The sequence below is a fragment of the Lathyrus oleraceus genome, chromosome 5 (assembly GCF_024323335.1).
Source record: "Lathyrus oleraceus cultivar Zhongwan6 chromosome 5, CAAS_Psat_ZW6_1.0, whole genome shotgun sequence".
Taxonomy (NCBI): Eukaryota; Viridiplantae; Streptophyta; class Magnoliopsida; order Fabales; family Fabaceae; genus Lathyrus; species Lathyrus oleraceus.
The window spans coordinates 508,741,163-508,802,071 of record NC_066583.1 but is presented as its reverse complement, the minus strand read 5'-3'; the positions used below and the strand labels follow the sequence as shown (position 1 = coordinate 508,802,071).

Sequence of the window (60,909 nt, the reverse complement as noted above, 5' to 3'; positions counted from 1 at the left end):
TAAAAATAGAAAGAAATTATATATATATATATATATATATATATATATATATATATATATATATATATATATATATATATATATATATATATATATATATATATAAATAAGAGGAAATTATATATTTGTTATATTTTTATTGAAAAACAGTGAAACCCACATATAAAAAATTACATAACTCTTCTTTTATTAAATCTCAAAAATATATGAAGGTTATAATGAACCCTAACAAACTTTTGACATGGATTTATAGTTAGCAGCAATTGGAGACAAAAACAGCTCATAGGCACAAAAGTACTAAACGAGGATAGAAATAGTTTGGTATGGCCACCGGAAACCAAAGCAATCAAATCACATACACCATTATGATTTTGTTAGGTCGGTTTGTTAAACAACCCATGTATTAACCACGTGCCTTCATATTCTTGATAACTATTTTTGGTCTATAAAATTGACTCTATTTTTCCCCACCTTTTTCATTTGTGTTTTCAACTATTTCATTTTTGGTACTCAAAAGTTTTCCTCAATTGAGTACAAGAGAAGAGATTATGACATTGATAGTGACATTGTGAGTCTAAATCTTTATTAAGTTTTTCAATGAAACTTTTACATGTTCAATATATTATCAAATATTGTCTTAGATGGGGTCATTTATTGTAGATATATTAATGTGGTCATTTTTATTTATATTGTGTTTACAAGGATTACATTGCAATTAATTTTGTAAAATAAAGGACCCTTTGAACAAAAAAAAGGGACCGTGTTGGTATAATTTGTGCAAAATAAAAAATAATTTTGAAGAGAAAAAATTCTATTAAAACATATAAAAGTTGAGACATCAGTAAAACATTGGATGGACGACTAATAAATTAATATTATTGATAAAAAATATATTGGATTGACTTACACTTTGTTAAATTTAGGCTTAGTTAAAAAATTAAGGTTTTGATTTGATTAATAGTCTATTATAAACTTATTTTGAGACATTGGTACGATCTCTTTTTTTAATTGAAAATTAGTCTAGCATATTAATCTATTTAAATAGGCTATCAGACTAAAAATTAATAAAATTAAATCTTTATTTAAGTTAGTTTATTTGAACTTGTAGACAATTTATTTGAAAGAATTTATAAAAATAAAAGTTAAAAAGCTAAATTAGAACTATAAGATAGTACAAATGAAATGACATGAAAAACAGCCTAAAAAGATAAAGGCGAGTGTTTAACGAACACCCTTTTTTTGTCCATCTACCCAACCTAATCAACATTTATTTCTCTCTCATCTAAAGTAAAAACAATACAACAAAAAAAGTAAAGTAATCTTCTCTCTCAACTTAAGGGCTACATGTGAAGGTGTCCTAAGTGTATGAAAATGAAGAAGGAATATTTTAATGCAACTTAAAATACAAAAAATGTTTGTAATTTTTAGATATATATTTTGGGATACATAAAATTCTAAATTAATATTTTCAGACTTTTTTCAGCCGGTATTAGAGTATAAATCAGACCAAAACCCTTCTCCTTTCTCATTTTTAAAAAACATAAATAAATAAAAAATCAAACTCAATTTTTTCCATCGACCAAATTCAAGATTAACTAAACTCTAAATTTATAAGTTTCTGATGTTTTGTGTAAATAAATAAAAATTGATGATCTAAATAATAAATAAATAAAAATTGATGATCTAAATAAGAAATAAATAAAAGTTACATGATAGTTTATACATATTACTATTATTTTTTGAATTTGTATGTCTGGATTGGTAGCATTGAAGGACCTAAAGAGTCATAAAAAATTCCAAAGATGAGTCTCCGAATTGATTATCTATTTAGTTTAAGACAGAGATGCATCTCTAAACTTTGATAAGCATTTTGAATTTTTTTATGGGATACGAAATTCCCAAATGAGGAATATCTATGTATTAGGACTCAAAGATACAAAAAAATGTTATACATTAATTTATTTAGTTATATTTAGTTTCAAGTTTACAATATCAAGAATTGATTCTGAAAGATAAAAATTGATTTTAACATGTTTATTGCTCGGGCAAAATTTATTATGCTTTTCAAAAATAATTCTTCTTGAACAATTCATAGAATAGACAATTCATGAATAATAGTGTTTTTATTTATTCCTAACGTAAATATAATAACAAAATATTTGTAGGTTATTACCACATGACTCAATTAAACCTAGCTGTTCAAATCAAAATTAATAAATTTACTCCTTTAAAACTGTCTGAAGAGCCAAAGAACTTTCAACTTCTTTAGCAGCATTTGCTTCAGCAACTACCTTAGACAAACCAAACATCTGAAATTGATCCGAAACCGTGATATATCAGTAAATGAAAAAGCATGTAGTGCAAATAAGCTGTAGCATAATATCTTAGGTACAAATTACAAACCTTTTTAATTGTTTTCTGAAAGCATGTTTTGTGTTCATCCATAGAAGCATGAATAAACTCGTCAATGTGATCCTTTATATCCTCCAAGAATGCGGCTTCTTCGTGCTTTTTCTTTCGACATGAAGTTGCAACTGCAGCTGATGAAGGCTGCTTTTCAGTTTGGCTTTTTTGAATGTCCATGATCTCTGAGGTTCCAATAGCTGTAACAAGTTATAGCTTTAAGTCTCAATTATCATCATACAATTAAGTTAAACATTACTATCAGTGATTGAAAGACTAACTTACTAAATTTACAATTTTGGCTTGTTGATTTCAGACAAGATCAGATATTAAATTACTAAGTTTTACAAGTTTAACTTATTGATATTAAAAATAAAAATTTCATAGGAGTTTTATGTCTATGAATCACCTAAATTGCAATTGAAATTGAAAACCTTTAAAATATTTGTAGTTGTTGTGTTGCAGGCTTTTCAATTTCTAAATAAATAAACTTTACATTTTGAACATTTGGACTTTTTGCAAATATATCTGCAAATAACAGTAATGACAAAAGATAGAGCATGCAACAAAGCACATGCGAGTTTTTCAGACCACCTCTTGAGAAACATTGAAATCTATATATTAGTACAAAACCAAACCTTAATTTCCAAAAACAACTCACATTAACTATTACAAGCCTACAAAATCTGAAATTTTCATGGTTAAAATCCTTATGTAAGCTCACAAAAAAAATGAAAGGTGCGTGTTTTTGAGTTGTATGACTCAACCATATGTAGTAATAGGTGCCAGAAGTCAAGAACACGTGCCAAATATGCAAAGAATAGGTCTGTATTTGGAGGAAAAGTGATACTAACTAAGAACAAATTTGAATATAGAGATTATAAAATTAAAACACTAAGATTTTTGAAGAGACAAGTGAAGCATGATTTCACAGTTCTATTGCTCAACATATGGTAAACAAGAAAAAAACTGCCGCTAGAACAAGAATGCTATGTTATTAAGCAGGGAACAAATCCAAGTTTGGAGGAAAACTGAAATTGACTAAGAACAAAATTCAATCTACAATTTCTATGACAAAGCCTTGTTCATTAGCTTTCCAAACAAACAAATGGTGCATCATCTTGAGTAGCACTGCCAAAGTTATGCAAAAATTATTCTCGGCTTCCAGAATGTAAACAACGCGTTCAACCAGTGTTGTCAAATGGAGATCGCAAAAAATAGACATTTGTTCAAATTCCCCTACGTAACGGTGCAATAGCGTGCTTCTATAGCTTCTACTTGACCCTACTTTATATTAAATCGCATATCACATTACAATAGCAACTTGTTAAAACTCTGCTATGCTATTGCTCTGGTATAACCCATATTTGACCACATTTTAGACTAATTTTCATTTTAGAATACCCAAAAGCAATTCTAGAGGTGTAAAAATTGATTTTGACAAGTTTGTTTTCTCAAAAGTAGAATTTATTTTGCTTCTAGAATTGATTCTTGCTGAAGTTAGGATTTGTAGCTTTTGAGTTTATGCATGATTTTAACAGTGAAATTTATTGTTCAACTTATTTTTTTAAGTAAATGTATTCAAAGATAAATCACTTACTTTATATTCAAATCACTTATAACCAGAATCAATTCTACAAAACCAATTCACTCATGATCAATTATCGTCATCGCAGAACCAACCAAACACACCGGATAATTTCAATTTCAATTTCAAAATATGCAAACACAAGCGTCTAGTACCAAACCATTCGAAATCTAAAGAACTTCATGAACTTGAAATCAAAAGCAACAAAAAAAACACCAATCACACATCATTCCAAAGAAAACCCTAAGTTAACCCTAATATTTCTACATTAAACCTGAAAAAAAATCTGAAAACATCTATCCTTCCCAGGAGCGGCTATCGCGGCCGCAAATCGTCCTGGAATCGAACCCTAGGGAGCTCTACAGGAGAAGGGAACGAAAATTGGATAAAGAATGTAAATCTGGACGGGCTTACTCGGTCTTTGCGGCGGCTGGTAACGAACTCCGGTGATTTTTCCGGTGAGTTGAGCTTTTCAGTTCGATTCAAAATTCTAATCCAACAACTTGTTGTTTCTGATACGGCAATTGCAAACGGCGATGAATTGATGGGCCTCTAAGTGGGTTGGGCTTTCGATTTTAACTCTTTCTGTTTTCTTGAGATAACTTTTCCAACACTCCAAGTTACTACGAAAAATAATATATAATTTTTGTGACAATTAATTAAGATAATTTGTAATTTAGGAAATTATATATGACTTTTTAAAATATAGAGAGAAATATTCCTTTTAGTTTAGAACTAGTAACAAACTCATGTTATAGTATGGATTTTTGTCTAAATTTATATTACACTTTGTCAATTTTGAATTCATATTTTCGAATCATTAATCTTTAGAGAATTACAAACATAAGCTAATATAATCCACAAACGGTGATTCTTTTATCCAAACGGTATATTCAAAACAAAGATAACATGAATAAAATATTTAATAGTGTGTTAGTTATTATAAACTTCAAAAGGTAACCTGTTAACATTTCGATAAATATCTCTCAATTAAACCGTAAAATAGCATGAAGAAATAACATGTCACCATTGTATCATCAAAGCTCATAACTTCTTTTTCCATCCTACAATAGCATGAAGAAATATATAAAAATCTATATTGCTTATTCGAATATGAAAAATGCTCTATCAAGATTGTGTTTCAATGATTCATAAATTTACTAAGTTTCATAATCAAGTATAAATAAAATTTGTGAAAAAATCAAACCATAGATGTAACGTCTAATGTTTTATTCATGTTATCAAATAATACTAGACGTTACAAATAGATGTTACAAATATTAGACGTTTCTCGTTTATAAATATATTAGTAATTTATTCTCGTTTATAAATATTATTTGTAACGTCTAATATTTGTAACTTATTCTCATTTTTAAACGAGAATAAATTACTAATGTTTTATTCGTTTATAAAAATATTTGTAACTTATTCTCATTTTTAAAAATAATTGTATCAACATTAGACGTTTCTCGTTTATAAATATATTAGTAATTTATTTTCGTTTATAAATATAATTGTATCGATAATAGATTTTTTTCCGTTCATAAAAATATTTGTAATTTATTTCCATTTATAAAAATAATTGTATCAACAATAGACTTTTTTCTCGTTTATAAAAATATTTATAACTTATTTCCGTTTATAAAAATAATTGTATGAGCAGTATACTTTTTCTCGTTTATAAAAATAATTTAACATATTTCCGTTTTTAAAAATAATTGTATCAAGAATAGACTTTTTCAATAATAAACAGAGAGGTGGAGGTTGCACTACAAAATAAGATTTTGCATAGAGAATCCATTTATGCATTTATAAAAATATTTGTAATTTTTTTTTTATAAAAACAATTGCATCTAGACTTTTTTTCATTTATAAAAATATTTATAACTTATTTTCGTTTATAAAAATAATTGCATCAAGAGTAGACTTTTTCTCGTTTATTAAAATATTTGAAATTATTCTCACTTTTAAAAATAATTGTAACAATAATAGACTTTTCCCGTTTATAAATATATTAATAACTTATTCCGTTTATAAATATAATTGTATCAACAATGAACTTTTTCCCATTTATAAAAATATTTGCAACTTATTCCTGTTTATAAAAATAATTGTTTCAACAAGTTTATAAAAATATTTTTAGTGTATTCTTTCACATATAGGTTGTTGAGTGACTAAAGTAGCAATGCTTTATCCTGGCTTCAATGTGCCAAGCAGTATTGGTTATGATTCCTCTTGTAGAGGAGGCAATAGGTCGTGGGACTTGAAAAATATTTTTCTTCATCTTGGAAGTACTATTATGGTGTATGTTATTATTGTTGCTTCGAAATGATTTGACACGTTAAATTGATGCCTCTTTTTTCTCCAAATTTTGCTGAAGAGAGTATTATGGTTGTTTGAATTTAGTATAAGAAAGAACATAAGCACCATTATATTTTCAATATGTATCCATTACTATTTTGTATTATATAGTTGCACTAAACTTTGTTGTGTATATGCGCAACTGAACTAATTTATATTTTTGAAATCTAAGATTTTAGATTAATTATATATATAATAAACATAAGATATATTTTGTACCATTTAAAGTTGATTTTGTTTCTTCTAATATTTGAGATTGAAGAGGTATATATCATAGTTTTCAAAGGGAATCAGTAAGATACAACTAATATTTAAATAAACATTATTATCATAGTTAATTGTCGTAATCTATTCGGATAATCAGCTATTTATCTTAACAAAATTGAGTTTGCTTGGTGACAAGTGGTAGCCTATGTCATATATGACATGAATTGAATTGACCATACAAGCCTTTTGAACTAATTTTCTTGTTGAAATTGTCTATATTGTTGTCTACCAGCTCTAAAAGCACCTTTGAGAAGGATTTATTCATATATATGTTAAACATGTAGCAGCAAGTCTTTCAAATGATGATGACCACACTCTTCTTTTCATCACACTCTCCTATTTTGAATTGAATCTTAAACTTCTCGATTCATATTTGAATCAACATAATTCTTGATGAAGATGATTTGTGTGTGATGAAAATGGTAAACATGTGTTGCATTAAAATCTTTGGTTTTAAACTTTCTAATTCGGTTTTGCAAAGCTTTGTTTATGAAGGGTAAGAGACCAAAACAAAAATGAAACCATGACAAAGACAGAGTTTCTGATTCTAACTCAGGTTTCAATTCCAATGTTATTTGGGCAATGAGTTTGGAAACATGAGAATGAACCAATGATCATGACTTGTATGTTAATGATGTATGAATGGATGTTGAATTACAGAGTCGCGCGTCGTTTACTCTTTGTATAATATAAGGGTTTATAAAACTTGAATATGTAGAGGGTATTGCCTAAGTTGGTTAGGATGAAAATGGGCCTTTGAGATATATATATATATATATATATATATATATATATATATATATATATATATATATATATATATATATATATATATATATATATATGTATATATATATATATATAATGCTCTAGAATCAGAAATAGAGCGAGGATCAGAGGTAATAGCGGATATGAACTTTCGGTGCAGTGGAGAGAGGGCTAAACTGCAAGGTTAGCACTTCAATGCTCAAGTCAGTATGCGAGTGAGAAGAGTGAATTGAAATTGAATTTGAAATTGAGTATCTGAATTAGAGCGCTCTCCATGTAGTATAGAGGAAATAACAAATTTGTTATTTGTTATGTGTGGATTGCGGAGAGTCATTGAATGCATATCAAATTTGGATCCTCTGTATTCATCAGTATGATAGTTCCCGTGCACTAAGAAGATTGTGGAAGGATTGCAACTCCTTCAAAGTGGTCGGTCGGGATCAATATGGTCGGTCCATAACAAAATATATATATATATATATATATATATATATATATATATAGAGAGAGAGAGAGAGAAGACGCCAAATTAAGGTAACAAGTATCAAATTCAATTGCATTCCACTCTTCTTCCTCACATACTAACTTAAGCGTTGGAGTTCTAACCTTGCAATTCCCCCCACTCCATCGCACAAGAAGTTGCGATCAGCCATCACCATCGTTCCTCCGCTCATTTATGGTTCCATAACGAAATAGTGGAGTCGCCTGTTGGAACTGACTTCTAATTCCTACGATTTCCACGAATTCACATTTTATCTCTAAATTCATAGTTTGTAACTTCCTCCGATCATCAAGGCAAAAGCGTTCACAATCCAGCGCGAGGATCTAACGCGTCTGGATTCAACCAAGCATATCTCAATTTCCTTCCCTCGAATTTCTAGATCTTCAGTTCTTATAATTCTCGGTGATGGATGGATCTAAGGCTAGAAAATCTAGTGTTGCACGCGAAGAAGCTTCGTTGATCAAGCAGCAAACAATCAACCATCACTTTATCCTCCACAAAACATTTTAAAACCTAGAACGACTATTTTGATACATCCAGATTTTGTTCAAGCTTTGCAGTTAGCTAAATTTATTCAAGCTACTCTTATAAATATTCATGTTCCACCTCTGATTCCAGATCTTGAAGCCTTGCCTTGCCTTTACACGCATTTTTGTGAGGCTTCACCGCCTCAGGTGCAAACAAGTTTTTGAACAACATGGTTAACATCGTTCAATAGCAAAACTCACACGCGTTTAAAGTGAGGTTTCACCACCTAAAATAAATCCTTCATAAAGATCCCTCCCACGAAAATAGGCTCCAAGAATTTGCTTTAAGAAATACTTGTGATGCCAACCGAAACCAACTAAGACAAAGAGAGATAATGCCCCTTAGTCGAATGATCAGCGTAAGAGTTGGAAGCACCAAACACACCCTTAGAGCCCCGAAGGAGACCAGAGCAGTCATGCTCTTTTGTCGGATCAAGCAGAAACTCACCCAGGAAAGGTGCAACTGAAGCACCTGTTGTCATTAAGAATCCTAGAGATAAAGATTTTGAATTCCATGGAAAAGCCATCCAAGTTGGGAAATTATTAAGGAAAAGGAATCCTGATGAGCATGTGCAGCTCGTAAATGACTGATTGAGTTACTTCACCTTCCATGATACATCCAAGTGCAAGTTATATATGTTAACCTTGATCGAGCATACCCTGTTGCGGCTCAATGGTCTGCCCAATGGAAATATCATTTCTTGGGTGGACTTCTATGAGAGGTTTTCTGCATATTTCAAAGCCCGGAAGCGATAACTTGTTATGGAAGCTTCTCTCAGCAGAATCATCCAGGGAAACAAAAAGAGCTTATGGTCTTACATATATCGATTTACACAGGTATAAGTCGAGGTGAAGGGGTCCCAAGAAGGTCTTCAGTGTCGGATCTTTGAGAACTACCTTCTCATAGACCATACCTTCAGGCATAAGTTATGAAAGAATAAAGTAAAATTCGTCTAAGAAATGTTAACCATGGTTGATCCTTACATGCTCCTAGAAGAGAAGTTGGCCACACGTTTCGACAACCCTACCTCCATCAAAACTCACTTTATATTCTTGGTCAAGAAGGGTGTCGAGATGACTTAGATTGGGGCATGTTAGAAAGAACGACAGATAGACCTCCCTAACGGTATCCCGGGAGAAGGATTATCAAGACTGTGAAAATAGTGAGTTTTGAAAACTGGGAATCTGACCTCCTTACCCTGTCAGAGAGACATATCGGACAAACAAATCAATGTTTTGCCACTTCTACCAAGCTACACCATAACACCGATGATTGCATTCATATGAATGATGTCATTTAAGGACTAATCAAGAGGGATCAACTAACTACATATGTTAAATAAGGTAAGAATGATAGAGAAAAATCGTGTTAGGGTAAATCTTCCTCAAAAACCGCATAGGCAGGATTAAGCAAAGGAATCAAGGAGGAAAACAAAGTTAAACGCCCCTACATAGCCTCCATAACCGGAGGAGCACCCTATGAAAACCTCTCGTCCAAAGGCACCTTGAAAGGGAAAATTGCAGAAAGGATGGTTGTCTACCGGAAGGAAGGAAATACTTCCGCAACATTCCCAAGCCGACCTATGTTGGGATTACAGGACTCGGAGAAAGTAGGAGGAATTCCTAATGAGACTTTCCCCTAAAAATCATTGCTATAATTGGAAAATTCAATGTGTCCTAGATCCTCATTGACGGAGACAGCTCCTCTGACATCATGTACTCAGAGTTGTTCGAAAAAATGGCACTAGATCGAAGCAGCTTATTTCCATACGAAAGCTCTGACCTCCCGGCATTCAATAAAACCATTACCCGTCCTTGGGGATAAGTGGAGCCGATGGTTTTTGTATGTGATTAAAAGGAAATTCGGGCGGTAAATTATAAATTTTGTATTGTTCCTTGTAGGAGTGTTTACAACTGCATATTGGGATGACCCTTTACAGCCACCTGGACATTGTTTCCTCGTCGGTTCACATCAAGCTTAAATATCATAAAATGTAGGGAGAACTGGACACCATCAGCGTTGACCTAGAGGTAGCAAAACGAATATACTAGGCTCTCCAGAAAGATTAGGGAAAAGTTGTAACACCCCGATAATAATAAAATAATTATTTAAATTGAGTTAATAATGTAATTATTAATTTAATTGAATAATTAGAAATTTTATTATTATTATCTTGGAATAATTATTATTATTTGGAAAATATATATATGTGTTGGAATAAGGAAAAGTTCTCATTTGGAAAAGCATTTCACGTGAAAACAGAACAGAGAAGCATCGTGAGAGAAAAGGGAAAAAGGGCAGAGAAGAGGAACTGAAGAGCAAAGGTTGGAGAACGAAAGCTTGAAGCCCAAAGATTCTGCCGGATTGTTAAGGTAAGGGGGGTTTATCGTCGATTGATGGGTATTTTGGGGTAATATGTAATGGGTAGTGAGAAACCGTTGAATCGACCCTAATTGGGATTTGGAATGCTGAAAATTTGTGATGAATAGGTTGAGTGAAAACCGTAATCAAATTGATAATTGTGTGTGTAATCAAACCGATAAATTGGTGATGAATGGTGACGAGTAAGTTTGAGTGGGAAGGGTCTGGGATGGGCACATGAGATCCCTGCCCAAAGAAAACGCGTCTGGTGAACTGTCATGTTCGCCTAGCGAACATAACCTTCGCCTAGCGAAGGAACGCGCCTCAAACTCGCCCCAGCGAGATTGAGAGGTTTTGCTACTGTAATGTTCGCTGTGGACTCGCTGGCGCTTCGCCTAGCGAGTGAGTGCTAGCTGTGTTTTTCACCAAAACAGAATGAGTTCGCTATTACCTTCGCCTTGAGCTCGCCTAGCGAATTAATTTACCAATTTCCTGGAGCTGTTCGCCTTGAGCTCGCCTAGCGAACCAGAGCTTCGCCACTGCCTCGCCTAGCGAGCAAGGCAGAAGAAGTGTTTATACATGTGTTGCTGAGGTGTTTCATACATGTGTTGAGGAAGTGTTTCATACATGTGTTGATGATGTGTTGATACATGTATTGATGATGTATGATGATATGCCGTTGTGATAAAATGTGTTAATGATGTGTGATGCTAAGCATGATGCTGTGATTGTATCAGTTGTGTATGCATTTGTGAATAGACTGGTTTGTGGCTTAGAGTGTGAGCATGTGTCTATTCTTAAATTGTTGTTGATGTTGCATTTGCTAGGTGTCTAGCTTGCACAATGTGGCCCGTTTGGGGTGGTAGCTAATTCCCATGGTGAGGAATTAGTGAGTTAGTCGTTATTGGACTGTTGTTGATTGTTTGCATGCTAGGTGATTAGCGTGCATTTCATGGCCCATTTGGGGTGGTAGCTAATTCCCATGGTGAGGAATTAGTGAGTGAGTCACTATGTCTCAAATGAGTGGGACTAGTGAGCTTGGTAGCCGTGCCTGGATTTGGACGGTGAGGTTGAACTATATGTTCACAAATAGTCAGTACCGCATGCATAGAGTCTCATTGCATAATAAATGTATGGCATATAATATGAATGGATGTATTCCAGTATTATATGTGTGTTGTGTGTTGTGTTGTTGATGTTGAGTATGGTTGAGATTATATATATGCTATATGTTATTGTTGAATATGATGTTTGAACGGATACTGCCGTTGCTGAGTGTGTAGTCTGGTTAGGGTGAATTAATGTGTTAATTACTTAGCATTACATGTTGTTCTATAATGCTTATTATATTGATTGAGGAACTCACCCTTACACCTATTTTTCAGGTAACGAGAAATGAGTTGAGTAGAAGCTAATGCTTGGAGTCTAGAGTAGTTCTTATGGGTCATGCTCTGATAGATGTAACATCGGGAGGGGATGTCATAATTGATTTGATATTGGTTGTTGATGATTTACATGTATTGTGTTACATGTTGTACATTGAGTTGAATTTTATTCCGCTGCGAATTATGCAAAGAACCTTATTTTGATTAAATAAATGAGCATGACAGAATATTTTAATGATTTTGTGAAATGATTGTGTGACACCCTTCGGGGCATAATTACTCTGATGAATACATTGTTATTTTAATTATAATAATTTGGGGTATTTAGAAGGGTGTTACATTAGTGGTATCAGAGCATAGTCGGTCGTGTCGAATCGTAATTATTCTGTTTCCCTGTACGGGATAGGTGTTGTGTAACCCTATCAGTACTTATTGTTTTAGTTTGTTGGGTTTTCAGAAAAGAGATGGCTGGAAGAGGTAGAGATGATGCTGCGATTGCTGAGGCTCTGGGTATGCTAGCTGGAGTACTTGGAGGAAATCCGAATGTTGTGGGAATGGGAGCTGCTCGTCAACTGAGTGAGTTCCAGAAGAACAATCCTCCAATGTTCAAGGGAGCATACGACCCAGATGGTGCTCAGAAGTGGTTGAAGGAGATAGAGAGAATCTTCCGAGTGACGGAGTGTGCCGATAACCAGAAGGTCAGGTTCGGTACACATATGCTGTCAGAAGAAGCTGATGATTGGTGGGTTGCTACCCGCACTGAGTTAGAAACTGCTGGGAATGCTGAGATTTCTTGGGCTGTGTTCAGGGAAAGGTTCCTGAGAAAGTATTTTCCAGAAGATGTCAGAGGAAAGAAAGAGATAGAGTTTTGGAATTGAAGCAGGGTAACAGGTCGGTTACTGAGTATGCTGCGAAGTTCACCGAGCTGTCAAAGTACTATACTCCCTATAATGAGGCTGCTGGAGAGTTTTCGAAATGTGTGAAGTTTGAGAACGGGTTGCGTCCCGAGATCAAACAAGCTATTGGATATCAGAGGATCAGGGTGTTTTCTGACTTGGTTGACTGTTGCAGAATTTTTGAACAGGATTCCAAGGCTAGAGCAGAGAGCTATCAGCAGAGGGTTGATAGGAAGGGTAAGAATCAGATGGATCGTGGAAAACCGTATGCAGTTGGCAAAGGTTTTCAGAAGCAGAGTGGGATGAGGAGGCCTAGTGGGGGAGACTCTAGTGCTCCTGCTAAGTGTTACAGATGTGGTCAGGCTGGACATCGTATCCATGAGTGTACCAGTAACGAGAAGAAGTGTTTCAAATGTGGAAAAGGTGGTCATTTGGCTGCAGATTGCCGATTGAAGACTGTGACTTGTTTCAACTGTGGAGAGTTGGGTCATATCAGTCCACAATGTCCTAAGCCGAAGAAAGAGAATCAGTCAGGAGGCAAGGTCTTTGCTTTATCAGGTTCTGAGACTTCTGCAGATGATCGTTTGATCCGAGGTACGTGTTATATTAATGGCTTTCCTCTTGTAGCTATTATTGACACCGGTGCTACTCATTCTTTTATATCTTTGGATTGTGCTGTGAAACTTAAGTTAGAGATATCTGAGATGCTTGGAAGTATGGTGATTGATACTCCTGCGAAGGGTTCAGTGACTACTACTTCAGTTTGTTTAAGTTGCCCATTGAGTATTTTTGGTAGAGACTTTGGGATAGACCTTGTGTGTCTTCCATTAGTGCAGATTGATGTTATCTTGGGTATGAACTGGTTGGTGTTTAACCGAGTTTCTATCAACTGTTTTGAGAAGACTGTGATATTTCCTGAGATTGAGGAAGGAAAGAGTTTGTTTCTATCAGCAAGGCAAGTGAAGGAGGAAGTAGCAGATGGGGCAGGGTTGTTTATGCTGTTAGCGACTTTGGAGGCTAAAGATAAACTGGTGATTGGCGATCTAGCTGTGGTGTGTGATTTTCCTGATGTGTTTCCGGAAGAAGTGAATGAATTGCCGCCAGAGCGTGAAGTTGAGTTCTCGATTGATTTGGTACCTGGTACTAGACCGATATCGATGGCTCCTTATCGTATGTCTGCTGTTGAGTTAGCTGAATTGAAGAGTCAGTTGGAAGATCTGTTGGATAAGAAATTTATTCGTCCGAGTGTGTCACCGTGGGGTGCACCAGTGTTGTTGGTTAAGAAGAAAGAAGGTACTATGAGGTTGTGTGTGGACTACAGGCAACTGAATAAAGTGACGATCAAGAATCGGTATCCTTTGCCGAGGATTGATGATTTGATGGATCAGTTGGTTGGTGCGAGTGTGTTCAGCAAGATAGATTTGAGATCTGGGTATCATCAGATACGTGTGAAAACTGAAGATATTCAGAAGACTGCTTTCAGGACGAGGTATGGACATTATGAGTATTCTGTAATGCCTTTTGGTGTGACTAATGCGCCTGGAGTATTCATGGAGTATATGAATAGGATTTTCCATCCGTACCTAGACCAGTTTGTTGTGGTATTTATTGATGACATTTTGGTGTATTCGAAATCTGAAGAAGAGCATGCTGAGCATTTGAGAGTGGTTTTAGGAGTGCTGCGAGAAAAGCAGTTATTTGCTAAATTGTCTAAGTGTGAATTTTGGTTAGAAGAAGTTAGTTTTCTTGGTCATGTGATTTCAAGAGGTGGTGTTGCTGTTGATCCTTCTAAGATAGAAGCGGTATCTAAGTGGGAAGCTCCTAAGTCGGTTGCTGAGATTCGAAGTTTCCTTGGTTTGGCTGGTTACTATAGGAAGTTCATTGAGGGATTTTCTAAGTTGGCGTTACCGTTGACGATGTTGACTAGAAAGGGGCAAGCATTTGTTTGGGACTCAAAATGTGAAGAAGGTTTCCAAGAGTTAAAGAGGAGGTTGACTACTGCTCCTATTTTGATATTACCGAGTTCGTCGGAATTATTTGAGGTTTATTGTGATGCTTCATTGTTGGGTTTAGGTGGTGTGTTGATGCAGAATAAGCAGGTTATAGCTTATGCTTCGAGACAGCTGAGGGTTCATGAGAGGAACTATCCGACGCATGATTTAGAGTTGGCAGCTGTGGTATTTGTTCTGAAGTTATGGAGGCATTACTTGTATGGGTCAAGATTTGAAGTTTTCAGTGACCATAAAAGTTTAAAGTATTTGTTTGATCAGAAAGAGCTGAATATGAGACAGAGGAGATGGTTAGAATTTCTGAAGGATTATGACTTTGGTTTGAATTACCATCCGGGTAAAGCAAACGTAGTGGCTGATGCGTTGAGTCGGAAATCATTACATATGTCTATGTTAATGGTTAGGGAATTGGATTTAATTGAGCAGTTTAGAGATTTGAGTTTGGTGTGTGAGAGTACTCACAATAGTGTTAAATTGGGAATGTTGAAGTTAACAAGTGGTATTTTGGATGAGATCAGAGAGGGTCAGAAATCTGATATGCTTTTGGTTGATAAGTTGACTTTAGTAAATCAAGGTCAAGGTGGTGAATTCGGAGTTGACGAGAATGGTGTTTTGAGATTTGGTAATCGAGTGTGTATTCCGGATGTTATAGAACTTAAGAAGAGTATTCTGGAAGAAGGACATCGTAGTGGTTTGAGTATTCATCCTGGAGCTACGAAGATGTATCATGATTTGAAAAGATTATTTTGGTGGCCGGGAATGAAGAGAGAAATTGCAAGTTTTGTGTATTCCTGTTTAACTTGTCAGAAGTCGAAGATTGAGCATCAGAAGCCGTCTGGGCTAATGCAACCGTTGTCTATTCCAGAGTGGAAGTGGGACAGTATTAGTATGGATTTTGTTTCTGGTTTGCCGAAGACAAGTAAGAATCTTGAGGCTATTTGGGTGATTGTGGATAGATTGACGAAGTCGGCTCATTTCATTCCGATCAGAATGGATTATCCGTTAGAAAGATTAGCCGAGTTGTATATTGAGAAGATTGTAAGCTTGCATGGTATTCCGTCGAGTATTGTTTCGGACAGAGATCCTAGATTTACATCGAAGTTTTGGGAAGGTTTGCAGAGGGCTTTAGGAACTAAGTTGAGATTGAGTTCTGCATATCATCCGCAGACTGATGGTCAGACTGAGAGGACGATTCAGTCACTAGAGGATTTGTTGAGAGCTTGCGTTTTGGAAAAAGGAGGTGCTTGGGATTGTTATTTGCCTTTGATTGAGTTTACCTACAACAATAGTTTTCATTCGAGCATTGGTATGGCACCGTTTGAAGCTTTGTATGGTAGGAGATGTCGGACACCTTTATGTTGGTATGAGTCCGGTGAGAGTGCTGTGGTTGGACCGGAGATTGTTCAACAAACTACGGAAAAGATTAAGATGATTCAGGATAAGATGAGGATTGCTCAGAGTCGTCAGAAGAGTTATCATGATAAGAGGAGGAAGTCACTTGAGTTCCAAGAGGGAGATCATGTGTTTCTTCGTGTTACTCCGATAACTGGTGTTGGTCGAGCCTTGAAGTCGAAGAAGTTGACACCTCGATTCATTGGTCCTTATCAGATTTTGGAGAGGATAGGAGAGGTAGCCTATCGTATCGCTTTACCGCCGTCGCTTGCGAATTTGCATGAGGTTTTTCATGTGTCTCAGTTGAGGAGGTACATTCATGATCCGTCGCATATAGTCCAAGTAGATGATGTACAGGTGAGAGATAACCTGACTGTTGAAACATCACCTATGAAGATAGAGGATCGAGAGTTGAAGCAGTTGCGGGGTAAAGAGATTGCCTTGGTGAAGGTAGCTTGGGGAGGACCAGCAGGTGGCAACGTGACTTGGGAACTGGAGAGTAAGATGAAGGAATCTTACCCAGAGTTGTTCGCTTGAGGTATGTTTTCGAGGACGAAAACTCTTTTAGTGGGGGAGAGTTGTAACACCCCGATAATAATAAAATAATTATTTAAATTGAGTTAATAATGTAATTATTAATTTAATTGAATAATTAGAAATTTTATTATTATTATCTTGGAATAATTATTATTATTTGGAAAATATATATATGTGTTGGAATAAGGAAAAGTTCTCATTTGGAAAAGCATTTCACGTGAAAACAGAACAGAGAAGCATCGTGAGAGAAAAGGGAAAAAGGGCAGAGAAGAGGAACTGAAGAGCAAAGGTTGGAGAACGAAAGCTTGAAGCCCAAAGATTCTGCCGGATTGTTAAGGTAAGGGGGGTTTATCGTCGATTGATGGGTATTTTGGGGTAATATGTAATGGGTAGTGAGAAACCGTTGAATCGACCCTAATTGGGATTTGGAATGCTGAAAATTTGTGATGAATAGGTTGAGTGAAAACCGTAATCAAATTGATAATTGTGTGTGTAATCAAACCGATAAATTGGTGATGAATGGTGACGAGTAAGTTTGAGTGGGAAGGGTCTGGGATGGGCACATGAGATCCCTGCCCAAAGAAAACGCGTCTGGTGAACTGTCATGTTCGCCTAGCGAACATAACCTTCGCCTAGCGAAGGAACGCGCCTCAAACTCGCCCCAGCGAGATTGAGAGGTTTTGCTACTGTAATGTTCGCTGTGGACTCGCTGGCGCTTCGCCTAGCGAGTGAGTGCTAGCTGTGTTTTTCACCAAAACAGAATGAGTTCGCTATTACCTTCGCCTTGAGCTCGCCTAGCGAATTAATTTACCAATTTCCTGGAGCTGTTCGCCTTGAGCTCGCCTAGCGAACCAGAGCTTCGCCACTGCCTCGCCTAGCGAGCAAGGCAGAAGAAGTGTTTATACATGTGTTGCTGAGGTGTTTCATACATGTGTTGAGGAAGTGTTTCATACATGTGTTGATGATGTGTTGATACATGTATTGATGATGTATGATGATATGCCGTTGTGATAAAATGTGTTAATGATGTGTGATGCTAAGCATGATGCTGTGATTGTATCAGTTGTGTATGCATTTGTGAATAGACTGGTTTGTGGCTTAGAGTGTGAGCATGTGTCTATTCTTAAATTGTTGTTGATGTTGCATTTGCTAGGTGTCTAGCTTGCACAATGTGGCCCGTTTGGGGTGGTAGCTAATTCCCATGGTGAGGAATTAGTGAGTTAGTCGTTATTGGACTGTTGTTGATTGTTTGCATGCTAGGTGATTAGCGTGCATTTCATGGCCCATTTGGGGTGGTAGCTAATTCCCATGGTGAGGAATTAGTGAGTGAGTCACTATGTCTCAAATGAGTGGGACTAGTGAGCTTGGTAGCCGTGCCTGGATTTGGACGGTGAGGTTGAACTATATGTTCACAAATAGTCGGTACCGCATGCATAGAGTCTCATTGCATAATAAATGTATGGCATATAATATGAATGGATGTATTCCAGTATTATATGTGTGTTGTGTGTTGTGTTGTTGATGTTGAGTATGGTTGAGATTATATATATGCTATATGTTATTGTTGAATATGATGTTTGAACGGATACTGCCGTTGCTGAGTGTGTAGTCTGGTTAGGGTGAATTAATGTGTTAATTACTTAGCATTACATGTTGTTCTATAATGCTTATTATATTGATTGAGGAACTCACCCTTACACCTATTTTTCAGGTAACGAGAAATGAGTTGAGTAGAAGCTAATGCTTGGAGTCTAGAGTAGTTCTTATGGGTCATGCTCTGATAGATGTAACATCGGGAGGGGATGTCATAATTGATTTGATATTGGTTGTTGATGATTTACATGTATTGTGTTACATGTTGTACATTGAGTTGAATTTTATTCCGCTGCGAATTATGCAAAGAACCTTATTTTGATTAAATAAATGAGCATGACAGAATATTTTAATGATTTTGTGAAATGATTGTGTGACACCCTTCGGGGCATAATTACTCTGATGAATACATTGTTATTTTAATTATAATAATTTGGGGTATTTAGAAGGGTGTTACAAAAGTCATAGCCTTGGAAATCAATGTCGCTTCTCTCACTAGGAAACTCAACATGATAGGCATTTGCCCTCCAAAATATGGCTAAACCGACCAAAAATAACGAAATAATATATGGAGGATGTCTCACCTGGTTATGTTTCCTATTCTTTGATCATATCAAATCTTGTGACTCTATCATTTACCTTTTTGTGTACATACATATCTGGAAATAGTAAATTGAAGTTTTGGATTTGAAATTTTCTTTTAATTATGACTATGCATAGTGACAGGAAATTCGGGGTACGATCTATGATATCGACACCCAATATGTTGATAAAGTCAAGAGTGTTATCGGAGACACTTTGCACGTCTGACTAAAGCAATCGATTCCCCGCCTAAATTAAGGGGTGACATCATAAGCTTTGCATGTCCCACTAAAGCAATCAATTCCCCACCTAAATTCAGGGGTGATACTAGAGACTCTTTGCACATCTAACTAAAGCAATTAATTCCTCACTTAAAGATAAAGGTGTTATAGGAGATATTTTGCACGTCCATCCACAACAATCAATTCCCCAAATGTCGTGGTGGATTGGCCAGACGTGTACCTCTTATCGGATTTTCATCTAGTATGGGGAAGGGGAACCGACCATTGGTCGGAAACGACCCCAATGACGTCCAATTAACTTCGAGAGAAGAGATCGTAAGTTCGTAAAGACCCGGTACTTTGCACTTAGGATCCTACAAAACACCTCAAACAAGTAACAAAAAGCGTTGTATTCCATAAAGAAGTATTTTTACAAACTCTTCCATTACACAGATAAGCAATAAATAAATTTAAAAAAGAAGGGAGAACAAAAGACCCCAACAGATCTACTTTCGTAAATAATTGATTTCCCATATATGACTACATGATTCAACTGGATATGCTCCCTAGAAAGCATCAAAGGGCGGTGAGTCAGCAAAGCCTCGAGGGTAGAGCTCGAATAGTCATCCAGGTGTTGGGTCACCAAAGAGTCCCGAGGATAGAAACATTCACCACCCCAGAAAGAGGGGTAGAAGCTTTCTTTACTTCATGTAGATGCTTGTCCCGCTGAAGCTTAATATTTCATACATTATCCTACATCTGTTGCTTTTCAACATGGTTCCAGTCAAACTAAAAAGACTCCCATGTTGGTGTAAGCCCTAGAGGCCAATACTTTTGGTACTTGTATCGAATTATTTAAAGGCATTTTCTTTATTATGGTTGATTAATAAAGTCCCTGGAATAGATAGTCCGTTTAATGTATTAAGTATGACTTAATCATGAGAACACATTAAACATAAGGACATTGTTCTTAAAGTATCCGTAGTCGAGCTTTAGTGTGAAGTGGGATAACATTAAAGCATTAAGACTATTATGTTTGTAGACTGATGATCACATCTCATGGATCATGGATAAAGAGTTATCAAGTCTTAAACATAGGTATGAATATTAGGAGTAATATTTATACCGGATTGACCCGCTATGAGAATACTATATAGAAAGTTATGCAAAGTGTCATAAGTTATTCTCATGGTGATAATAGTGTATACCACTCTTCGACCTGAAACCACTATGGATCCTAGATGTAGAGTCGAGTGCTTTGTTGCTGATCCAACGTTGTCCGAAACTGGATAACCATAAAGACAGTTGATGGGTACTCCACAAAGCATGTTGAGGGACATGAGTGTCCTAGATAGAATTTGCCCATCCTGCGTAACAGGATGAATGTCTATGGGCCCAATATTGAACTGGACAAGGGTGACACGGTCTATACCTTGTGTTCAATATAGACATAAGGGCAAAGGGGTAATTATACACATAATTATTATCACAGGAGGTTTTGTCAGATCACATGACATTTTCGTGACTTGGGTAGCAGTGATGTGTTGCTAGATACCGCTCACTGTTTATTATGTTAAATGCGTGATTTAATATAATTGCCAACGCCGCGAAAACCTATAGGGTCACACACAAAGGACGGATTGATGAGAGATAGAGTAACTAAGGAACACCGTAAGGTACGGTGCACTTAAGTGGGAGACGAAATATGGTAAGGTACCAAATACTTAAGTGATTTTGGCATATTATAAGATATGAGCCAAAATACACTTAAGTGGGCTTTTTAGCTTGAAGCCCACACAAGTGGTTCTATAAATAGAACCCCTTGGGTAGAAGCATTGTCACTCCAATCCACTCAGACAGAAATTCAAGTAGAGACTTGGAATTTTGTTTCCCTCTTTCTCTCACTCAAAGCCTTCATTCATAACAGCTAGCACTGCGATTGAAGGAATCCGTTCGTGTGGACTGAGTAGAGACGTTGTCATCTTTCAACGTTCGTGATCACCCCGTGGATCTGTATCAAAGGTTTTGATCATTATCAGAGATCTGCACCAAAGGTTTGAATCGCCACAAGAGGTAACGATTCTATCACTGATCATGCCCATTCGTAAGGATCACTAAATGGAGAAATTTTTAAATTCCGCTGCGCCTTGGATGGCAATTCTCCTACATCCCAGTGATCGGACACACCGAAGGTCAAAGTAGTCTAGGTACGCAGAGTCTATCGAGCCAGAGTAGCCAGTTCTTCCTCCAGAACAAACCCATAAAGGTTAGTCAAGTAAGTTCATTCCTCATCCAAAGGAGGAGGGTGATGACCCTCGGCAGAACAATATCTAGATCCCTTCAGTAGAGGAAGGGCAGCCAGACCTGGAATATTCGATAAAGTCGACAAGTTTTCCACAGCGACGTCATTCCTGACCGACTGTATTCCCCGCCTTAGAAGTTGAAATTTATTTTCATTATCCATGTATTCTACATAGAATTATGGGAAAGCAAATACATTACAATATGGAGATTAAAAATATCAAAAGCCTAGAGGTTTCGTAGCTTACCAAAGTTAGTTTTCTCTCTTTCAAGAGCAGAGTCCTATCAGCAATTGGACGTCAATAAGGTGCTTCAAGTGTCTCTTATCAACATCCTTCATCGCAATACCTCACCCTAAATATTCCAAATTATTGATAAACTTCATTAATCGACCCTTCTGATACTGATCCTCATCGGGGGAGATCATTTTCACTATATACATAAAGACGGTTCCCAGTACAAAGTGACCTTCAATCTAATACTTGGAGAAAGAATCGACACATTTGCCTTCCACTTTGTTGCTGGTGTCAAAAACTATAACACAAGTTTCAGGGTTGACCGGGGTTATCAGAAAGAATCGATCCTCAAAGGACCGAAGTTCTAGGAGAGGTCCAAAGTCGTGAATAGTCGATTTCTAATAGATTAATCATTTACCCTCGTCCAGGTCGTTAGGTTACAGTGGAATCTGAAAAAATGAAAGAAAAGAACCACAAAAGGCTCTCCATTCAAATACTCACACCAATACTAGTATACTTTCATATATGCCCAGTAGGTATGATGAAGTTGAGAAGGTGTTATGGCCAAATGTTTCAAAACTTCTATCTCAAAGGCACTGAAGGGGAGACAAATACTCATGGTGGAAAAACGCATTCATAGAAAGGAATGGCGTAAGCGGCATACTTGTTACATATTCTTTCATCCTCATACAGACTTAGGATTCCCCAATCAGAAGACGAACACTTTCGTAAAAGCATCGTCAAGACTCCCCATAGCAAAAACAAACACATATTTTTCTATGATTTTTCGCCCATGTTGCACTAACATTACAGTTCCAGGAATATGAAACGATAAAGAATAAGGTAAGTGTTAGACTTGAAAAGAATGACTCAGAAGAAAATGACATTGATATTTCTAAAAAAAAAGACTATAAACTAGCATGCAAAGAGGTTACGCCTAACACGTATAATCACTAACACTAAACACTCAAGAGTTTCGGTTCCCAAGAACTGTAATGATGATACCTCTGAAAAGACATATGAAGTATGGTGCATTAAACGGATGATTCCCTACAAGAAACTGAAATGTTCCTCCTTCGCATGTCTTAAGGTGATCAAAGGATGATCGGTGTCTGAGGCTAAAGTATCAAGCCCCCACCTACTTATACATTAACAAGGGCTTAGGGGGCAACTATTTTGGGTTGACCACGTCAACCTCGGTCGACCACACATAAGTGGTCCTGCTCCTTTTAGAAATTTTCTAAGTACACAAAGATCATCATCCTAATGATCATAAAAGATCTCAACTACAAATGCATCCAACGGCTCCCCGAATTTCACGGTAACGAATAACAAGTTAATTATTTCCCTTTAAAGCACCAAATTAATGAAACAAGTTTCAAATTCAATTTCATTTCATTCTTCTTTATCACATACTGACTTTAGTGTTTGAGTGATAATTTTGCAAGTCTCCTACTTAACTGCATTAGAAGTTTACGATCAGTCATCATCGTCATTCCTCCTCTCATTTCTAGTTCTAGAATGGAACACACACATGCAAACCATGGACGCACGTGCACGCACACACAAGAGAGAGACCATTATAAGTGTCTTTGGATTATTCGACATAAATCACATGATTGTTGAATGATGATTCAATGACTCAAAATAAATGGAAGATCTGCTCATGTGCCGCGATGCAAGATAGATGCCCGTCTTTGTAGTATTAAACGAGCACCTTAAAGAGATTGAGTCTATATGAATTAGACCGTCTTAGAGTTGTTCAGTCCAAAATAATATCATTATATTTATTTTAAAAAATCTACTCATTATTATTACTATTTTTTTAAAAAAATCTACTCATTATTATTACTATTTTTTACAAAGAATTTCCTATTCGCAATTGTTAAAAATTACTAACACTCTTAAAGTTAATAAGTAAAACTCGGAATAAAAAAATTAACAATATATTAAAAGCTATAATCAATAATACATGCTAAAAGAACAATATAAAACTATCATTTTTAAAGTAGTATGTTCAACTCTTTGAAAAATGATTATTTTTAATATAAACTTTCTAACTTAACAAAAAAAAATTATATATATCCTATATTTAAGGGGTAGGTAATAATTAAATGAGTCATTTTTACAAGACTAGAATTGTCCACGGTTTCATTATATACACTTTTGTGGTCTAAAAACAAAGAAAGTAGATATATCCCTTCAAACTCAACCACCAATCACCAATCCATAACACACAACCTTCTCTTTCCATCAAAAAACCAAACCAAAACCATTTTCTTCTGTTTTTCTGTGTTTTTAAGATTCTTTTTACCTTAAACTTCAAACACACACACACACACTGATTCATTACCAATAATGGCTTGTTCATTGCAAGCAACAATTTCAGCCAACACATGTGCTTTCTCCACAAGGAGATTCTCCTTGAAGCAACAAAAGATTTGCAAGAGAAGTTCATGCATGTTCATTGTAAGAGCTTCTTCTGATGAGTCTGATTGCAATCAAGAAGAATGTGCCCCTGAGAAGGAAGTTAGTTTATTCTATTCTCAAACCTTTTTTTAGTTCTTTTGTTTTACTTTGTATGATTGTGTGATAACTGAGAAAATTAGGGAATTATTTAACTTTTTTTTTAATGAATGGTGCTAATTTGTTGGTATTATACTTTACTTTAGTTTTGGACATTTATATAATTTGATTAGAGATCAATTTGATTATTTTTTTCAATTTAAAGAAGGGTTATTGAATTGGTTTTGGTTATTATTGTTTCATATAGATTTTAGCAGGGTTTTAGGGTTTTATTGATCCAAGAACACTTAGATGAGATGAAATGGACTTCTTTCTGCTTAACCTGTGGTTTTGAGTTCGAAATCTTGTGCCAGAATGCAACAATGTTAAATCTCTTGAGGAAAAGCTTTGTGCTGCAAACCTCTATATAATGAAGGAAAATGTGGTTGAAAATTCGGTTGTGATATTGTTGTGGGACCGGTCGTCAAAATCCTTTATATCAGGATTGTGATTATGGTTGTGGACCGCAATTTATAACCAATGATTGTAGTAGTAGTAGTAGTTTTCATCTATGTTTCAATGTGTTTACAATTATTGAACCATTTTATGTACAACCCCGTCTTACGAGTCAAGATGAACAAAAGGAAAAACCTATATTGACCACTTGTGGAGTTTCCGAATGAATTCTCGGGAAAAGAAAGCTAATCCTTTGTTGTTGATGGTGATGTAGGTTGGGAAGGTGAGTATGGAATGGTTAGCCGAGGAGAAGACGAAAGTAGTTGGTACATATCCACCACGTCGTAAGCAGGGTTGGACTGGCTATGTTGAAAAGGACACTGCTGGACAGACAAACATATATTCAGTTGAGGTTCGAATTTTTCTTTCTTAAGAAGTTAAAGTTGTGCTCGTTTCATAATTTGTTGATTTTCTTGGTCTTTGTGTGTGCATGCGCGTGCTCCTTTCACTTGTTGAATGTTTAGTGTTTATTTGGATGATCATATCTACATTGTTCACATCTAGATATCAATTTTACTGTGTTTCAAGTAGTTCTCAGAAACGGTCTCGCAAGTGCTTATGCCAGTAGATAAGTTTCAATTTGTCTTATACTTATTGATCTTTTCCAGCCAGCAGTTTATGTAGCAGAAAGTGCTATAAGTTCAGGAACATCTGGTTCTTCTTCTGATGGAGCTCAGAACACAGCGGCGATTGCTGCTGGTCTTGCGCTGATCTCAATCGCCGCAGCATCATCAATACTTCTACAAGTTGGTAAGAATACTCCTCCTCAGGTCAAAACAGTCGAATACTCTGGCCCGTCACTTAGTTACTACATCAACGAGTTCAAGTCACAAGAAATTACTCAAGCTCCCCCCGTGTCTACCACCGAGACGGAACCATCATTACCTGTTCAACCCGAAAGCTCTGAAACGGATGCATCGTTATCTGTTCAAAAACTTGAGAGCTCTGAGACGGATGCATCGTTATCTGTTCAAAAACTCGAGAGCTCCGAGACGGATGCATCATTATCTGTTCAACAACTCGAGAGCTCCGAGACGGATGCATCGTTATCTGTTCAAAAACTCGAGAGCTCTGAGACGGATGCATCGTTATCTGTTCAAAAACTCGAGAGCTCCGAGACAGATGCATCATTATCTGTTCAACAACCTGAGAGCTCCGAGGCTGAAGTTTCGGCATCTGTTGAACCTGAAAAATCTCCTGCAGAAGTGGCTAAAGTTAAAGATGAATCTCAAACTCAGCCAGATACTTCGAGTTTTGACTGGACACTTTATCTTGAGTGATCACATTGTGTGATTACTTTTGCTTTAAGAACATGGAAAAGTAGTTCATTTATGTTCATAATATGAGATTATGTATACAAGGTTGATGATGGATGGAAATGTTTTTGCTACCAAATTAAGTGTGTTCATATTTTGATAAGGAAAGAGAGATGATACATAAGTGAGCACAACTTAACTAAAGGTTAAGCCTTACATTTCTAAATTCTATATACAATACTCAACAGTGAAACCATGTTTTGAATATTGGTATGCCATATGGATTTCTAAAGTTTAAAGTAACATTTCAAAAACCAGACCGAATTGGAGATGAACTGGATTGAACCATAGTTCAATTGCGGGCAATTCAACAAGTTTCATTTTTCGTTTTTCTTTTACTACGTTTATATTTGATATATAATGTAGATGAACTGATTGAACCACGATTCAAATGTCTCTGCAGTTATTTCACAAATATATGAAGATTCTTATTGACAATGATATTTAATGTGTTCACTAATGGTGAAGGCATGATGCATGTTAAGGTAATCTTTCAATAAAAAATGAATTGGTTGTTAAGAATCTAAAATTGTGTCATATTATCAGCTTGAAAGATTGAGATACATGTTCTTAACTTGATATATTGAATATGTCATCATTTTTAAATAACCCTCAGATTGCAACCTCAAACACTATCAAATATTAAACCTTCTTCTTTAACCATATCATGCAGTTCTTCATTCAACTTGGTGCCAATGTGGCATTGCATGAGGCCAAGCTAAGAGCATTGATCATATAATCTGACCATAACACCTACTACAATAACAAAGAAATTGAATAGTTCAAAATGTTTGGAGAAATGTTGAAAATTTCCCAATAGTCCCTCTTCATTTGTACTATGTCGGAGTAGGGCACTCTTGGTATGATAGTGTGATTTTTAGATTTTCAAAGGCACTCTTAACTGGTTGGCTATTTACAGTTGAGCAATTTGTAGTTGTTTCGCTTGACTTGGGGACTGAGACTTACACTCAACAATGCAACTCACTTCCAACAGAATCGTCGTCGCATGTTTGGATTTTACCGCGGAACCATGATTTCATTGAAACTCTAAATTGTAGTTTTTGCAAAATCAGTGGTTCACTAGGATTCTGCCAAACACTGCAAATCCAACATGCACTAAATGAAGTAATACTCGATGACCAAAGTTCAAACCAAACATTCCGATAAAGTTTCTGATTATAAAACTGAAGATACTCACTTCCATGCACCAAAGTCAATGGATTGAAGTGATATATGACCAATATACAAATCCTTCAAATGTTGCTTACACAACCCTAGTCGCCGTTTATTTAAGCTTGGATGAATGCAAGTCGAAAACCCAGTTTTCCAGCTTGGAGACTTTTGTCTTTCCATTACATGAAGAGTATAGACTCTTGGTGCGGGAGCTGAACACCCTATTACAAAACAATTACACGGTCTTGCTTCGGTCACAATTCTTGCCAGAGACAACAAACACAAACCGCTATACGCTAGTCCATACAGTAACGCCTCGTCGTTGTCAAAAACTTGAACACCCAGTTCTTCATTCATCGTCTCCTTCTCCGTGTCTAGTGTTTGTGGAAGCTTGCTAAGTTCTTCATCAAACTTCTTTTCTATCTCGGTTTCATGTATCCGATACTTTGTTGCTAAAGTACGAATGCATGATTTCCTAACTTGATCCGATATCAAAAGCTTTACTTCATTAAAGTTAGCGCAATTCTCGTACCATTTCAGCCAGCGGCAAGCAATCCCAGAAAACCAGTCAATAATTTCACTTGTATCGAGCATGACTAGCAAATTAGCAGACCGCGGGAATCCATCTGGTGTAGTCAATCCATATCTCTCGAGACGCTTTTTTATGGCATAGACAGGAGCAATGATCTCGGTTTTAGCAATCACCTTTTCTTCTGAACTGTTATTATTCGGCAAAAGCTTGAGAATAGAATCTGCCTCAGCAGATATATATTTCTCTGTCTGTTTCATAAACTCGTAAAAGGAATCAGTTAGCTCTTGCGGAAGAGCCGGCTCTCCAACGAACTTAGACAAGACATTTTCTTCACTTTTGGCATTTTTCACTTGAACATCCTGCATCCATATCTTCAACAAGTGCTTATACCAATGATCGGTTTCCATCCCGGGCTTTCGGAAACGGGAAACCTTACTAAGGAGAGACGTACTATCAGCTAAATGTTTGATCTCTGATTCCTTTACTTTCTTCAAACCATGACCCAACCATTTCTTCCCTATTCTCGCCGTCCCGTAATTCCAACTCTCGAGCTTCTGCAAAGCAAACAACTCAACTTTATCTTTCATCTTGTGAACAGCTTTCACAGCATTACTCTCTTCAACATTCCTCTTTACCAATGTCCCCAAAAACCGAACACCCCTAGAACCTATACAAGGCAGCACATCAGTTCCATCCCCAACATCCAACATCAAAGATTCTTTCAAATAACTCTCAATCTCAGACTTAAAACTTACCGCACAATCCCTAGAACCAGAAACCGCGAAAAAAATCTCATCCATAAACCTAACGCAGTAAACTTTAACACCGGAACTCTCAACAACACCAACATTACCATTATCACTACCATTTCCATTCAACTGACTCCTGAACCAACCACGCAACGCAGACGACGGCTTATCTCCATCAACAACCTCTCCACCGCGTACACCTTCGTATTTCATCGCCAACCTATGAAACTCACTATCAAACATATCAAGATAAATATTCATCAAAATCGGCGACAAAACCCCTTCTTGCGGCAAACCATCTCCCTTAGGAAACCCACCAAACTCAAAATTCAAAACCCTAGCATCAAACATACTCCGAATCAAATCAAACAAACAACAATCCTCTATCTTATCCTCCATCACGCAAACCAACTTCTCCATCAATAAACCATCAAATTTCTTACTCACAAGCAAAGTGAACCACCAATCAGGCCTCACTACACCTTTACATATATACTTCAACGCCGCCGCACGTCCCTTACCGCTCCGACAACCGTGCGATATCCTCGAGAAATTCGGCTTGAAGATCACTTCCAAAACAATCCTCAACGCTTCCTGAACAACTCTCAGCTTCAAATTCGGAAGAATCAACGTCAACAAATCCTCATCTTCTTTCGATTCTGATTTCTTCTTCTTCCTTGTGGAGATTCTATACGTATTCGCACTCGCGTCAAAGCTACCTTCGTAAAGCTGTTGTGCCACGTCATCGATGAAATAACCGTTTCCGTTGTTATCTACGCCGGATTTTGCGGAAACGGTTACGGGGTGGATAGTATTCGCACTCGCTTCGAAGCTGCCTTCGTTAAGGTGATGTGCCACGTCATCGAGGAAATAACTGTTTCCGTTATCTGCGGCGGGTTTTGCGGAAACGGTTACGGGGTGGTTAGGGATGATGTTGGAGTTGATTTTGATGATGTTGTAAGCGTCGTTGAGGGTTTGGGGATTTGAAACGACGTTTTGGATTAAGTTGTGGAACTTGCCGTCTTCGTGGGAGAGGTGTGATTTGACCCGTTTTTTGATTCGGAGCTCCAGGAAGCGTTTGAGTTGCATGCGGGTTTCGGGTTTAGGGTTGGTGGTTTTGGCGGGAGGAGAGTGGTGTTGGATTAATGAGGCGAGTTCGGTTGCGAGGGTGGGTTTTGCGACAGGGTTGTCGGGTTTGGGATGATGGTTGGATGGTTGGGAGAGAGAAGAGGTGAGTCTGAGGAAGGAGAGAGTGGGAAGTGATTTGAGGAAATGAGAAGTGGTGAGTTTGGTCATAGGAACAGTAATGGTAGTGAATAGACTATGTTATTGTCTATGTCTGTGTTGTTGCTACTTGTTGAAGCTCTATTCAATTTGAATAGGGTTTAGGGTTTAGAACAGAACCAGTCTTCTTCGGTTATAGCAAAAATAAGAAAGCACATCTCGGACACGAACCATCGCGAAAAGTTGTTGTTTTCGGATCGTAAAAGAATAACGTGCTTAGGACAGGTTTGATTCACTTTCTTTGAGCGGCCACCGGGCACTTTTGTTGAAGATGTGGGATGGTATGGGAAAACATTGAACACATTTTTGATAGTTTTGGAAGATGGTTAACAAGTTTTTTTCCACTAAGTTGATGAAACTAGTCGTAATATTTTATTAAAAATCATCCAATTAATTTATTTCCAGATTTTTTTTACGTTTTTTAAAATTAGTTTTTTAAGGTCTTTGTGGTTTGACTAGGTTTTTCATATGCCTATTCTCCTTATTACATAATTCTCCTTAGAGAAATGATATCTCTACACCATATTCCTACACCTACACCCATATATTTTTTATTATTAATTTCTCTCTCCTCATATCAATCAATTTTGATAAAAAATATTTATTATGTAAATATTTATTAACCAATTTCATAATTGTTTTAATATGTAAAAATATTTATAAAAAAAATATTATTTTTTAATATTATTTTTTATTATGTAAATATTTATTAATCAATTTCATAATTTTTTTAACCAACTTTATAACTTGTATTAACCAATTTTGATGGCTATTCAAAATTATTTAATGTCTGGACGTTCATTAACCAATTTCATAATTTTTTTAACCAACTTTATAACTTGTATTAACCAATTTTGATGGCTATTCAAAATTATTTAATGTCTGGATGGTCATTAACCAACTTCGTCACTTCATTAACCAATTTTTTACATTTAATTAACCAACTTTTTTCAATATTTTAAATCATTGTTCATAGACACTGTTCACGCGTACTGTTCATGTACTGTTCACGCGTACTGTTCAGGCACTGTTCATGTACTGTTCAAAACACTGTTCATAAAAATATTATTTTATTTTTAAAATACACTGTTCACCGTATAAATACGGTGAACAGTGTATACGGTGTAAGTATTTGGTGTAGGAAGTGGTGTAGGAATAGCATTGTTGTTCTCCTTATTACATAATTCACTATTATACTTAGATGTCCAAATCACTTCAGTATAGTTTTTGTTATGGTTTAAGAATCAGAAATAATTGATAGTGTGTGATAGAACTCAAAGCAGTGGAATGAGTAATGAATGAAAAATAGTGAGTGTGAGAATGAGTAAAATATTTGTGTCTTAACACGTGAAGAACTTTATATGTGGAAGACAGTTAAACCACCCTAAGTCACCGGTCATAGAATGTGAATAGTAATTCGATTAAATTTGACGGTGAGCATTCATTTGAGGACGAAGATTGAGTATTGGCATTTTGACTGGGAGAGTGTCCGACCTTCAGTAACTCAACATGCCTTTAGAATGGGCCTTCTTGTGATTAGGCCTTTTCATATTTAGGTTTAAGGTCGACTTTAAAAAAGTTACCTTCAAGGTTTGTCTATGCGTCGCAATATTGATACTTTAGATTAGCGGGTCAGTTTCATCCTCTATCGTAATACTCCTGGCGGACTCTTAGTCGGTAAAGTGGAAAAGGTTTGGTGAGTGAGAGCAAGTGACCTTGGAAACAATCGCATTAAATGTAAGTATGGTCGTTGAATCGTTTTATGTGATTATTTCTACATGTGGCCCTGAACCCCTAGGGTATGGCGTGGCTCTGCCATCTAGGATGCTCAAGTGCACTTGAGTTTCGTTGAGATTTTGGTTGCCAGCTGATAACACCAAATTACACCAATATTTTGACTTGTTTGTGTACATGTTTTGTTATCATTTTATCTCCATTTCCAGTATTATGTGGGTACTTTATCTATATTTCAGGTATTTAATCATATTTGGACCATATGCAAGAAAAGAAGTAATTCGGATGCAAAATAATGAAAAAATGGAAATTTGCACTCAAGGTTACCCACATGGCGTTCGCCATAGAGGTAGCCACCAGGAGAATGACATGTCCCACGTTTCAACGGTCGGAAGACTTGGTCACGCCCACGTTACGAAGATGGCGTTCGCCATGCAGGGATGGCTTTCGCCATCCTTTGTTTTTGCGCAGCTGTTGGAAAAAGGCACTGCTTGGTCTTCCACTCCTCCCATATTTTCCTATTTTTTCTCCCACAAATCAAGAAGGTTTCACTTGACATTTTAGGGCTTAGGATCATTATAAGTAGTCGTTTTACTCTTCTTTTTTAGGCATCCAAGCTTAGTACCAACATAAGTCATAAATTCAGTATCATTCGAGCTTTAATCCTTTACATCAAAGGGTTATTACATTTTGTTTGTGTATCAAGCTTGGATCACTTTTATTTTGAAGTTATTTATCTTCCCGCATTTACATTCCGTCGAAGTTTATTTCCGTTTACCCGCATTTTATCAGAATCAAGTCTCCGATTGGAGCAGGTTCTTATTTTATTCATCTTTATTTACGCTTTAATTGCTTTATCTATCTTTGTTTTATTTTCCCACACTTTATTTGTCGCATTTTATTTCCTCGCCCTTGCCTTTAAACCGCTTTATTTAAAACAGCCTTTAATTCTAAATCTAAACCAAATGTCATTTTACTTACTGTAATCATGTCTAGCTAATTTATTCGTACTAGAATATGAGGACCGCCATTTGACGGTACTTTTTCCGTTATTTCTTTAGGATTACAATTTTGGGTTGTTTTAGTTTTAACGCAATTTCTCCAAACTTAATCTAATCTGTTACTACGAACGTAGGACAGTGATAACGTCAAGTAAGATCAAAAGTCGTCTGACACTAAAGATTTGAATTGGTTATTTTTGGTTGTAAATACCGTGAAAGCACTTTATTAATTACTTAGGAGGTTTATTTCTAGAGGAAGGTTTTAAAACTATTTGCGAACACACGCGCCTATAGGGTTAGGACCCGGTCACCTGAGCGGAAGCTAGGGACCCTTTTTATTTAAACTTACCAATCAATGTCACTTTTCATCTAAGTAAAGAATCTAATTTCTTAAAATATGATTTACTACTTTGACGCAATTAGCACCGGTCATATGTGACAATGGACGATATAAATTAAAGAGTAAAATCTGGTTCTAAATACGCGAAAGCGACAGTTCCTGTTTAATTGAATTCTCTTCAAGGTAGAAAATATTGTCCCGTACAGTAATCCTATTAGAAATAATCAAGAGTATTGTTGATTGATGCGACCACGTTCTAGTATTACTTGATCGAATTTATTTAAGTTTATTATTTTCTTATCCCACTCTTAATTCATTCGCCTTAGATAAACATTGTAACAATTAGAAACGATAGATTTGACTATTGGTCTTTATGGGATCGATATCTTTTAAAACTACACGATAGACTGTACACTTGCAGTTAGTTATTCTGATAGACTAAAAATCTCATGAACACCAGTATGGATTTTCCGACATGATTATTGTGTTTAGCGTGATAACTAGATGTTAGGGAGAGAAAAAAGATGAGATTGAGGAAAAGAAAGCATACAATGGTTTGAGGATATGAGAAGTGGTGAGTTTGATCATTGGAACAATATAGGTAATGAATATACTATGTTACTATTCTGGGCGAGAACAAGATGATGATCTGATAAGTTGATCCAAGTTTTCTGTTATAATGCAGCTTTGATTTTGATACGGTGGATGGAGCTAACATACAAAGTTAGCACTCTAATACTCAAGTTATTTAAGAGAAAACTCAAAGTGAAATGAATATGGAAAAATGAGTTGCATGCTTGTTTTGGCACGAAGGATGAGGTATTTATAAGGTGGAATAATTTAGCCTTATCAATTTTCTTATTGGGCCTTAGATCGGCCCACAACAGTTACCCACAAGTTTGCTATGTTGTGAGGCGTAAGAAGTCTTCGAACCGGGCCGAACAAAGTTATGCATTCATTCTCGTATTGGGAAATGAAGAGGTTCTGAGAATATTTTAATTAAATGTTTGTCCAATCATTGAAATGTTTCATTAGCCACCTTACACATGTCTTTAGGTGATCGGTATATGGGGTGGTGTCTATGTCTAGACCATTCAAGTGTGATTGAGTGTACTAAGTGTCTCGAGGAGGCGTATAGGTCGTCGGACCACTAGTCTGACGTCACTTCATGATTTGGTAACGTTTTTCCCTCTCTTTGCAAACTTCCTTTTGGATTTATTTTAGAACTTTTCAGTTTCCTTCTTTTTCCTGCCTTTTCTCCTGCATTTTTACTCTATGTTATCCATGGGTATTTTTTTCTACTTCCAGTGTTTTATCTAATTGTTTGGACTTTTGCATTGCCACTTGATTTTTTGTCGCATACGGATTAAAATCAAGCTTATAAGGGTGGTATATGGAAGCAACACTCGAGTCGTAACGGAAGGACTCTTGACTTAAATTAACCAACTGATTGGAACAATGAGGGGTTTTAGGTTTTTGATTGAGATTATGATTAAAAGAGCTTGATTACCAATAAGATTAACGATTTAATCTATTGATTCGGGTTCTGACCTATCACTGGTTATTATAACTCCAATTCCCTAAGAGGATTTGATCCCTATTTGATTACAATATAGATTAAACAAGCGTAATTGATATTATATGATTTAGCTATTTTTTCCTAATTAAGCAAACGGTTATAGATTGGGAGAATTAATGAAAAAGCTATGTTAAGCGCAATTAAACTTAGGAACATGCATCTATCGAATTAAATCAACATATTTTACAAAACTTGAATTAAGCATGCAAGAAATACAAAATAATATTGAAAGTAATTGAAATCGAATTGAAATTACAATAACCTCAAGGTTTGATGGAAACCATGTTAGCTCATATTTTCGACGCCCATTAAGAATTACCAAAAATTGGAAATCATATGTACAACTGCTTTTCGACCAGGAAGTGGTATTCGACCAGTTGGAGGTGATTCGACTGGACAAAGTTAATAACGATCAGCATACAATTGAGATTCCATAAAAGGTCACCTAAAGACGGTTGAAAATGGTTTTCAATCAACGATTCAAAATTCAAATAAGGGAGGGAACTTCGCCCTCATCAGAAACCGTTGAGAGCACATGTGGAGCATAGTGGATAAATGCGCACATGCAAGGCGCCATGTGTCTCAACGTGATTGAAGAACCATCAGAAACGGTTATCTCGATCCAGTATAAATATAGGGTCTTAGTGTTAGAAAAGTGTGTGTCAAAGTATGTACAAAAACCTGTAAATTTACCAAGTACTCGTGTGAAGAAGAATCGTAAATCACATAATGTATGTTTGTTTACACCATTGTTAGTTACTTCAAAGCAATATAAATTTCTCTTTACTTTTTTCCAGAAATATACTTTTTTACTTCTTCATTCCAAACACCCTCTTTTTCTTTGTCATTTACAGTTTTAAGATTTCTTTGCTTTTTCCTTGCTTTCAACATTTACTTTAAAGTCTTAAGATTTCCTTACTTTCAATATTCACTTTACAGTCTTAAGATTTCCTTACTTTCAACATTTACTTCGTCATTTACAAGTCCTTTACAATTTCTCTCGTTCATATCACCCTTTTTATTAATTTTCAAACTCTAATTTTACGCTCATTATTGGAGCATTCGTTACTACCAAAATTCATTTTCAAAACAGTTAGCACATGTCCTATGATCAATCTGATCGATCCTGTAAGTAACCAAATTTAGAAATTTGGAAGATCAGCGGTTGTTTACCGATTTTCAAGGTAAACAAATTGGCACGCCCAGTGAGACTAGTGCTAACGTTACGTATTGTGTGTAGTTCTAGTTGTTAAGTTTTTTTTTTTTTTTTGGGGGGGGGGGGGGGGGGGGGGGGAAGATTCGTTGTATGTTATTAAGAAGTGGTAAAATAGCCATAAACAACGAATAACGAACAACAAACAATGAGAGAATCCCATACGAGGATGGCGAATGTGAATGCACCAGATACTCAAAACTCTCAAAACCTATCAATCAGTAACATAACGCCCCATTCTTCTTCGATAGGGGCAAACACGGCCACAACGCATGTGTCCGAAGTAATTCTGTCTATGGTGAGTTCGATGCCTACGCATTTGATTTCCCATACTGAACCAATTTTAACCTACATTGGGCCTAGGGGACCTCTTCATACTCCCCCACCAAATAGAGATATTCCAAATAGGTCGTTGGTACCCCCTGGTTTCTCAATACCATTTGGTAGTTGAGAACAATTGTATGGAATGCCAACTTCAGTGATGGGCAATTTAGAGAATGCTGGTTCTACTTTTTCAGAATCGGTGGTTAACATAAATTCTCCAGTACAATGGTATGGGGTTAACATGGGTCGAACAAACCAATCTTCAGGTTTGAGACACCCAACATAACTACCTACTCTTACCAATAACTCTGCAGCAGCATGAAGGCAATAGATGGATGAAAGCAATCATGAAATGGTTCAAATGTTGACTCAGACTTTGACCACTGTGCTGAATCATCTGATTCAAAATACAACTCAGTCGAATCAACAGATGACAGCACATGTGGCTCGAATGTCTGAGTTCCTTGGTGTACCTCAACACCAGCGACCTCCTCCTAGAGATTGGGTAAGAGAAAATCAAGAGGCCACTTTTGAAGAAGACCTCACCATTAACCAGATCCCACAAAACCAAGGGGGAGTAGCAGTACCTGTAACACCCCGATTAAAATAAGAGAATTATTTAATTGAGTTAATATTATTTTATTAATTTAATTAAATAAAGTTGAATTATTGGATTATTTTATTATTATTATAGATGTTATTTATTTAATAATAATTAAATAAATAAAATAAATGGAATATGAAGAGTGGAAGGGTAAAAGTGGAAATTGGATAAAAGAGGCCAAAGTGAGGACTCAGGTTGTTTCACGTGTTTTGCCTCAGAGTCAGAGAAAGGGGGGAGAAACGCTGAAGAGAAAGAGAAGGAAGAGGAAAAGGCCAAAGATTGCTCAGAGCTTCCTTCAATCCAAAGAGGTAAGGGGTCTGAACCTTATTAAACAATAATATGCTGAAAATGGTGAAATATTGGATGAACGAAATTGGGATTTTAATCGAAGGAATTCGTAGAAATTATATGCAATGATGTTAGGATTTGTGAAATCGAATAGGGAACTGTTTGTATTAGATGATATGAGTGATTTTGTGTGAAATTTAGACTGTGGAAGGATGAATTTGGATAGATCTCGTAGCAGAAAAAGCCATTGCAGATCTGGAAATCTGGTTTCTGGTCATACGCGTATGGCACTAGGCAATACGCGTATGAGATTGCTGGTACGCGTATGGCGCTAGGCAATACGCGTATGGATGAGGAAGATGATGTTTTGAACGTGTTTTGGTCTCTGTTGGTACGCGTATGGGAATGTGATACGCGTAGCATACGCGTATGGACATGGGCAATACGCGTATGGATTTGGTCAGGCGTGGGTAATACGCGTATGAGCATAGGCAATACGCGTATGGGCAGACTGTGGTCTTTCCGGGGCTGTTCTTGTGCAGTTTTGGTTGTTTAGGCTGAGCGAGGTAACTTAGCTGATGCATGGTATATGAGGGATCATTTCCCGTTGCTTTGAGTGGTATAGATATTAGTAGAGTGTGATAATACTGTGTTTGATTATGTGGCATGATGTGATATGCTTTTGGTGATAGGATGTGTTAATGATGATGATAACATGACTATATGATGCTGTTGTTGCTATGTTGATTATGATGCATGCTTGGTGTGCATGCATTCATGAAAGGCCGATGCCTAGTGATGAACGGACTGAGTTCCAATGATGTTGTTGACTCCGGGCTTGTTGAGAGGCTTGGTTCCTTGCGGGGAACTCGGATTCTATGGTGATGAATCTGGGAGTGGTGATCCTGTAGTTGGTCACAAAATGGGTATACCGAGTCGTGTTGAGTCATGCATGGGTGTGTGCATTGCATTTGATATGTTGTTTTGTTGATGTTCATGAATATGTTGATTATGAGGATTATGATGAGATGTGTTGGCATATGTGAAATATATTTATGTTTATATTTCTGTCGTTATATTATTATTTAATAATGTAATTCTCACCCCTTCTGCATGTGTTTATGTTCATCTATGATGAGCAATGTGCAGATAAAGAGGAGTAGCTATTGTTGAGGTTTGAAGAATAAGTGTAGAGTTATTCTACAGAGTCGAGTCAAATGCTCTGGTCATGTGACACCGGGGTTATGGGATTCGATAGATAATTGATTATTATTTACGTTGTTTATGATGACTAACATGTTGAGATGTTTTGTTGAGATAATGTTGAACCATTATTATGAATTGTTATATGATGAATGATAATATTAATGTTGTTGTCCGCTGCGAAGTTTTAATAAAATAAATAATATGTTTTATGTTGTGATGCGATAATTGTTATGTTGTAAGAAATGTAAACTCTTCTACATGTTGTACTCTGATAATCTATTTAAATATGTCGTTTGGGTAGAAGGGTGTTACATTAGTGGTATCAGAGCATGGTCAGTCCAGTCGAGTCATAATGTGATGTTTTCCCTGTTGGTCGATTAGTGTAAATGACACTGTCGATATTTAACGGTTGTAGTTGTGTCGTGCAGAGTATGGCTGGAGAAAATGACCGTGCGATTGCTGAGGCTTTGGCTGCTATGGCGCAGGCTATGCAGGCGCAGCAGAATCCGCCGGTCGACGAGTTTAAGAATTTGGGAAGGTTTCTGAAGAATAACCCTCCTACATTCAAGGGGCGCTATGACCCAGATGGTGCTCAGATTTGGCTGAAGGAAATTGAGAAGATTTTCCGGGTGATGACGTGTACTGAAGCACAGAAGGTGCAGTTTGGTACGCATATGTTATCTGAAGAGGCTGAAAACTGGTGGGATAACACTCGACAGAGGATTGAAGTACCAGGTGCTGAGATGACTTGGGAAAGGTTCAAGACGGCCTTTCTGGAGAAATATTTTCCTGCTGATGTGCGATGTAAGAAGGAGATGGAATTTCTGGGACTGAAGCAGGGTAACATGTCTGTTGCTGATTACGCTTCGAAGTTTGAGGAGCTGGTACAGTATTGTCCTCATTATAATAATGCTGATGCTGAGGAATCCAAGTGTGTCAAGTTTGAGAACGGGTTGCGTCCCGAGATCAAACAAGGCATTGGTTACCAGGAGATTCGTAGGTTTCCTACACTGGTTAATAAGTGCAGGATATTTAATGAAGATAGCAAGGCTAGGACTGCTCACTACAAGAGTCTTAGTGAGAAGAAGAATAAGGATCGTGGTAGTCCTTATGCATCTCCGAATGGTAAAGGTAAGCAGAAAGTGGTAGATGCGAAGAAGCCAAGTGGGGGAGGATCTCCCGTAGCTGGTAAATGTTTCAAGTGTGGCGAGCCAGGCCACCGTGCTGATAGCTGTACCAAGAAAGTGCTGAGATGTTTCCGATGCGGTCAGGCTGGTCATAGAGTTACGGAATGTAAGGATGTTGGTCCGACATGTTTTAATTGTGGCGAGAAAGGCCATATCAGTTCGCAGTGCTCGAAACCGAAGAAGGCGGCTACTGCAGCTCATGCTACTGGTAGGGTGTTTGCTCTTAGTGGGGCTGAAGCTCCTAAAGAAGATAATCTGATTAAAGGTACTTGCTTGATTAATAATGTTGAATTGCTTGCTATTGTTGACACTGGTGCTACCCATTCGTTTATTTCGTATGAGTGTGCGACCAGGATTGGTGTGATTATGCCATCCCTAGGCGGAAGTATGGTGATAGATACTCCTGCTAATGGTTCTGTGAAGACTTCTGTTGTCTGTCGAGGTTGTCGTTTGACGATCTTTGAGAGAGAGTTCGTAGTTGATTTGGTGTGCTTACCCTTGCACCAAATTGATATTATTCTGGGAATGAATTGGCTAGAATTCTATGGCGTGTTTATCAACTGCTATAGTAAGACGGTGCGGTTTTCTGAAGTTGGTGAGAATGATGAGGCAAGATTTCTATCTGCTAGGCAGGTGGGGGAATTTGTGAAAGATGAAGCTCAGATATTCGCTTTATTTGCGTCTCTGCAAGCGAATAAGAAAGTGGTGAGTGTAGATTTGCCTGTTGTCTGTGAATTTCAGGATGTGTTTCCGGAGGATGTAAGTGAATTACCTCCAGAACGTGAAGTCGAATTTGCCATTGACTTAGTACCAGGTACGAGTCCAGTGTCGATGTCTCCTTATAGAATGTCGGCAACTGAATTAGTTGAATTGAAGAAGCAACTTGAAGAATTGCTTGAGAAGAAGTTTGTGCGTCCAAGTGTTTCTCCTTGGGGTGCACCAGTATTGTTAGTGAAGAAGAAAGAAGGTACGATGAGGTTGTGTGTCGATTATCGGCAGTTGAATAAGGTGACTATCAAGAATCGGTATCCATTGCCGAGGATTGATGATTTGATGGACCAGTTGGTTGGAGCTCATGTTTTCAGTAAGATTGATTTGCGGTCGGGTTATCATCAGATCCGAGTGAAGTCAGATGATATTGCGAAGACTGCTTTCCGTACGAGGTATGGTCATTATGAATACACTGTGATGCCGTTCGGTGTGTCTAATGCCCCAGGTGTGTTTATGGAATATATGAATCGTATATTTCATCCGTACCTTGATAATTTTGTTGTGGTGTTCATAGATGATATATTGATATATTCTAAGACGGAAGAAGAGCATGCAGGACATCTGAGAATTGTTTTGCAGGTGTTAAGAGAAAAGAAATTATATGCAAAGTTATCTAAATGTGAGTTCTGGTTGAAGGAAGTGAGTTTCCTTGGCCATGTGATTTCGAGTGGTGGGATTTCTGTTGATCCGGCTAAAGTTGATGCTGTATTACAGTGGGAGACTCCGAAGTCTGCTACTGAGATACGCAGCTTTCTGGGGTTAGCTGGTTATTATCGCAGAGTTATTGAGGGCTTCTCTAAGTTGGCATTGCCGTTGACGCAGTTGACTAAGAAGGGTCAAGTGTATGTGTGGGATGCAGCTTGTGAAGCGAGTTTTGTTGAGTCGAAGAGGCGGTTGACCAGTGCTCCAGTGTTGATCTTGCCTAATCCTGGTGAGTCCTTCGTTGTTTATTGTGATGCTTCTTTGATGGGTCTTGGTGGTGTTTTGATGCAGAATGGTAAAGTTGTAGCTTATGCTTCTAGACAGTTGAAAGTTCATGAGAGGAATTATCCTACGCATGATCTAGAACTTGCAGCTGTTGTATTTGTGTTGAAAATGTGGAGGCATTATCTGTATGGTTCCAGATTCGAAGTGTTCAGTGATCACAAGAGTCTGAAGTATCTGTTTGATCAGAAAGAGTTAAATATGAGGCAGAGAAGGTGGTTAGAATTACTGAAGGATTTTGACTTTGAATTGAGTTATCATCCCGGTAAGGCTAATGTAGTTGCAGATGCGCTGAGTAGAAAGTCTCTACATATGTCTATGATGATGGTTCGGGAGCTTGAGTTAATTGAACAGTTCCGTGATATGAGTTTGGGTTGTGAAGTTTCCGCTGATAGTGTAAAGTTGGGTATGCTGAAGTTGACTAGTGGAATTCTGGAAGATATTCGGAATGGTCAGCAAGTTGACGTCGCTCTAGTTGATCATATTACTATGGTTAACCAGGGTAATGGTGGTAATTTTGAGATTGATGAGAATGGCATCCTGCGATTTAAAGGTAGAGTTTGTGTTCCTGAGGTGTCTGAATTGAAAAAGAGTATTCTTGAAGAGGGCCACAGGAGTGGATTGAGTATCCATCCAGGTGCAACTAAAATGTATCAAGATTTGAAGAAGTTGTTTTGGTGGGTTGGTATGAAAAGAGATGTTGCTAAGTTTGTGTATGCCTGTTTGACTTGTCAGAAGTCAAAGATTGAACATCAGAAACCGGCAGGTATGATGCAACCTTTGAAGATTCCTGAATGGAAGTGGGATAGCATTTCCATGGATTTTGTGACGGGATTGCCGAGGACGGTGAAAGGTAATGATTCTATTTGGGTGATTGTGGATCGATTGACTAAGTCGGCGCATTTCTTGCCGATGAAGATTAATCACTCCTTAGAGAAGTTGGCAGAGTTGTATATTGAGGAAATAGTGAGGCTACATGGTATTCCATCCAGTATTGTGTCTGATAGAGATCCCAGATTTACTTCTAGATTTTGGGAAAGTTTGCAGAAAGCGTTGGGAACTAAGTTGAGGTTGAGTTCAGCTTATCATCCTCAGACTGATGGTCAGACTGAAAGAACTATCCAATCCTTGGAGGATTTGTTGAGAGCTTGTGTGTTGGAGCAGAGTGGTTCTTGGGATAGTTATTTGCCGTTGGTGGAGTTTACTTATAATAATAGTTTTCATGCTAGTATCGGTATGGCTCCATATGAAGCATTGTATGGTAGGAGGTGTAGAACTCCATTGTGTTGGTATGAATCAGGTGAGAGTGTTGTACTCGGACCTGAGATTGTGCAGCAGACGACTGAAAGGGTTAAGATGATTCAGGAGAAAATGAAGATTTCTCAGAGTCGTCAGAAGAGTTATCATGATAACAGGAGAAAGGCACTTGAGTTCCAAGAGGGAGATCATGTGTTCTTGAGAGTTACTCCGACGACAGGTGTGGGTAGAGCTTTAAAGTCTAAAAAGCTTACTCCGAGGTTTGTGGGTCCGTATCAGATTTTGAAGAGGGTTAGGGAAGTGGCGTATCAGATAGCTTTACCGCCGTCGCTTTCTAATCTGCATGATGTGTTTCATGTATCTCAGTTGAGAAAATATATTGCGGATCCTTCGCATGTTGTTCAGTTGGATGATATCCAGGTGAGGGATAATTTGACCGTTGAGGTGTTGCCAATTCGGATAGATGACCGAGAAGAGAAGATCCTGAGAGGTAAGAAGATTGCTCTAGTGAAAGTTGTGTGGGGAGGTCCAGCTGGTGAGAGCTTGACTTGGGAGCGTGAAGATCAGATGAAGGAGTCGTATCCGGCTCTATTTACTTGAGGTATGTTTTCGAGGACGAAAACTCTTCTAGTGGGGGAGAGTTGTAACACCCCGATTAAAATAAGAGAATTATTTAATTGAGTTAATATTATTTTATTAATTTAATTAAATAAAGTTGAATTATTGGATTATTTTATTATTATTATAGATGTTATTTATTTAATAATAATTAAATAAATAAAATAAATGGAATATGAAGAGTGGAAGGGTAAAAGTGGAAATTGGATAAAAGAGGCCAAAGTGAGGACTCAGGTTGTTTCACGTGTTTTGCCTCAGAGTCAGAGAAAGGGGGGAGAAACGCTGAAGAGAAAGAGAAGGAAGAGGAAAAGGCCAAAGATTGCTCAGAGCTTCCTTCAATCCAAAGAGGTAAGGGGTCTGAACCTTATTAAACAATAATATGCTGAAAATGGTGAAATATTGGATGAACGAAATTGGGATTTTAATCGAAGGAATTCGTAGAAATTATATGCAATGATGTTAGGATTTGTGAAATCGAATAGGGAACTGTTTGTATTAGATGATATGAGTGATTTTGTGTGAAATTTAGACTGTGGAAGGATGAATTTGGATAGATCTCGTAGCAGAAAAAGCCATTGCAGATCTGGAAATCTGGTTTCTGGTCATACGCGTATGGCACTAGGCAATACGCGTATGAGATTGCTGGTACGCGTATGGCGCTAGGCAATACGCGTATGGATGAGGAAGATGATGTTTTGAACGTGTTTTGGTCTCTGTTGGTACGCGTATGGGAATGTGATACGCGTAGCATACGCGTATGGACATGGGCAATACGCGTATGGATTTGGTCAGGCGTGGGTAATACGCGTATGAGCATAGGCAATACGCGTATGGGCAGACTGTGGTCTTTCCGGGGCTGTTGTTGTGCAGTTTTGGTTGTTTAGGCTGAGCGAGGTAACTTAGCTGATGCATGGTATATGAGGGATCATTTCCCGTTGCTTTGAGTGGTATAGATATTAGTAGAGTGTGATAATACTGTGTTTGATTATGTGGCATGATGTGATATGCTTTTGGTGATAGGATGTGTTAATGATGATGATAACATGACTATATGATGTTGTTGTTGCTATGTTGATTATGATGCATGCTTGGTGTGCATGCATTCATGAAAGGCCGATGCCTAGTGATGAACGGACTGAGTTCCAATGATGTTGTTGACTCCGGGCTTGTTGAGAGGCTTGGTTCCTTGCGGGGAACTCAGATTCTATGGTGATGAATCTGGGAGTGGTGATCCTGTAGTTGGTCACAAAATGGGTATACCGAGTCGTGTTGAGTCATGCATGGGTGTGTGCATTGCATTTGATATGTTGTTTTGTTGATGTTCATGAATATGTTGATTATGAGGATTATGATGAGATGTGTTGGCATATGTGAAATATATTTATGTTTATATTTCTGTCGTTATATTATTATTTAATAATGTAATTCTCACCCCTTCTGCATGTGTTTATGTTCATCTATGATGAGCAATGTGCAGATAAAGAGGAGTAGCTATTGTTGAGGTTTGAAGAATAAGTGTAGAGTTATTCTACAGAGTCGAGTCAAATGCTCTGGTCATGTGACACCGGGGTTATGGGATTCGATAGATAATTGATTATTATTTACGTTGTTTATGATGACTAACATGTTGAGATGTTTTGTTGAGATAATGTTGAACCATTATTATGAATTGTTATATGATGAATGATAATATTAATGTTGTTGTCCGCTGCGAAGTTTTAATAAAATAAATAATATGTTTTATGTTGTGATGTGATAATTGTTATGTTGTAAGAAATGTAAACTCTTCTACATGTTGTACTATGATAATCTATTTAAATATGTCGTTTGGGTAGAAGGGTGTTACAGTACCCCCTAGGATCGAACCACAAATACCCAGGGAACCAAGGATATTAATGGTGAATATAAACCAAAATGTTGATGATATCATACGGCAAGTTCGACATGACGATGTGGCAGCAGATAATAATCTAGCAGCTATAGTCGAAATAATTATGGTTCAAAATATGGTAAATTTCGGCCTTAGAAGGCCAAATTATACGTCACCTTTGTCAGAGTATATCTTATAGGCAGAAGCACCTCCTATAACCAAAATCCCCAAATTCACCAAGTTTGATAGAGATACCACGAAGTCCACTGTTGAGCACGTGACGAGATATTTAATTGAGGCTGGAGATATGTCAAAATAATGAGAGCCTTAGGATAAATTTTTTCCAAGTTATCTCACAAAGAATGCTTTCACATGGTTCACCACCTTGCCCCAAAGTTCGATCCACACTTGGAACCAACTGGAGAGAATGTTCCATGAACAATTTTACATGGGGTAAACGAAGATAAGTTTGAAGGAGTTGGCTAGTATCAAGCAAAATTTCATTGAGCCAATTGATGACTATCTAAATAGGTTTCGATTGCTCAAAGATAGGTGTTTTACGCAAATACCAGAGCATGAACTGGTCGAAATGGCCACTAGGGACCTTGACTATTCGATTAGAAAGAAATTAGATACTCAGTACCTAAGGGATATGGCCCAATTGGCTGATAGGGTTCGATAGTTAGAACGTTTGAAGGAAGAAAAGGCTAGGGCAAATAAAGGTAAAAGGGTAGCATATGTCGATTTCAGGAATGATGACGAAGGTTCATGTCATGGACTTTCAGACTTCGACGACAATGAGATCGACCTTGCTAAATCGACGCAAGGGCCACCATATGCGTGCAAAGTTTCAGCACCTTCGAATGGGAAAAATTATGTCAAACTTGAAAAGAGTGACAAATTTCCAAAGAAAACTTATACATTCAACGTTACAAAATATGACGGAATTTTTGACTTACTAGTCAAAGATGGTCAAATGATAGTACCTCTGGGTGCTAAAGTACCCCCTTTAGAGCAAAGAAGGAAAATAGGGTTTTGCAAATACCATGATTTTTTGGGTCATAAAATGTCTCAATGTTTTATTTTCAGGGATCTTGTGCAAAATGTCATCCAGGAAGGAAGACTCAAGTTCGGAGATAAAACTCAGAGTCAGATGAAGATCGACTTCGATCCTCTACAGGTAGCTGAGGCCTATTATACTGAACCAGAAGAAGTGAACCTTATTGAAGTCGCTGATGATTTCAACATGACTGAAGTCACTGAGGACTTTGTCAATGGACCTGTTATGGCCAGGGTTCATGAGTACTTCGAGCAAACGCCTCTTGATGATTTTACTCAAAAGGTTACAGGAGATATCACCTACAAAAATGTTAAAGCCTCTAATGCTGAGAACGCTGAAAGTTCAAAGTTAATGATGATCACTAAAGAGACCGCTGATGATTTCGTTTAGATGGATAAGGCCACTGAGGGCCTTCGAAAACAATTCCAAAGGTTGGATATTACTGAGGATATCCACATGGAGGTCAATATGGTCGAATTATATCAATAAACCTCTATGGAAGTCGACGATGAATGTCGACAGGAGGAGTATGACAAAGTCTCCTTCCCTCAAGAGGAAGAGACGTTGTCTGATTTCCTTCCAAGGTGTCAGAAAAAGAAGTCGGAAATCTGTTGTGCCCTAGGTGCAGTGTTGTATTCGATAAGAAGGCAACTCAAAATCTTGAAGGGGTTAGGAGAGTAAATCACTAAGATGGTCATAAAGTAGTCCAAAATCATCAAGTGGGTAAGCCAGGAAGGGATTTCGACCCCAGGAGATATCCTGATCCAAGACGCCCCATGGTGAAGTTGGGAGAAACCAAGCAAGCAGGGAGAAATTTCAAACCCATTTCCTTCAAGCCTAGTGTTGAAGGGTCAAACGGAAAGTGGGTCAAGCAAACCAATCGCAAGAAACGCGGTCATGGAAAGTGGCAGAATTTTGAGGTTGAAAGAGGTTCGTCACTGGTTTACCGCAAGGAATTTCGGACTAACAAAAGGACCTCACATGTGTTCGAGAACTATAAGGGAAAAAACCCTATGACCAGATCTCAATGGAGGAGAGAACAAAGAAGGAGAAAATCCCAAAGAGAAGCTGGTGAGAGGGATCAAGCTGAGTCGAGTACCAATGTGGCTGTGAAGAAAATGGAAGACTCAAACTTTGTCAAAAGAAATCCCAATATTCCTGTTAAAATGGCTAGTGAAAAATACAATCAGGTGGCCGCCGAAGATGAAATGTTGACTGACAACTTCGACTCAGGTCGGAAGCCTCCTTAGACATCTTAGTCGGGGTGGTATTCTTGATGCCAAGGGAATTCGATCAGATTATTAAAGTTGAAGACAACGACAGTCTCACAGAGAGAGAGATGGCTGCTCACAAGCCAGTGTGTTACTATGTGATGAATAACAGTTGTGTTGAAGAGCAAAATGCCTTTTTCGAGAGGCCCAGTGAAGCCATGAAGAGTCACCTTGTCATACGGTGAACTGACTTGGGATATTTTGCTTTTTATCGCAATGTCGCGGATAGCAAGAGTCGCCACCGACTTTTCTTTTATCCAATAAGGAAAGGTGGAAAAGAACAGGAAAGACCTCAATAGATTTTGGGTTCGGGAGGTACATTATACAAAGGGAAGGTATTAGCACCCTTTGTATCCATGGTTATCCATGGGCTCTTAATTGCTGGATCACTTATGTTATTTTTGTCTGAAAAGTGTTGGTGAATTGTTTAGAAAATGTTTTGAAAAAGAGAATTTAACTTTGTAATGATTCTCGTATGAATGTATACAAAGTGGTTATCTCGTTTAGTTTTGAAAGCGGTTTAGAAAAATATAACTTGGCAATGATTCTAGTATGAATGTATACCAAGTGGTGCTTTTCTAGGATTCGTAAAGTGTGAGGGGTGGAAAATGTTTTAGGTTATGATCCAGTAATTGAGAGTTATACCTTCCTAAGGTCGTTATGGGCATTTCCTATCCTTATGAGGGTAAAACTGTCCTTACTATTGAGAAGTAAATAGTTTTATCCTTTGGATGTAAAAGGGTCATCGTAGGGTCATCGATAGGTCATTGGAGGCAACAGTTGTAAGGATACCTTAGCATTCGAAGGGACGATCATCATTTAACCGTAGGCTACACCGAAGGGTCATCGAGGGACAAAATCGTATTTTCGAAGGCAACATCCGAGGGACCATGATTTATTTTATGATGATTTAACCGAAGGGTCTTTGCTAAGTGTATCCCTACATTCGCGGGACATGACCGTAATACCGTAATCGTAAGGCAAAAGAGAGGTCCAAGATCACATATTGAAAGTCCATATTTTAAAGTTAATTAAGTAATTAGGGTGAATCTCCACATTAAAATTAATACATTAAAATTAATACATTAAAATTAACACATTAAAATTAATCAAGTAATTTAGGGCGAATCTCCACAAGGGTATCCCACAAATAAAGTGGAAGACCTAGACAGCAATCCTTTCCTGGGACAGGTGAACCTTTACAAAATTCAGCAAACGGATTAGAGTACCAAATCAGGGTGCAATCAAGAGTTGCACCAAAGCAGTAATAGTATCAGGTAAACTAAGCCTGGTTATAATAAAACAAGTCGGATGGGTAAAGATCAAAACAGAGCGAAACAGCGGCCTCCATTACAACAATTCAAGGTATCCAGGCATACTTAAGTCCACATGCAAAACCTCAAATATATTTATGAATTCAATTATGATATCACATGTGCATTAGGAACATAAAGCGGTGATAGTAACGCAAACCTGTTGGCAATTGAATTGCAACCTCGAATTGGCCGATCGGATCGAATTGAGCGGAAGTGACCTTGCTGCCGTAGGCTTTTCCTTCCGGGTTTCCTTTAGGGTTACTCGGAATAAGTTAAACAGTAGTCCTGAACACTCCGCCACAAGCCGGCAGGATTTGTCCTTGGATTCGTCAAATAAACAACAAATTAAAGCGAAGAAAATAAACTAGATCCTAACATAAGGTTGGATCCGGTAAAAAGGTACACAGTAGTTTCCTTTGTAGAAACTATTGTGTGAATAGAACTAACTAAATGCTGAAAAAGAAATAGGAAATTGCAAGGAAAATAGTGTAGAACTCGCAGGAAAAACAATGCCTAAGCTGCTGAAAAAAAAAATATGCAAAAAGTGAAAACGGCAAAGGAAAAATGTGGAAAAAGCCCCCCGTTCTAGGTTTTCTTCGTGGCTATTTATATTGGTACCATTAAGTAACTACTTGCTGCCAAGAGCTCTTTAACGTGGCTAATTTCATGGCGTGGATATAGGGCCCAACACTCCTCAACGTCTCTTCAAGTCTCTGAGGCGTTACTTGCGCCCAAAAAGTAGGGTAGTGGTGTGACGCTCGTCACACCATGTGTGACGTCCGTCACAAGGCTGCTTTGCGTGACGCTCGTCACGCCCTCCGTGACGTCCGTCACAAGCACAGCATTTGTGGCTTGCGCTTTGGGCTGGGCTTTGCTATTTGGTTCGTTTTCTCTCCTTTTTGCACCTCTTTTCCTCCATTTTTACTTGTGCTTCCAAATAAACCACTTTCATGTTATCACTAGGCGAGCGTGTAGCGAATAGGTCAGTTTGGGTCATTCGCGAGCTGGGCCTTCGTTCCCTTAAGATCAGTGTCATGAAAATGAGTCGGAATGCCTTGAAAAATGTCTTGAAATATAAATGGGCAAATTTTGGGGTATGACAGCTGCCCCTGTTCAATATTCTTGAACCGAGAGAGTTAGAATGGTGTGTACCGTTCGTGGTCTGGAGGTGAAAGATTATTGAACACTAGAATGCCCCAAAAATTTGCACCTGCCAATTAGTCTTGGTGGAGATGGGCTTAAAGATGCCATCCAGGTAGTTTGATGAGGAGATTTCCAGATTGTGTCGTACGTTAGACAATGTCTGAAGACATGGACGTCATACCGGGTCATACGCTAGACCGTATAGTGAATCATCCATCATGCTGTTGACTTCGCTGGGGAGTCAGAGTATGCTATATGCTGCTGGGGATAAGGGATCAGAATGGATCATACACTGGACCATATCTGGGTATCAGAGTGAGCTGTTCGTTAGGCGGATGACTTTGATGGGGATGAAAGATCAGAACGGATCGTACGCTAGATCGGTTCTGAATTGCAGAATGAGCCGTCCATTAGGCTGAATCTGCTTGAAGAGGGAGTAGTCGTATACCAGACTACCATTCAGAAATGTACCTGTCCGAAGGTAGCATCTGAGTAAAGGGGAGTAGCCGTATACCGGACTACCATTCAGGAATGTACTTGTCCGAAGGTAGCACCTAAGCAAGGGGAGTAGCCGTATACCAGACTACCATTCAGGAATGTACCTGTCCGAAGGTAGCACCTGAGCAAGGGGAGTAGCCGTATACCAGACTACCATTCAGGAATGTACCTGTCCGAAGGTAGCACCTGAGCAAGGGGAGTAGCCATATACCAGACTACCATTCAGGAATGTACCTGTCCGAAGGTAGCACCTGAGCAAGGGGAGTAGCCGTATACCGGACTACCATTCAGGAATGTACCTGTCCGAAGGTAGCACCTGAGCAAGGGAAGTAGCCGTATACCAGACTACCATTCAGAAATGTACCTGTCCGAAGGTAGCACCTGAGCAAGGGAAGTAGCCGTATACCAGACTACCATTCAGGAATGTACCTATCCGAAGGTAGCACCTGAGCAAGGGAAGTAGCCGTATACCAGACTACCATTCAGGAATGTACCTGTCCGAAGGTAGCACCTGAGCAAGGGATGAGGGTCTAACTTGGTCGTACATTAGACTGTATTTGAGTTGAAGAAGGTCAGAATGGATCGTACGCTAGATCGTATCTGAGTTGTTGAAGGTCCAACTGGGTCATACATTAGACCGTGTTGGGAGTAGTTGAAGATCAGAATGGATCGTCCGTTAGATCGTATCTGAGTGGAAGGAGTTATATGATGAGCTGAATCAGAATGAACCGTATGCTAGGCTATATCTGATAGTATTTGTATATGTTGTATTTGCAATGAATACTTGGGATGGGCTTATAGATGCCATCGTTAGGAGGATGTCAGAATGAATGTTGACATGGAGTATATCTGAAAGATGTATCTGAAGAAGAAAGTGGTCGTACGCTAGACTACACCTCGGAATGTACCATATGCTAGGCAGTATCTGAGGGATATAGTTGAATCTTGAATGTAATTGATAAAGATGTCTGTCTGAATGGGCCTTTGTTTTGACCGTATCAAGAGGATGATTAACCTGAAAAATAAAGTTAGCTTCATGCCGTGTCATGATGCATGAGATGCAAATGTTGTATGCATGCGTTTGCTGTGAAATGATGTAATGAGTGAATTATGCGTCTGGAATAAATGAGAGCATTGTATACATGTGCATGTTATGAAATGATGTAATGTATATGATGCGGAACGAAAATTATATGTAGGTATGTGACGTGAAATGATGTAATAAATGCACTATGTGTCTGAAACGTTCTTCCAGGGGACTCTACTGGGAAAATAAATCTCATTCTTCTGGTTGGAGACATTTGTATTGATGACCCTTCCTTAGCTAGGGATACTTGATCCTTGTCTGATGGTAGAAATATTCGACAGAGCCTGGCTGGGAGTGGAAGAGATGACTAGTCTGTCTGGTGACGCCAACCTCTTCTGGGGAATAATTGGCGTTGCCGGGGAATCGAATTAGCAACGGATTCATTGGAAAGCCTGGTTAGACCTTCTCTTCGATCCTGAAGTCGTGTAGTAATTGTCATTGTTATTTTATGCATGTATTTTTGATAAACATTGACCATATTCAAACGCATATATCAATTCAAATTAAATCAATGGACGTTCGTGCAAACAAAACGGGAAAGTAAAAATAAAATTGCATTGATTTTGAAAGAGGGCCTATGAACAGGCAATCTGTGTACAAGGAGACAGAAATCCTAGTAAGAGGAAATTGTCAAGAAACAAAGAGAAAGCTATGCCGGAAACGTCCTATTGACTTTAATTCCACTACTGCCATCATGTCTTCAAGCATCTCATCCCTTGCTGTCGGATAGAGGTGGTTGGCTTGTTCAGTCCCTTGGAACGTGGTTGAAGCTGACAGAAAACGGGACATAGTCGTACGCTTTAATCCCTAATTTTTGCCTGGACCGCCTTTTCGGGTTTTCAGTCCACCGGGATACCCCTTCTTGCCCAAGCCGCCCTTTCAGGTTTTCGACTTGCCGGGTATACGTCTTTATATATTTATCCCTAATTTTTGCCCGAACCCTTTTGGTTCGCCGGGATGCCCTTACTTTTGCCTAGGTACGTCGACCTAGCGGGTCTCTGTTAGGCGTAGTATTTTTTAACTATGTCCGCGTTCACAGGATGTGGGAAGTCTTCGCCATCCATTGTAGCAAGTATCATGGCTCCACCGGAGAATACCTTTTTAACCACAAACGGCCCTTCGTATGTGGGAGTCCATTTGCCCCTGGGATCACCTTGTGGTAGAATGATACGCTTGATAACTAAGTCGCCGATTTGGTACACTCGTCTCTTGACTCTTTTGTTAAATGCTTGGGTCATGCGCTTCTGATATATCTGCCCGTGACAAACAACCGCCAGTCTCTTCTCGTCAATCAAGTTTATCTGATCGAGTCGAGTCTGGATCCATTCATCTTCATCTAAGCCCGCCTCTTTCATGATTCTTAGAGAGGGAATCTGGACTTCCACTGGTAAAACGGCTTCCGTTCCATAGACTAAAGAGAAAGGAGTTGCCCCTGTCGAAGTGCGTACTGAAGTGCGATAACCATGGAGAGCAAACGGTAACATCTCATGCCAGTCTTTGTACGTTACTGTCATCTTCTGTACAATCCTCTTGATATTCTTATTAGCGGCCTCCACGGCGCCATTCATCTTTGGCCGGTACGGAGAAGAGTTATGGTGTTTAATTTTGAACTGCGCGCAGAGTTCAGCAATCATCTTGTTGTTCAAATTAGTACCATTGTCAGTGATAATTCTTTCAGGGATGCCATATCAACAAATGAGATTATTCTTGATGAATCGTGCCACCACATTCTTGGTGACAGAAGCGAATGAGGCGGCCTCTACCCACTTTGTAAAGTAATCAATAGCGACAAGGATGAAGCGATGTCCATTAGAAGCAGTAGGTTTAATCTCCCCAATCATATCAATGCCCCACATTGCGAAGGGCCAAGGTGCGGTCAACACGTTCAATGGAGCAGGAGGTGCATGTACTTTATCCGCATAGATCTGGCATTTGTGACAGGTTCTGGAGTGATGATGGCAATCAGCTTCCATGGTAGACCAATAATACCCTGCTCTCAGAATCTTCTTGGCCATCGTATGCCCACTAGAATGAGTCCCGAAAATACCATCATGCATGTCTTCCATAATCTTTTCTGCTTCCTTTTTATCCACACAGCGAAGCAAAGTCGAATCATGATTACGTTTGTATAATAATCCATTACTCAAAAAGAATTTAGCGGAGAACTTCCTCAGGAATTTTTTGTCATTGATGGATGCCTCTTCAGGGTATTCCTGAGTTTCCAAATATCTTTTTACTTCGTGGAACCAAGGTTTCTCCTCTACTCCATCAGCGTTAAGTTCATAACAATACGCTGGTTCATCTAACCGTTCAATGGTGATCATGGGAGCTTCGCTGCCCCATCTGACTCTGAGCATAGATGACATGGTAGCCAATGCGTCTGCCAACTGATTCTCTTCTCGTGGAATGTGTTCGAATGTAATCTCTTCGAAGTATGGGATTAATGTTAACACCCGCTCTCGATAAGGGATGAGATTCGGATGTTTAGTGTCCCATTCTCCTTTGATCTGACTGATTACTAATGCTGAGTCTCCGTACACACTCAAAAACTTGACCCGCCGGTCTATAGCAGCCTTGAGTCCCAAAATACATGCTTCATACTCAGCCATATTATTGGTACAATGAAAACATAATCTAGCAGTGAAAGGCGTATGGTAACCCTCGGGAGAAATGATTACCACACCAACACCATTGCCCAATGCATTAGAAGATCCATCAAAAACCATAGTCCATCGGGATCCCGGTGCGGGTCCTTCATCCGGTCCATGTTCTTCATGATTGGTAACAAACATGACATCTTCATCTGGAAACTCAAAATTCATAGATTGGTAATCATCCACCGCTTGATGAGCCAAATGATCAGCTAGCACGCTTCCTTTGATTGCTTTCTGAGTAGTATACTGGATGTCATACTCTGTTAAGATCATCTGCCATCTTGCTATTCTTCCGGAGAGAGCGGGTTTCTCAAATATGTATTTGATAGGATCCATCTTAGAAATCAATAAAGTGGTGTGATTCAACATATATTGTCTTAGTCGGCGAGCAGCCCAGGCCAAAGCACAGCAAGTTCTCTCGAGCAGTGAGTATCTTGTTTCACAGTCGGTAAACTTTTTGCTAAGGTAGTATATGGCATGCTCTTTTCGACCAGACTCGTCATGTTGCCCCAACACACACCCCATTGAATTTTCTAACACGGTCAAATACATGATTAGAGGTCTTCCTTCAACTGGTGGCATCAGAATTGGAGGTTCTTGAAGATACTTCTTGATTTTGTCAAAAGCTTCTTGACATTCCTCATTCCATATCATCTCTTGATTTTTCCTCAGTAGCTTGAAGAGGGGTTTGCAGGTGGCGGTCAAATGGGAGATAAATCGGGCAATGTAATTCAAGCGTCCCAAGAAACCTCTGACTTCTTTATCCGTACTGGGAACTGGCATTTCTTGAATAGCTCTCACCTTGGCCGGGTCAACCTCAATCCCTTTACCACTGACAATAAAGCCCAAGAGTTTGCCGGATCTTACTCCAAAGGTGCATTTGTTCGGGTTCAACCTCAACTTGTATTTCTTCAACCTCTCGAACAGTTTGTATAAATGATCGAGATGCTCTCCCTCAGTATGAGATCTGGCTATCATGTCATCCACATACACTTCTATTTCATGATGGATCATATCATGGAACAAAACCACCATAGCACGCTGGTACGTTGCCCCTGCATTCTTTAAACCAAATGGCATTACCTTATAACAGAACGTGCCCCATTGCGTCACAAACGTAGTTTTCTCCATGTCCTCAGGCGCCATCTTAATCTGGTTGTAACCTGAGAATCCATCCATGAATGAGAACACCTTGTGTTGAGCGGTGTTATCTACCAGAACATCAATGTGCGGGAGTGGAAAGTCATCCTTGGGACTCGCTTTATTCAGGTCTCGGTAATCTACACACATTCGCACCTTACCATCCTTCTTTGGCACTGGTACCACATTAGCAACCCATTGGGGATAAGAAGTAACAGCCAGAAAACCTGCATCAAATTGTTTCATCACTTCGGCTTTGATTTTCTCAGACATTTCAGGACACATGCGACGAACCTTTTGCTTAACAGGACGACAATCTTCCCTCGTTGGCAGCCGATGTACTACTATATCAGTATCCAGTCCTGGCATGTCGTCATAAGACCAAGCAAAAATCTCTACATAGTCATGCAACATCTGAATCAACCTTCTCTTGACACTGTTTTCCAAGCCTACTCCTATTTTGACTTCTTTCTTGTCCACTTCAGTACCTAGATTTACGATTTCGAGTGACTCTTCATGCGGCTGTATAGTCCTTTCTTCCTGCAGTAACAGTCTGGCAAGTTCTCCATGTACTTCACAATCTTCCTCACTTCCATCCTCGGCTTGGTAGATCGGATTTTCAAAGTCATAATGAACAGTAGTAGAACTATTGTCAACAGGATCCTGAGTGGATACGGATCTGCAATTTGTTACGTGAGTGTGTGTAAGAAAGCATAGCTTGTTTGAAAGACGACAGGAAAAATAAAGAGCGCAATATTTGAATGCGAAAAAGTCCATTGATTTATTGAATATGATTATGCTTATGAAATGACAAAACCCTTAACAAATTAGCTATTGTGCCCCGGGCGTAGACACAATGCTTTAAGAAGTTCAGTTGAAAAATTAAAGACTAAAAATAACAATTACTCCTGACTAAAGGAGATCGGGATAGTGTTTTCAGCCTTCCAATTATTGAGTCCGTCGCTAATTGTTGGGTAGATCCAGCTATCCAGGTCGCAATCACTGTCAGCATCTTCTACAGCATTAATTTGACTCTTGTCAGAGCTGAACCCTAGGCCCAATTTGTCAGACTTGTATGGTACGTCGATCAATTGACCCCAGCCAGTACGACCACCATCTTCAACCACGGCTTGAGCGTCCTTCAGAGAAATCATAGCAGGAGGAACACGAATAACCTTGGGCACACAGGAAGTTGGCTTAAGGACAGGATCGGTCGGAGGAACTACTTCAAATGACTGACAAGGAGTCTCAATGAATTCACCATCCATCTCGACGTATCTGAAGGTCTGCACACTACTGACAATGTATTCTTCTTCTCCACACACAGTGACAATTTTACCCTCTGTGGGATATCTCAACTTTTGATGGAGAGACGAGGCTACAGCGCCTGCCCCATGAATCCAAGGGCGTCCCAGTAAGCAGGAATAGGCAGGACGAATGTTCATTACATGGAAGGTAGTGTTGAAGACTTGAGGTCCTATCTTGATAGGAAGGACTACTTCGCCATGGACAACACTCTTCGCACCATCGTAAGCACGTACCACAATGTCACTAGGTTTCAGTTCAATGCTTTTACAATCCAGCTTATCCAGCACAGCTGTCGGTAGCACATTCAAGGAAGAGCCATTATCGACCAACACATGAGACAAAGTGATTCCCCTACACTCAATGGAGATATGCAGGGCTTTATTGTGGTTCTTTCCCGCGGGTGTCAGGTCAGCATTGGAAAAGCCTAGGCCATTGTCAACAGTCAGGTTGGCTACATAGTTTTCAAACTGATCGACGGATGTCTCATGAGGTACATGAGCGGTCTTCAGGAATTTTATCAATGCATTGGCATGAGACTCAGAGGATAACAATAAGGATAACATCGAGATCTTAGACGGCGTATGCCCCAACTGTTCTACCACATCAAAATCACTCTTGCGAATGATTTTCAGCACTTCTTCCATTTCTTGTTTGGCAACGTCTTCAGTAGTAGCTTCGATCGGTATCTCTGACTGGGAAGGATTGACTGGTTCCTTTCCTCGAGTTTCAGGAATCGGAGGTGAGATTTCTGGGGAGAAGATCCTTCCGCTCCGGGTAACTTTACTAGTCCCAACAATGTCATTAGGATTAGCAGAATTACCAACTTGCTTTACGCCATGGACATAAACATCACCTCCATAATTCCACGGAACGACTTTGCTTAAAGAATACGGGATCGGGCCAGGTGCAGTAATGATTAGGGGAGCAACCCTGGGCTTAGCAGTAATCTTCACAGGTACTCTGGGAGCAGTAATCTTCACTGGACCTTTGGACCTTGCAATCACAGATACTTCTTCAATAGGGTTTTCCGCCTTAGAGACCCTTTCAAAGAGAATTGTACGATCGTCCATCAGCTGTTGAATACCATTCTTCAATTTCAAACAGTTTTCGGGCCGGAGTATGCGGAGATTGCAATCTTCAGTACAACCTGGAAATAAACCAGCTTGCAATAAATTCCTCTTTATGACTGGGAGAGGAGATGTTAAGTCCGCTACGGTAGTGATGAGAGGATTGTCATCGAGAGCATTAACAACCTTGTCATGATTAGGCATAGGAGCAGTGATGACATTAGGAGTCTCCGGAGGCTCGAACTCAATTTCCCCAGCGTCGACCATATCCTGAATTTTATTCTTCAACAGCCAGCAATCGTTTGTATCGTGCCCGGGGCTATCGGAGTGATATGCACACCTGGCATTGGGATTATAACGAGGCGAAGCAGTGTTGACATTTGCAGGAGGACCTCTGAGAGTGATTAAGTTCGCCTTTAGCATACTTTGCAGTGCTTGTGCTAAAGTCATATTAAGCTTGGTAAACTGCCTTCTTGGTCTGTCTTGTCTTTGCTGGAAGTTTTGAGCTGGCGGGGCTGCGATTGTCACTGCTCCTACGGCATGGTCACCATTTTTCTTATTATGATTCTTTTGACCGTACACAACATTTGACTCATTCTTCCCATGATAGGACTTTTTACAGCTTGTAGAAGTAGCTGCCTGTAACTTTCCACTTCGAATGCCGCTCTCCACCCGTTCATCTGTCAATATAAGTTCAGTAAAACCGGATGAAGAACTCCCCAGTAAGTGGCTGTAGAATGGGCCAGTCAGGGTACCCATGAACAGGTCTACTAATTCTCGGTCAGTCATAGGGGGTTTGACCCTGCCGGCCAAATCTCTCCATTTCTGAGCATATTCTTTGAAGCTTTCTTTAGATCTCATAGCCATATTCTGCAACTGTAACCGAGTAGGCGCTAGCTCAGAATTATACTGGTACTGCTTATAGAAAGCAGTTGCTAAATCAGTCCATGTGTGGATGTCAGAGCTCTCGAGCTGATAATACCATTCCAACTGAGTGCCAGACAGACTTTCTTGGAAGAAGTGGATCCACAGTTTCTTATCAGTGGTATGCGGCTGAATCTTTCTCACATAAGCCCTTAAATGCATCTGAGGGCAGGATACACCATCGTACTTAGTGAAAGTGGGGATTTTGAATTTGCGAGGAATGGTCACATCGGAGATCAGACCCAAACTTTCGAAATCCAGACCAGGCGCCTTCTGACCCTCCATAGCTAGCATACGTTCTTCCAACAACTTGTACTTATCATCTCTCGGAGAGTACTGTTCATTTTCATACTTCTCATCATCATCCTCAGGGTTGGAGAAATCAGCATCCTCTTCCTCTGAATCATTCTCCGCCTCATCCTCTGGACCGTTCGGGATTCCAAATTTGATTCCCGTAGCCTGTCCTTTACGCCTTCTTCCTGGGTTAATGAAACTCACAGCCTTCTTGTCTTTCTTCTTTTCGACCAAAAGAGCCTTCAGTTCCTCCTGCCCCTTGGATAGGCTTAGCATCATCTCCTTGAACTGAGCATTTTGAGTCTGGAGATCTTTGACAGTTTGTTCGAGATCCATTTTTCTGTTTAAGAGGCAGACCGTGAGAATATGGTCCTTTGGAACACCTGTCATGCAATGTTATGTTATGCTATGCAATGTATGAAATGTTTTCAAGGACTTTTGGAATTTAACTTTACGTAAGCCAACAAAAAAGGAAACTTTTTTTTTTTTTTTTTTTTTTTTTTGCGAAAACAGAGCAAAGTTAAATCCCTAAGTCCTCGAAATGATTAGTACAATGCCATGATGTTATGATGTTATGATGTTACGATGTTACGATGTTATGATGTTAAGTAAACAACAAGCACAAACAAGTCACACAACCATCATTCCTAGGTTTAAAGGCTTGCATGAGTTCCATAGGTAAGTACCCTCCCCACTGAAGTTTGGTTGGTTTAACCTGTCCTAGAATAGTAACCGGGTTCTAGAAGGATCTCAGATCATCGACCTTCCTTTAAGTCCACTTCAGTGCAACACCAAGTGGTTGACCGAAGCTTCCCTAAAGTCCAATCTCAAGGAGTGTAGTATCGAGTCTCAACCAAGCCCCAGTCGGAACCGAAGTCAGTTAGCTCACTACTTTCTAATGGCCAGGATGAGTCAATTAGGGTTCTAAAGGTCTGGTTAATGCTTTGATGACACCACGCGGAAGCCAAATTTTTCCTCAAGTGAACATGAGGAACATCAGGACAACCAAAGTGTCACATTAACCGTAGCCATCATTTTAACCATTCCAGTATACGCCGGATAGTCGCGATGATCTATTGCTACTTACCTAAGGTACACTAGATCCGGGTGTAGGATCTTTCACTCAAGAATACCCCAGCAATCCCTTAAAAGTAAATCAGACAATTTTAAATAAGTGATCTTGTTTTTTTTTTTTTTAAGGTAACCTCTCTTTTTAAAGAGTCCCCAGCAGAGTCGCCAGTTCTGTCATACGGTGAACTGACTTGGGATATTTTGCTTTTTATCGCAATGTCGCGGATAGCAAGAGTCGCCACCGACTTTTCTTTTATCCAATAAGGAAAGGTGGAAAAGAACAGGAAAGACCTCAATAGATTTTGGGTTCGGGAGGTACATTATACAAAGGGAAGGTATTAGCACCCTTTGTATCCATGGTTATCCATGGGCTCTTAATTGCTGGATCACTTATGTTATTTTTGTCTGAAAAGTGTTGGTGAATTGTTTAGAAAATGTTTTGAAAAAGAGAATTTAACTTTGTAATGATTCTCGTATGAATGTATACAAAGTGGTTATCTCGTTTAGTTTTGAAAGCGGTTTAGAAAAATATAACTTGGCAATGATTCTAGTATGAATGTATACCAAGTGGTGCTTTTCTAGGATTCGTAAAGTGTGAGGGGTGGAAAATGTTTTAGGTTATGATCCAGTAATTGAGAGTTATACCTTCCTAAGGTCGTTATGGGCATTTCCTATCCTTATGAGGGTAAAACTGTCCTTACTATTGAGAAGTAAATAGTTTTATCCTTTGGATGTAAAAGGGTCATCGTAGGGTCATCGATAGGTCATTGGAGGCAACAGTTGTAAGGATACCTTAGCATTCGAAGGGACGATCATCATTTAACCGTAGGCTACACCGAAGGGTCATCGAGGGACAAAATCGTATTTTCGAAGGCAACATCCGAGGGACCATGATTTATTTTATGATGATTTAACCGAAGGGTCTTTGCTAAGTGTATCCCTACATTCGCGGGACATGACCGTAATACCGTATTCGTAAGGCAAAAGAGAGGTCCAAGATCACATATTGAAAGTCCATATTTTAAAGTTAATTAAGTAATTAGGGTGAATCTCCACATTAAAATTAATACATTAAAATTAATACATTAAAATTAA

The 60,909-nt window shown here is 38.4% G+C and overlaps 3 protein-coding genes across 3 annotated transcripts; 1 reads left to right on the top strand and 2 right to left on the bottom strand.

Moving 5' to 3' along the window:
- Positions 1-2,104: 2,104 nt before the first annotated feature.
- On the bottom strand, positions 2,105-4,598 carry LOC127085880 (uncharacterized). Its single transcript, XM_051026434.1, has 3 exons — positions 4,406-4,598; positions 2,404-2,603; positions 2,105-2,309 (listed from the first exon to the last, which is right to left on the bottom strand). The coding sequence occupies exons 2-3, from the start codon at positions 2,581-2,583 to the stop codon at positions 2,220-2,222; spliced, it is 270 nt and encodes an 89-aa protein (XP_050882391.1). The 5' UTR covers positions 2,584-2,603; positions 4,406-4,598; the 3' UTR covers positions 2,105-2,219.
- Positions 4,599-24,112: 19,514 nt separating this feature from the next.
- On the top strand, positions 24,113-26,472 carry LOC127085879 (protein MAINTENANCE OF PSII UNDER HIGH LIGHT 1). The gene is made up of 3 exons (XM_051026433.1): positions 24,113-24,459; positions 25,166-25,303; positions 25,560-26,472. Exons 1-3 carry the CDS (start codon positions 24,289-24,291, stop codon positions 26,229-26,231), a joined length of 981 nt encoding a protein of 326 aa, XP_050882390.1. The 5' UTR covers positions 24,113-24,288; the 3' UTR covers positions 26,232-26,472.
- Positions 26,473-26,907: 435 nt separating this feature from the next.
- On the bottom strand, positions 26,908-30,354 carry LOC127085877 (nuclear intron maturase 4, mitochondrial). The gene has a single exon (XM_051026432.1). The coding sequence runs from the start codon at positions 30,015-30,017 to the stop codon at positions 27,462-27,464; it is 2,556 nt and encodes an 851-aa protein (XP_050882389.1). The 5' UTR covers positions 30,018-30,354; the 3' UTR covers positions 26,908-27,461.
- Positions 30,355-60,909: the final 30,555 nt, after the last annotated feature.

Excerpts from the sequence above, each read along its gene's own strand:
- LOC127085880 (XM_051026434.1), bottom strand. The coding sequence starts at position 2,583 with ATGGACATTCAAAAAAGCCAAACTGAAAAGCAGCCTTCATCAGCTGCA. Across the intron at positions 2,310-2,403 it reads TTCAGAAAACAATTAAAAAG|ATGTTTGGTTTGTCTAAGGT; the intron begins GTTTGTAATTTG and ends GATCAATTTCAG.
- LOC127085879 (XM_051026433.1), top strand. The coding sequence starts at position 24,289 with ATGGCTTGTTCATTGCAAGCAACAATTTCAGCCAACACATGTGCTTTC. Across the intron at positions 24,460-25,165 it reads AATGTGCCCCTGAGAAGGAA|GTTGGGAAGGTGAGTATGGA; the intron begins GTTAGTTTATTC and ends ATGGTGATGTAG. Across the intron at positions 25,304-25,559 it reads CAAACATATATTCAGTTGAG|CCAGCAGTTTATGTAGCAGA; the intron begins GTTCGAATTTTT and ends GATCTTTTCCAG.
- LOC127085877 (XM_051026432.1), bottom strand. The coding sequence starts at position 30,017 with ATGACCAAACTCACCACTTCTCATTTCCTCAAATCACTTCCCACTCTC.